At 42.0% G+C, this 63461-nt stretch overlaps 1 protein-coding gene across 2 annotated transcripts; it reads right to left on the bottom strand.

Moving 5' to 3' along the window:
• Window positions 1–16631: 16631 nt before the first annotated feature.
• DNAJC27 (DnaJ heat shock protein family (Hsp40) member C27) lies at window positions 16632–49413 on the bottom strand. Of its 2 annotated transcripts, none has more exons than XM_045809292.2 (7): window positions 49119–49413; window positions 42082–42164; window positions 37676–37745; window positions 30080–30184; window positions 29307–29429; window positions 23579–23739; window positions 16632–20599 (listed from the first exon to the last, which is right to left on the bottom strand). In XM_045809292.2, exons 1-7 carry the CDS (start codon window positions 49203–49205, stop codon window positions 20467–20469), a joined length of 762 nt encoding a protein of 253 aa, XP_045665248.1. In that variant the 5' UTR covers window positions 49206–49413; the 3' UTR covers window positions 16632–20466. The 2 variants fall into 2 exon arrangements, with proteins under 2 accessions (XP_045665248.1, XP_045665247.1); XM_045809291.2 differs by having other exon boundaries at window positions 30080–30244; window positions 49119–49409.
• Between the last annotated feature and the right edge of the window lie 14048 nt (window positions 49414–63461).

Genomic DNA, 63461 nt, shown 5'->3' with positions numbered 1-63461 from the left:
AGCGTGCGTGCAGTGTGAGTAGGTGCGATGAGTGTGAGCATCTGTGCTCAGTGTGCATGATCAGTGTGATGTGTGTCCTGTGTGAGCAGATGTGCCGAGTGTGAGCGTGCAGGATCAGCACACGTGTGAGTGAGCACGTGCCCTGCAGGTGTGGCTCCAGCCTCTCCTTCCGGTCCCCATGCCCCACTTGTTCTGCCCGTGTGTACGGCCTGCTCACTGCCCTCGGAATCTCTTGAAGCGTCTCAGGTGGGCAGAGGGAAGCCAGCAGAGAGCACGGCACTGGCTTTCCTGGGCTGGGCGTGTTCCTGGGTGTGAGCATCTCAGGACCAGGTCCCCTGATCCCTCCAGCCCCGTATTTGAAACTGATCCGCTGTTCCTCAACTTGCCCCCGAAGTGACATCTAGTAAACCCTAACCACATGTCAGTTTCCCTGCACTGGTCCTGGGCCTCCGCACGGGGGTTGAGGACAGCATCCGCAGCACCCACACCGCATGGGTTCCGGCCTTCCAGGACCTGTGGTTTGTGCTCTCTCCTTCAGTTTTAAGAGGTCAGTACTGACGTCCCCATTACACGGATGAGAAAACTGGGGCTCAGAGACCCCATGGCTAGGGGCAGCAGAGAGAGGGCTGGATGCCGAGTGTGCTATAGGCCACACAGAAGTCCGGCTCGAGCAGGAATCCTCAGGAAGCTTCCCCTGGTCAGTTGCTGCTTCCTTGACCAAGGGTGTACTCGATCTCAGAGACCTGATGCTTAGTGGACAGCCAGAGGCAGCCTGTAGAATCGTGACTCCCCAGATGTCAGAGGAAGAGATGGGAGGCATCATCCTGCTCCAGCCCAGATGAGGAAGTCGAAGGCCAGACAGGTTAAATTTGGGGAAGGCAAGACACATGCCCATGGAGTGTGAAACAACGTGTGAATGCTGAGTAATCCCGGGGCCTCTGTGGAAATGTCACGTTTCCAAAAGCACTCAAGCCAGGGGCCCCTCTGGGAAGAGGCACCATAGAGATACATGCTAACGAGCCCCTCCCCCTGCCTGCTGGGGATAAGAAGGAGCAGACAAAGATTTGAGAACAACAAGAGATGGTGAGAGAAGGCCCAGGCCTGGAGGAGATGGGGGCCTCTAACTTCACGGTCCCTCTCATAGGTGGAAAGTCACAACACCCAGAAGAGCAAGGCTGAGACCCCCAGGGCCGTCAGGCTGGAGGGGCGGAGAGGGTGCTCCCTGCAGATGAAAACAATCCGCCACCCCATAGTTGGGCCTCTCCTCCTGCCACGCCAGTCTCAGGAATCACCCTTGACCCTGCCCTTCTCACCCCCTGCCCCAGCCAATTCTCTACCTCCCAACCAGGGTGATCGATCCAAATCCAAATCTGATCCCGTCCCTATCTTCTTTGCAAATCTGGTCCCCAGCTGTCCCTGCCTCAGGTAAGAGGACTGCCCAATTCCCACCTGCTAGGGGATTAAGTAAGAGAATACTTGTAAAGTGCTCAGATGTCACCTTCCCCTTCCAGCTGCACCCAAGGAACATCAGTGATCTTTTTACTTAGGTTGAACGGTGACCCCCAAAAGGTACATCCACGTCCAAATCCCTGGAACCTGTAAATGTGACCTTGTTTGGAACAAGAGTCTTTGCAGGTGTAATTGAGTCACAGATTTGGAGATGAGACCATCCTGGACTGCTTGGATGGCCCTAATCCTCATGCTAAGCGGCCTTCGGAGGGACAGGCTCAGAGGAGATCATGTGAAGATGGAGGCAGAGGTTGGGGGATGGGGCCCCATGCCAGGGAGCACCTGGAGACACCAAAGACGGGAGCGGCAAGAGGGCGTTCTCCCCTTGAGCCTCCAGAGGGAGTGCAGCCCCACTGACCACGGTGATTCCAGACTTCTGGACTCTGGAATGGCAAGAGAATAAATTCTGTTGTTTTAAACCACCCAGCGTGTGGTTTGTTATGATAGCCGCCGAAACCTAAGACAGGACCCAATAGCACATTTTCTAGACCTATATTTAACACTGGCTAGGATTTATTGCCATTTTACCTGTCACCCCACCCACTGGACTTTGATCCCAGGGTCAAGGCCTTGATTTACCTTCATACCTGGAATGCCAGCCCCGGGGCGCGGGGGGGGGGGAGTATCAATAAACCTTGTTGAATTAAAATAACAGATCTGTTGGGTCCTCTTTCCCAAAAACAGAGCTTCTTCAAGTACCCAGAGATGTCCCCAGAGGTGGCAAAATCCGCCTCATGGGTTATCCCCAGACTTCAGTTTTACTTGAAGCGATTTTTTTCCCATTTGGAGGGAAGTCAAGTGATTTAATTGGCAAGTAATTTTATTCACTACTTTTATCACGAAACCATCAGGGATTGATTGGTGAGTGGAACACGTGAATTTATATCTGTTTGGGGTACAGGACAAAACTGCAAGAAAACGGACACGGGGTGCCATCTCCAGATCACGCCTCCCGCTCTCACGGAGGGCTCGTTCTCTCTACACCTGCAGGAATGCTGGAGTTGCCCAAGGTCCACGCCATTCCCTGGACCTGCCCTGCTACTCCTCCTGGGCCGGGCCCCATGGAGCTCCTCACCATTCTGAGCACACTCTTCATGCCCTCATCACTTTGTATATGCCATTCCCCCTGCCCAGATCTCTCTTCCCCCTGCCATCCACCTGCTACACTACTCCTCATCCTCAAAGACCCCCTTCCCACGTCACCTGGTCTGTGAGGTCATCTCTGACCCCCCAGCAGAGGCAGTCGCTTGGGCACCACCGTGAGGACAGTCTGCTCATCTGTCTCCCACTCGACCTGAGTCTCTCAAAGGTGGACAGTGCTCTCATCCATTCCCTCACCCCGCTTCCTATTTCCTTATGGCGCACTCTGCCTAGAGCAAGAGTGGATAGTTATTTGTTCATCAGTCTTGTTTCTTCCCCCATGGAATGTGAGTCCTGTTGGAAAAAGATGCTGTTTTGCTTTTTTTAAAAAGATTTTTTTATGTATTTGAGAGAGTGAGCAAGTGGAGGGGCCGAGGGGGAGGGAGAGAGAGAATCGCCAGCAGACTCCCCGCTGAGCATAGAGCCTGATGGGGCTTGATCCCAGAAACCTGAGATTGGGACCTAAGCCTAATTAGGAGTTGGGCGTGTCCCCTGCTGAGCCACCCAGGTGCCCCTTGTTTTGGTTTTTTAAACTGTTGATTCTCAGGTGCTTGGCGTCAAGTTGGCCCGCAGTAAATATACTCCTTTACAGTAGCCCCCACGACACATTACTACGAATGCAGTGTCTAAACAGTACAAATGTATTATTTTACGGTTCTGGAAGTCGGAAGTCCAAAATGGGTCTCATTGGGCAGAAGTCATGGCTTTGGCAGGGCTGCGTTCTCTTCTGGAGACTAGGGGAAAACCTATTTCTCCTTGCTTTTTCCAGCTTCTAGAGACCACCCACATTCCTTGGCTCATGGCCCCCTTCTTCCATCTTCAAAGCCAGCAACGTTACATCTCTCTGGCCTTTCTTCCACAGCCACACCTCCCTGTGCTCAGAGCCTGGGAAGGTTTTCCAATTTTAGGGACCCACGACATTAGGTTAGACCCATCTCAAGGTTCTCCATCATATTTGCCAAAATCCCTTTTGCCATATAAAGTAACATTCACAGTTTCTAGAGATTAGGATAATGAGCTGGGCGGGGGGGGGGCGTTGTTCTGCCTACCCCAGTAAGCGCCTGCTAGGACGTCCAGGCGGTGCCCATTAGAGCAAGGACCCATGTTAGCTCATTTCTCCTAAACGAATCTTCCCCGGATGTTTCTAATCTTGCTGCACTAAATAGGACTAGCAGGTTAAATCTGGAGATCGTAAACCATCTTAGAAGTCTGTGAAAAGGTGCTTTTTTTTTTTTTTAAGAGGAAAGAGGTCTTTGAAATCTTTTAGTGCAAGAGAAAGCTGTAGAAGAAACTCACCTGCCTGTGATCTCCCCCACCCCCGTTCCATGTTACCTAATCCCGCGTTAACAGGACAGAGCCATTGTTCCAGGAAGGCTGGCTGGGACCAAGAGGTGATCCCAGCAGCAGAATGGACGCCTGAGGCTCAGGGGATTCGTTCCAAGACGCTCCAAATCCCCTTCATGCTGGAATTGAGTCCCAGAAGCACAGTTTTGAGGCTGCACTGCCTCAAAATGTCTACGGTCTTCTCAGTGTGTTCAGATTGGATTCTAAAGTCCTTAACATCCAGGATATTCCTTGGTTGGGTCCCAAGCTCCTTATCTCATGCAATCTTCACAACAGTTCTGTGATGTAAATATGATTATTTTTATGTCCATTTTACAGATGAGAAAACTGAGACTAGGTTCAGAACTTGCCAGAGTTTCCATAGCAGATAAAGGGCACTGCCGAGTTTGTACCCATGTACCTGACCCTCGGGCCTGGCACCTAGGTGCTGAGCCATCTGACCCACCCTGCCTATCAGTCTTTGCAGGAGGAATGGCAGACTCAGTAACTGCCCCCCCCCCCCCCCGCTGCTTGGGTAGGGGTCAAGTTAGCTGGACCACAGGGTGTGGGGTGGGGGAAAGCAAAGCAGGAGGGAGGCTGGGCCTTTGCCTTGAGGTGTGTCTGTTCAAATCCAGAGCTGTCCCCTGCAGCCTGGGAGGCAGGAAGGCAGCCCAGTTGGGGGGGGGGGTGGAAAAGCAGACAGCAGGCCCACAACAGGGCAACACCCGAGGGGAGGTCTGCAGTTTGGCCCAGGAAGGACTCAGGTCAGCCTGATTTACATACTGCTGACCCATTTTCATATCTTAAAAGAAGAAACACTGAGCACAAGCTTTAGTGATTATATTTATCAAGTCAGTGCACAGTGAGGCCCAGCTATGTAGAGCTGAGGTCCATCTGTCTCCCTTGGTGTTTTAGGGCACCCCCACCCCCCTCTCCCAGTGTCGGGCCTCTCACCTTCTCTTCTTCTGTCTCTCCCTCCTCAGGACCAGACCCCAGAGAGTGACCCACCCGAAGCTGGAGTGATTTTCGTGTACTGCTGAGGTCTTGAGGCGGTCATCAGTTCCGCCTCCACCTGCTCCCACTTCTGGGCCACGTAGGAAGCTGACCTGGAAGCAGGCAGATGGGACACAGAAATCATTAGGGATGGCGGTTGAGTCAGAGCCCGGGGCTCAGACATGTGGCCACAGTCTGCAATCATGCTTCGCTCTGGACTTGAACCCCTTTACTCAGTCCCAGGCCTGGAGGGTGGACAAAGGTCCCCCGGAGGGGCAGAGCCTACCTTGGGGATACAGAAGGGAGAGGACAAAATGCACCCCATCTCTCACCCAACCAGCAAATGAGAACAGAGTGAGAGGGCCAAGCAGTTGGGGATCAGTTCCTGCTCCCCGTTTCATCAGAAGAAAGTCAGTGAGGCCAGGAGAGCTCTCCAGGGGATCTCTGCAGACGCAGAACAGGGAGAGGTCCTCCACTAACAATGATCTCTACGCACACACACACACAGATGCACACACGTGCACACACACCTTCGAGTGCCAGTCAAAGCCGGGAGTCAAAGGAATAAGAACGCTGTCCTTTCAGATTTCACTAAGTAGGAAAGGAAGACAGTATTTTGTGGGCAGAGTGGCCTTCCGAGCACCCCCACCTCTGCCCCCACCACCATTGTATGGGAGCATATATGACCCGAAAGTACAGTGGGGATTGTAGAGAGCGGCCGTGCTTCCCGTCCAGGGCTGCCCCCTCCCCTTGCCCAGGAGACCATCCCCTGCACCCCACTCTGGTCCTTCCCCTTCTCTCCCGGCGCTTCCGCCTCAACAGACAAGGCCACTCTCATGGTTAAATCACAAACAACAACGCTTCCAGGCCCTTCATTCCCTCCAGCTGCCGCCTTACCTTCTTTCTTCCAGGTCAAGCTCGTCGCGCAAGTCTACTAGGCAGCATTCATAATGTTTACTTCGAACAAGGAGACCAGCAAAGGCTGTGTGCAGTAGGGCACACCTGGGAAGGCAGAAGGGAAAGGGTATTGGCCCAGAATGAGGGAGAGCCAGCCAGCACACAGGGAGCAGCGCGAGCGCAGACAGGTTGGCCGGGAAGTCCAGCCAGGACACGGGGATGGGGAATGCAGGCGGAGTGCGGAAGGGTGTAGAAAGGGAAGTCGTGGGGAGGCAAAGAAGGCAGAGAGCAGCCGGATTACGGAAGGCTTTGAATGCTGAGCTAAAGTGGTTCTGTTTGGGCTTCGCACTTTACGGTCGCTGGGGATTCATTTGGGCGAACGACAGGTCCTGACGAGCCACATTCTCTCAGAGGATAGATTTGGAAGGAAAGGTGGTTTGGAAAAGGAAGAGACTATCAAGGGAAAGATGGCAAGAAGGCACAAAAGAAAAACTAGCGGAAGACAGCGGTCTAGATGAAGTAATGCTCTCTAGGACTCACTCCACAAAGTACTCAGGCCTCGCACGTGAGCCCTCGTGCTGACTTACACCCAGACTGGACACGCACGGGTTTTTGCGCAAGCACGTTCACGTGTTTTTACAGATAGTAATTTTTATAGCTGTTAAATAATTCATGCTGGCATTGTTTTCCCTCTTGAGTTCTTAAAAAAGATGCTGTTTACTGCACAGGGGCAGTGGAAATAAATCAGCTACCCACTTTGTCATCCTTTTTTCAATCTTGCTGCGCCACGTGGGGGAGGCAGGCACCTTTCTGAAAGTGTTCTCTTCGGTGGAATATGTGCTAAGCTTTCTCAAAACCGGATCAAGAGCTTAGTTCTTTTTTTTTAAACTAGAGTTTTTATTTTAACTTAAATTTTTTTTGCTTGATTAAAAGTCATCTCAGTGAAATAGGTTCAGAGGGGGTTTTAGTAGCTCTGTCTCTCACCTTCCCTCCCCTCTAGGAGGTCTCTGGCCTTACAGGCAACCTGCCCTGAAGGCTTTCCGTGCTGCTGAGTGGGGACCTAGAACTTTCAGTGGAAGACATTCGGGTCAAGAGGACTCTAGCCCTTCCCTTCATTGACAGCCCCACAGAGCCCACGCTACCTGTCCGCTTTAAATCTGTTTGGACAGGAAAGTGTATAGCCCTGCTCTGCTATTTTTAGGACGTGCCAGCCTTGACTCAGTCTTCCTGCTGGCTTGCAGCCCTCTGCTCTCTCCTTCCTGCACTGTCAGGGACTTGCTCCCATCTTAGGGCGCTGAACTCATCTCCTGTCTCCTTGGCCCACTCAGCTTTGGCCTGCATCCCCCTCTTTGGAACTTTCATGGGGTAGAAGTAGGTTTTTCGGGGGCTGCACTTCCTTGCTTCTCCTTTTTTTTTTTTTTTTTTCAAGTAGGCTCCACACCCAGCATGGAGCCCAATGTGGGGCTTGAACTCACGACCCTGAGATCAAGACCTGAGCTGAGATCAAGAGTCAGACGCTTAACAGACTGAGCCGCCCAGGAACTCAGGCTTCTTTTAATAAAAGCTGCTCAGAGACTAACCTGGATGGAGCTGGAGAGTTTTCATCATGTTCATAATTCTGTATTCGTGTAGCTATAAGTGGAAATTAGTTTTTGTTTTTTGTTTTAATGAAGTCTAAGTTCAAAAATGCCTTTAAACAAAAATAATTTACAGTTGACCCTTGAACAACACGGTTTTGAACAGCATGGGTCCACTTACAGGTGGATTTTTTTAATACAGTATAGTACTCTAAATGTATGTTCTCTGCCTTAGAATTTTCTTGAAAACATTTTCTTTTCTCTGGTTTACTTTCTCATAAGAATACAGTATTAATACATAGAACACAAAATATGTGTTAATCAAATCTTTTTTGTTATCACTAAGGCTTCTGGTCAAAAGTAGGCTATTAGTAGTTAACTTTTGGGGGAGACAGAAGTTATACTCAGATTTTCAACCACACGGAGGTTGGTGCCCTAACCCCTGTGCCATTCAAGGGTCAGCTGCACATTTAAATAACTTTAGAGAGAATGACAGCAAGGAGGATTTACACGTTAGCTATAAGTTGATGCTCACTGTTCATTGTATCTTCATCCCAGAGTATAGCAGAGTGACTGTCACAGAAGACACTGAATAAATGCGTGGGGGGAAGGGATGCTTAGGAATCAATGAATACATTCTGAAGTGTTAAAAGCTTAGTGATTGATCCCTCTCAAGGGTAAAGCTTGCTGTGTGACATGCAGAACTTTCTTCAATAAATTGAAAATGGTGGAGTTCTCAGACTTCTCTCCCAGGGTGGGCGCCTGGAGATATTTTTGGCAGGTGGGTTGTATGATAGTTGCTGAGTTGATTTCTGTCTTAAGTAAACCCAAACTCAATACAAAATGGCTTAAGTGGTAGAGAAATGCATTACCTTTATACTGCGTCTTTGGATAGGACCTCTACCCAGTCTTTGGATAGCACAGGTCTAAGGTTAGTTATTCGGTGATAAGATACCATTTTTAAGGTCCATGTAACTTACCACCTTCTGCCCTGCCGCCCTTAGCATATCAGGGTCACCATCATAAGCTAACATTCCCCACAGTTGCAAGATGGTGCCACAATCCAGCATCATAGGCAGATAAGACATTGTACCACAGAAGAGGAGGAACGGTTTCCTCCTACGCCTCTTCTCAGGAGTACAAAATTCTTTCCCAAAAGCTCCCCATAAGAATGTTCATTATGGGGGTACCTGGGTGGCTCCATTGGTTAAGAGTCTGCCTTCAGCTCACGTCATGATCTTGGGTCCTGGGATCGAGCCCCACATCAGGCTCCATGTTCAGTGGGGAGTCTGCTTCTCCTCTCTGCTCCTCTCCCACTTGTGCTCTTTCTCTAAATAAATAAAACCTTAAAAAAAAGAAAAAAAGAATGCCCACTATGTCTTTTTGACTAGGTCAAGGTCATGTGCCCATTTCCAAACCAAACACTGGCAAGAGAGCTTGTAACGCTACGGACAGTTTCAATCACTCCTGAGTTACCACTGAGTCACGCTGTGGAGGGATACATACCTGGATAACATTAGGAATCTGCCAGCAAGGAAGAAGGGAGGAATGACGATTGGATAGGCCATCAATGGTGTTGGTTCTGGTGCCCCTCAAAGGCCAAGCCTGATTCCCAGCAAAGCCCACTCTCTTGTCATTTTTGTGAGGAAGTTCCACAAACCAGGGAAGAATTTCCACAAACCACTTAGACGAATTTCATCAAGAAAATACACCAAGATTTGATTGATTTGGTTTGGAAATGGGCACACATATTTGGGTGCTAAGGGCACTCATACTCTTTTATTTTCTTACTTTCAGCTAGGCCCCTTTTTAAGTCAATGATGAACCGTATTCTGTAACTTTTTTCGTAACCTGTCGGGACTTCTGTGGTTGAAGGGTCTACAGTCTATTCCCACAGTGCAGCAACATAGGCCATTCCTTCAGTCATCAAATACTTACTATGATTTTATTTGGCACTGAGGACGCAAGCATAGAAAAGATAAAGTCCTTGCCTGCCAAGAACTGATACACTGAGGAGAACTTACCCTGCTAAGGAGAAAATCTACTAAATGTGTCTGAGTAGCAGAGGTGAGTGTAGAAAAAATTCAGAGGAGGTAGCATTTGAGCTGGATATAAAAATTCAGTAAGAGTTTGCCAGGCAAAGAGGAGAGGGAAAGGGTGGGTGCCTTTGTCAGCTGAGGCTGCTAGAACAGGGTGCTTAGACAACAAACATTTATCCCTCACAGTTCTGGAGGCTGGAAGTCCAAGATCAAGGTGCCAGCAGATCCAGTCCTTGGTGAGAGCCCTCCTGCTGGCTGATGGCTGCCTTCTTGCTGCATCTTCACATGGTGGGTAGGGGGAGCTCTGCTGTCTCTTCCTCTGCTTATGAAGACACTAATCCCATCATGGGGGATCCACACTCATGACCTCATCTAAACCTAATTACCTCCAAATAGTCCCACCTCCAAATAGTCCCACCTCCAAACACCATCACACTGGGGATTAGGGCTTCAGCATCTGAAGCTGGGGGGCTGGGGGGCACAAACATTCAGTCCATCACAGTGTGTCAGGTCGAGGGGGCAGGAGTGACAAAGGCACAGAGCCATGAACAGGACAATGTATTCAGAGAACACAAACCGGTTCAGGGCGCCTAGAGCACACGGGAGGGTAAGGAGATTACTTAAACAATAAAATCTTTTAAAAAAAAATCCCGAGCAATATGGCAGGCAAGCTCTCCGTGCAGCGTCGAGGAGCCGTGGGGCATTGGATTAATTTCATCTGATCTGTAGAGAAAATCACAAGAAGTGAGCCACCTTTACGCCTCTAATAGCAAAACAGTGAGGTTTTAAAAGTCCTTAGCAGCAGATGGTTACTAAACCTATCACGGGGATCATCTCATAATGTATAAAATTATTGAATCACGATGATGTACACCTGAAACTAATAGGATACTGTATGTCAATTATACTTCAGTAAAAAAACGGAGTCTTTAGTGGCAATATTGTTAAAGAATGTCATCAGTCAACGTAAGCACTGAGTGCCTCCGGCGAGTGACTGGGAGAAGTGCTTTGGGAGATAGGGCTTTGAGACGTAATCCTGCCCCAAAGAGCTAACAATCTAGGTGAGGAGAGGAGGTAAAAGGGGAGGATTGTGAGGGCTGTGGGGAAAGCTCAGGTGTGGGAGGATGAATAAAGGCCCCTGCCCACCCCCACGCTTTCCCCGGGTACACAGTGCCGAGTTGGAGTTTGCTGTATCATGGCTCACAAAAGCTTACTGGTGTATCTTCCCAGCTTGAAATCAACCACATGGAGAGTATTTATATGCCAACGGGGCAAAAGCCACAAATCAGGACTTCCTCCCCTCTCCCCGAGAGCCAGTTTACCAGCACACCAGTAACTCCTAGGGCCAGACAGAAAAGTTCAAGGTGCTTTCAAGGTATAGCCCGGAGGCTGCAATTTTGGGGAAAGCCTGGTGTGAAGTTGCACCTGACAAGGAACCAAGCCAGAGTGGCCATGACCAAAAGGGCTCCCAGGGGCTGGGCCTCAGGGCTGGGCTTGGGAAAAGTGGCCTGGAGTTACTGACCCCCCAGGTGGACAGGATGCAGAGGAGCTCAAAGGCCCAGGGAACAGAGCAGAAGAGGTCAAGGCCCAGCCTGGACAACCAGGAGGACAGTGCTTGGACCTCGGGTCTGGAGGCTATGGCGGGACCGTGATGTCAGCAGCAAATGGCAGACCAGGTGGGACCAGCTAGAGGCCAGCGAGGCCACTAGGGTGGAGGACAGCAAGAGGGTCCCAAAATGCTTCTCTTGGCCAAGAAGAGAGGTAAGGCGCCCTTTGCCCCAAGTCTAGATCTCCCCTGGGCAAAGAAGGGGGTAGAAGCATCAGGAGGCGGGGGTCTTGCGTTTACTGGGTTTTAATCTAGAGTTCATCAGGTTTAAAACCAGAAGTGACTAACTCGCCTTAAGAGGCCAATTTTAAGTTTTCCCACCTTTGGTGGAAAATGTGAGCTCAGGACTCAAGATGACTTCCGTTTTATAGGAATAAAGAATGTCTTTGTATATCTGAGACTTGTGGACTTGTTACTAAAAATTTCCAACACCACTTGCCTTTGTAAAGTGAGCTGCTGAAATCATGATGGCGTGTAGCAGGAGTTCAAGGTTTATTAAAAGAAACGAAAGCGTTTGACCATGCCTATTATTCCTAACTTTAGCACAAGCCTAGTTCACTAACATTTTTCTAACATCATTTTTCTTTTCCTTTCCCTCTTCTGTTTTTGGAGTGGCAGAGTGGCAGTAGGATGATATACAAGAGGTGGTGTAGGGGACCCAGCATTTATGACCTTTGTCAGATTTAGTAATGGCCTTTAGGAAGGACCTTAGGTGTTCTTTAACCAAGAGCCTCACCTGATAATGTAGGAAAGTGCACCTTGAGGGGTGAAGCCCCTTGCCCCAGGTGACTCTCTTCATTAAGAGGAGAGAGAAGGCTCTACCCATCTCAGTTCTGAAGCTTCTGTGTTACAGGGGAGAGTTTACGGATCTGTAACTACAGTAAGGGAATTTGACAGTGCAGTCGAGAGCGCTGCTTGCTAAGTTAGCTTTTCAAACAAACTTGTAAGAGACAAAAGCTTCTCTCTTAGGATGAAGTTTCTACTAAAGTAAAGAAGCAAGACTGAATTACAGCCCAGAGCCACCCTGCTTAGAGGTTCCCACAGTTTGGAGGGAGTCAGTTTTCCTTTCTTTCTTTCTTTCTTTCTTTCTTTCTTTCTTTCTTTCTTTCTTTCTTTCTTTTTTCTTTCTTTTCTTTCTTTTTCTCTCTTTCTTTTCTTTCTTTCTCTCTCTCTTCTTTCTTTCTTTTCAACTTGTACCACATTTAGATTTTTTTGTTGCTGTTTCATTTAACTTTTTAGATGACTAAAATAGTTTACATCCATTGGGGAAACACAAATAATATAGACAAGCATAGGGTAGAAAGTCAAACTATCTTGACCTCATCCCTCTCCCCAGACACTCTAGAAAACACCTTTCCTCCTGCAGTGCTGGTGATTCTAACACAAAAGGCCACGGCTGGGCTTCGGGTGGAGGGAGGGAGGGAAACCACGCTTTTAGGGCTGCATGGCTTCTAACCATGACAAGAGAATAAGTTAAGGGTGTGAAAATCACCCAGAAACAGAACCCTTAGACTGACATAGGCCGTAATGGATCTCTCTCTCAGATCCGCAGGCTTACTTACCCTTCAGGTGCTGACCTGGGTCGATGCCCCTTAAGGCATGATTTTCAAGCTGTTTAGAGGCATCAGAAGTTCTGCAAGGGTTGTTTAAAATCTCACTGAAAAAAATACTTGTTAATAAGTATATCCACATGTATTATATTCCATATTTTAAAGATTTTTTAAGAATTCATTTATTTGAGAGAGAGAGAGCACACATAAGCAGGGGAGGGGGAGGGGAGAGCAGGCTCCCCACTGAGCAGGGAGACAGTTGAGGGGCTTGATCCCAGGACCCCGAGATCATGATCTGAGCCAAAGGCAGATGCCCAACTGACTGAGCCACCCAGCTGCCCCTATATTCCATATTTTAACACACTGTTAACTTACGTTGCCATGCTAACTCCCTCTTGGCTTGGACATGCTCAGAAAGAAGTTGCCTTCCCTCCTGTGCACACATGCAGGATTTAAACTTGTGTCATTATAAGGAAAGTTGTACCTTTGTGGTCTTCAAAAAAAAAAAAAAGAAAGAAAAATTGAAAAATACAGCCTATTTATTCATTTAAGCACCATGGGACAAGAGGGTACAATATTACTCAGGAGTACGAAGCAGAATATTTTCAAATTTGGATCCTGAGGCTGAAACTACAAGCCTGGGTTCTGGAACTGGGCCAGCTTGGGTCTGAATAGCTTCCTGTGTGGCCTGGAGCAAGTCACTTAAACTCTCTGAGCCTCAGTTTTCTCATCTGTAAAAGGGTGATAATGTTATAAAACGTATCTATCTTCTTAAAAGTCAATTGTTTGTTTCTGTCACTGGGCACTTCTCTTTGGCTATCTTTCTACTATTCCCTAGCATCTAATAATTTTTAATACCTAATATCTTTCCAATTTTCCTTCTCAGGACCTCAGCCTTCTGCCTCATCTTATCTGGTCTTTCTTCCTCTTCTTTTGTCAGCCCCAACCCTTAGAAGTCTTGTTCATTTCTTAAGAAGAGCAGCTCAGTTCTTTGCCTCACGACACAAACCATGGTACTTTCCCTTATGTCTAAAATGTCATCAGGGCCCTTCATTAAACAGAGTCCTTGCCCAGTACGCCCACAGCTCATAACTGACAGTGTTTTCTTGAGCCCCAATACTTTCTCGGGTGAGGTGCTCCCCCAACCAGTGCCCGTGAGCAGGAGGGAATGGCATGGGCATTTATCTTCGATAGAAACTCTGCCATCTACCTTGGGAGGCAGAACTGCTTGGTAGGTTGCTTTTATAAAGAATGATGTTAAAACTGTCATCTTACAAATTTATCTCCCTAAAGTGTTCCTCTTAGCTGTTTTACATTCAGGGATCCCGTGTTGGGTGTTCACTAGAAATATAGGGCTCTGTCCATAAAAAAACATTTGACGGATGCTGACTTGGGGCTCTTCTCCTTACTCCCTGCTACTCAGAATGGAAACAGTTTCTTTCATTTTATTTTCCTTTTGAACCACTAAGATGCTTCACTCTCTTTAGCTTTATTTTATTAACCTTTTTGTTCTCTCTCATGCTCTGAAACTAGCAGAATGTTCACATTCTGATATCTGAGACATGTAGGCACCCCGCATCTTCATTTCCCTTAATCATAGCAAACTCTTACTGTCTCTTCCCTCAGTAAAATGCTAGCATGGGCTGCAATTGCTGGCTTTATAATGATCACTTACAACGGTTTTGGATGCAGAGAGAATAATTTTCTTGAAGTCATAGCATCCTTTACAACAGTCAACTGATCAAAATTTTCACTGGCTGATATCAGAGGTACACATTATTGTTTTGACTAAAACAACTTAAATTCTAGATATTTTCCCTCCAAATAAACACAACCTTATCAACTGCTTTGGAAGAATACATTCATTACAAATATAAAAAATACATAAAGAGACTCCTTAAGTCTGGAACTAGTTCCTCTAGGCCAATATGAAAAATTGAGCTTTGAAAAATAATAATGACTAAGTTCTCCAAAAAACCCTTAATACAGCATTTTAACAACCCCTATGATCTACAGTATCATAGATTAGTAGCAATCGGAGTATTAAGTCCAAATTGCATATCTTGAATACTTCTCAAAAAGTACAAACTTGCCTCTTTGGAAATAAACCTATAGGAAATAATAAATAAGCCTATAGAAAAAAAAGAACCTGGGACGCCTGGGTGGCTCAGTTGGTTAAGTGTCTGCCTTCGGCTCAGGTCATGATCCCAGGGTCCTGGGATGGAATCGTGCATCGGGGTCCTTGCTCAGTGGGGAGCCTGCTTCCTCCTATGCCTGCCGCTCCCCCTGCTTGTACCCTCTCTCTCTCTCGCTCTGATAAATAAATAAAATCTTTAAAAAAAAAGGAAAAGGAAAAGAAAGAACCTTTCTTCAAAACTACACACACACACACACACACACGCACACACACACACACACACACAGACACACACACACACACACACACACACTAGAATGCTAAGTGACACAGGGCAGGGATTTTTGCTGGTCCTGAGCTCAGTTATACACTCAGTGCCTAGAACAGGCCGACGCATAGTAGGTGCTCAATACATGCATGGCAAATGAACACTTTAACAATAAAATTTAATTAGAAATTTAAGAAATTACAAGTATTTTGCATCTTAAATGGGCCCTGAAATAAACTGAATAAACCTAATTTTGCTTTTCAGTTTACAACTGGCTACTATTGGATTAAGTCATAGCCAAAGACTCCAACTGAGAAATATCAAGTAATGGAATATATGATAATATATAAGTGTTAATGACATCTCTATCGAATGTTGTACCCATCTGCAGACCATAGCCTTCTCACCCTCGCTTACAATCCTTGCGGTCTACTATCTTCTAATATCCTTTTAGTTTCAAGTAATGGACAGCAAACTCCAAGTAACCTGAGCAGAAAACAGGGGTTGGAGGTTTGTAGGAAGGATTCTGGGGTGGCATATGGGCTTAAAGGACAACGAGCTCAGAGGACCTCAGGGACTAGAAGGCAAGTCTTTGCCATCAGGACTCTCTCTCTCTCTTTTTTAAAGATTTTATTTATTTGACAGAGAGAGAGACAGCAAGAGATAGAACACAAGCAGCAGGAGTGGGAGAGGGAGAAGCAGGCTTCCTGCCGAGCAGGGAGCCCGATGCACGGCTCGATCCCAGGACCCTGGGATCATGACCTGAGCTGAAGGCAGACACTCAATGACTGTGAGCCACCCAGGTGCCCCAGGACTCTGTCTCTTTATGAATGTCTGCTTCATTCTTTCAGAATGTTTTCCATGACATTGGAATTATGGTTGCCAGCACCAGCAGGACTCCTCCCATCTTCCTCTCCCGAGAGGAAGTTTGTTTTCCTAGCTCCAGTGAGAACGATCCCAGAGAAGGATGCCGATTGGTTCAGCCTGGGTGACATTCCCATCTCATGGACCAATCTGGATGGCTAGGAAGCAAAAGGTGGCTCAGAGGAGACTTTGGCAGCTCCCCTTGCTAGCAGTTTGGAGAGAGTAGAGCAGTTCCGCAAAAGAGTGGCGTGCGTTCTCAGGTGAGAACATACATCGTTCATAATGAAAATTACAGGCCTGTGTAAAGGCTTCCGAGAGACACTGCCTTCGCTGGGTTGGTGCTACCAGGCTTTCACTTTCAAAATTCTGAGTTCACAACAGTCTGTTACTTAAGGATTCTTGTTTCCAGGGACCAGTTGACTGAATTAGTAAGTTAATCAGCCGAGAGCTGCATTATTAAAATAGGATGGTAACAGTTTCATCTGGATTAAAAAGGCAAACATTATATTAGTATCCTTCTTTAAGAGATCAAAACACTTTCACCAGGACTTAATAAGGTTAGACTCACCTGAGGGACTGATGAATAACACTTCCTCCATTTCCCAACAGGAAACTCAAGCAAGATGTCCTCTGTCAGGTCTCAGTTGGTGAGGGACTGGGCTGCTTCTGGACTAGTACGTTTTACGTTAAAGACCAGCGTCTCAACGAAGAAGTGCAGCCCACAGACCAGTGTTTGAGTTTTGGCTTTATTTTATAAAAATACACAACATAAATACATATGACACTCTCTATACAAGACATAAACAACTGTCAGATTTAACATTTTCAGTTAATTCGACAGAACGCAAATACGTAAATTACCTCGTAAGAGCGAAGGGTTTCTTTAGATACTCTGCGTTCACAGTCACGGGGACAAACGCCCGGCGGGAAATCACTGCAGGACACTAACCCAAACCGTCCAACCTGCCAACAAGTCACTTCACCCCAGGGCCTTTTTGGCATGGCTTAATATTGCACTGCTTGTTAGACACACTCTAACTTCCCCACGTCACGAATTTAAGCTTTTGTCTTTTCTAGAAACGTTTAATGGAAAAACCAATGCACAAATGTTACTGACTGTCTTACGATTGTGCTAATACCAAATATGAGAAGTGTGGACCTTTCTTCACTTTGCAAAACTTGCAATGGAAGGTGGGTAGCTCTCTTTTGCAGCTAAAGTCATTTTCAAAAGTTTTGCAAAACGTTGGCAGACTCAGAGTGAGCTAGATGGAGCATGGTGGGGAAGGGAGTGACATTCCAGCGCCCACTGAAAGTGCCTTTGAGAAGGGCGCTGTCACTGTCACTGTCAGAGGCAATCCGCACGCGGCCCCACCCTTTCTAACTTGGGCCTGAACTACCTCCCTCCCCCTCGAGATTCGGTCACGATTCTATGAGGAACTGTGGTACTGATGCAGGGCCTGCAGGGGCTGCTTACTTACTCTGGCTTTCTTTCAGAAACTCAGCTGCCTTATCTATGGCTCTTTTAACTGGCAGTGAATTAGATACTGGTTGACGGGTATAAAGAAATTATTTACCAGTTGAGAATTCAATGCATGAGAACACACTAGAGTACGTTTCCTGAGGTAAATGTAAGCCTTTCAGAACGGTGTGCCCCCGAAGAACAGGATGCGGCAGTTCATCCCGCGCAGCAGCTCTCTACTCGAGGCCTGGACTCGAGCTAACAGGCTGACGGAGCCCAGGACACACGTATGGGAAGACGCGAAATGACAAGGCTAAAGCAGAACGGTTGACAGCTGAGGACATCAACTCAAAAGAAGCCCCAAAGGGGAACAGAGGGAAAAAAGGACGGTGTATTTTAAAGTGCTTAGGTAGGATGGGCAATTAGTTGGAAATGCCTCAAGGGATTTCTAACAAGCTTTCAAACTGTTCATTCTTGGTGACTCAGACACGGAAGTAATGGCTTTCATAAGAACTGCTCAAACTTATTCTCTTCTGAAAAACAAGATTCTCCATCACATTTTTTTAGCCAATGGAATGATTCTGCTAGTTGTTACTCTTGCCGGTGTATTTTGAAATCCTAATACAAACTGGCTGAAGGAGTTTCATCAAGTTGAACTACAAAGTACATATTTGCACCGAGAATATAAATTTAATGCGCAGAGGTCTGCAAAGTTTTGTATGAAGTTAGTACAAAAAAACTTTGCATTGCAGATCACGCTTTATTATCCCTTTACATTCTACTCAAGGATTATGGCACTCGGACAAATTCTAGGACCCTGAAGCTTAACTTTCTTCTTTTCTTTCTTTTACATAAATGAAGTAGTTCGTGGCCATCCTTAACATGAATAAGGAAGGAGTGGGAACTGAGTTCCAAGACCCTGAACCAAAATCAGGCTAAATTTCAACAATCACTCGCTATATAGGAACGGAACCACTAAGAACTGCTGAAACTGCTCCTCGGCACACCGCAGCTGAATGAGGCGACCAATCTGGTCTTTACTAAGTGAGGAAAACTGGCACAGGCTTCATACAGGGCCATGTACTCAGTGAGCTGTCGTGTCAGTTCGGGCTGACGTTACCATGCACAATCCCTCCTCGTTTATTTGACTCAAGTTCTGCTGCAAGAATAGACCTACATTTAATTACTTTAGGCACGAAGAAGGCCTTAAGCAAATTTAAATTCAGAAGAACTTTGGGTTGGAGTTTTGCAATCCCAGAAGCTATTTAAAATTAAAAGTCCAGAGAAAAATCCCCAGGAAATCATGTATTAGACTCAATTCATAAAAAAAGAAGCATTTTCAGTATCACCAAGATGAAAAGTCATACTAGAAAACAATGCTCTGGTTTCCTGATGACAAGCTCAGTGCAGCCCAAGTGCAGCCATACAAAGGGAAGCTGCTTTGGAGAAGCAGAAGAATCCAGAAGAACCCAGCAGAAGCAGAGGAATCCAGAAGACTGCAGAGGGCTGGAATTAAACCAAAGCGGCTTCTCTTTCTTGGTAGAAGGTGAATGCTATGTGGTGATCAATATGGGATAGCTGTTTAAAATTCACATTTTATATACCTTAAAGCCCAATTAGTGCAGGACGGGCACAACTAAAAGTATGAGTATTGTACTGAGATTGATGATATAATGGGTCAAACAGCGAGACCAGTTCTGAAAGCTCTGGAAGAATGGCCAGTCCTGATATACTTGATCTTCATCCACTCCTCGGATATTGAGGAGGAGACTATGGCAAGAGAATGCATTTCTCTACGTGAAATTAGCTTTCATAATCTATAGTTTAAAAATATTACTATTTAGAAATATGGAGCCCAAGCAAAAATAAGAGCTTCTTCCCACACAGGCCTTAAGATCTCTCCTTCCACCGACACCCAAAGGATCCATACTTGTCTCTGGTCAACCAGGGCTTGTATGGGAGGATTGTAAGGTCAAGGCTCATTAGGGAGGGTAGAAGAGGCAGTGGTCAAAAGCCAGGGATTCAAGAAGAGAAACATGACAGATGTGGTATATTAAAAAGAAAAAAGAGAGAGAGAGAGAAAAGGAGAGAGGAGGAAAAGAAGGGACTCACGCAGATAAGTGAAGAAGAGGCCGGGCTTGTAGAGGCATGCCCCTGCCTTTCCCACCTATCCGTGGCAAACGACGCAGAAACAAGAAAAGGCAGAAGCCTCATCCACAGGCTCTCCTAGGGACATCAGACAAGTCCAAGCCAGGCTGGCTGTGCCCCTGGCCTTGCCCTCGGGGACGCGTACACGAGCTCTGGTGTGACCTGCAAGCACGTCTGTGTGGGGTCTGACTCCTGCTTCCCAGGTGCACCATGCTCCCTACTGCTACCAGCCCCGGTTCCGTTGCCAAAGAAAGGCCTCAGATCCAGGGGCAAGACGAGCAGCAGCCAGTGTTCCCAGAACTCGGGGCTGCCACCTCCTTTTCTCTCCAAGGACTAGCTTGTCTCTCCCCCTGGTGGCCGGAGAAGGGGACAGAGTGCATGTCCTCAAAGGGCTGCTCAATTTGGAACTGTGTCACCTCGATTCACCAACTTCCAAAGGGCTCTCAGGAGTTCATTAATTAGAGATTAATCGATGGTTCAAATACTACCTGAGGAAGTCATACAAGGAGCAACTTGCTTGTGAGGTCCCACCAAACTTTCAGGGGTTTTGTTATTGTTTCCTTCTGTTTCTGCTGTCTCCTTCCCTGATGAACTTTAAAAAAAGGAAAAGAAAAAGCGAAAGGGTCGTCCTGTGCCCCTTCCTCTCTCCAGAAACCTCCTGGACTGCCCTGAGTGAAGTGCGTGAGGGATGCTACCATTATCGAGCTCACAAATGAAGGAAGAACAAAGTTCAGATTATTTGAAGACAGGAAACGAACTATACGTACAAGTGGCGCTTGGTTCTCTCCTCCGCTCTGTAAAATGGTCACAGGCACCTGAATTTCTAATTTACAAATGACAACATGAGAGAAAAAGCAGTAAGATTTTTGTGGAGGAAAAAAAAAAATCCATGTTGGTTATTTCACTTCTGGGACAGTTTGTACTTGAGGCCCGCACTTGTCTTTTTCTCTTACTTCCTACTTGATGTTTTTCAGGAGGGCTGTCCGGGCATTCACGACCGCTTTGAAGGCATCTTCACTACCAGGTGCCACGCACTTGTCGGGGTGAAGCAGCACGGCGAGTTTCCGGTAGGCTTTGTTGACTTCATCCCTACGAGAAAGAAGCCAAGCTGTACGTCAGCGACAGGGTCAGCCCCCACTCACGGCACTTTGGCTGTCTGGACTGACATCATATCTCTTGCAGTAAGAATCTCCCAAATCATTACTACCTTTTCTCAAAAGTGGGACTAAAGGACTCAGAAACAAACAATAAACAAATAAATAATACATTACAGACAAGTAGAAAAAGAAATACAATGTGAATTGAGTATCAAAACACCAAGAAAATGCCTGGTAAAGAACAATCCATGGAAAAGGTCCTTGGCACGGAGCAGGCACCCAGCAAATCTTTGTTGACTGAAGCGATGAGGGCACGGGGTGATCGGCGAAGGCCTCTGGAGTGGGATTCTGAAGGAAGTGGGGAAACAAAGAGCAACGGGGAGAGCTGGCAGAGGCTAGGAACTAGGAACACCATGGCCGTGGCAGGAAGTTCCACGAGATCACTGCTGGGGGAGTAACAAAAACGAAGTTGGCCAGGAAGCAGCGGTCAGTAAGAGAAGGGCCTTAAAACAACAACAAAAAAGTAGATTTGATAAACAATGACATCAGTAGGTGTTTTGTGACAAAGAAGGTGCTGAGAAAGCTGTTTCTTGAAATTAGGAGACAGGTAGGAGGTTGTTAAGAGAAGCCCAGCACAAGTACAAGCGCCTGGATCAAGGGAGGCTAAGAGATTAACACAGAAGAAGAGTCGGCAGAAGCAGGTGATGAGCTGGAGATACAGGTAGAGGAGATGGAAGAAAAGGGGCGGAAATGAGTTCCAGGGTCAGGGGGATGCTGAGACTCAGGGAAGATGGTGACACCATTGACCAAGAGATGCTGCAGATGGGGGTACCCAAGAGCTCCAGCAAGCTCCTGAGACCAAAGAGAAACAAAAGAGAAGGGAACATTACCCAGAGAGGAAAAGGGCAGTACAGTGAATGTTTGCCAAAGACCAAGAGAGCTCCGGGAGGGGTCTTTAGGCTTCTGAGCTCTTCAATAAGCAGGGACTGGCTGTCCATCTCCCTGCCCTTCACCATCCTCTGGTGTCAGGCCTTCAGAAGCTTCTAAGTACCCAGCTCCTCCTCTGGTCAGGTTTACCTCTGTCCTTACCAGATAGTTTTATTTCCCACCTTCTTTTTGTGATTCAGGGTTCCAGTTCCAGTTACCCAATAAGCCTGGATATGGTGCTTTCCTAGCTTTTGTCCTTTACGTTTTATCAGAAGGATTTCTGTTTGGCTCTCCAAATTAGAGACATGGTCTTTGATTGTTTGCATGTGATGGAAAGTCTTGGGTGTCCACTGGGAAAGACTGAGGTCACAGGGCCATGTTCATGGTCCTCTAGGGTTGGGGTATGCATTCTAAGGCTTTTTCTGCTCTTAAACCCTGAATTCTCTTGTTCTAAAACATGCATGGGGCTTTTTTTACATAGATAATTTTGATATTAGCTAACAAGAATCATATTCTCCCTTTCTGAAGAAATTTGAATTGCCAGAATTCTCCAAAATAACAAATGTATTAACAAACACATTTAACAAAGTAACAAATATATTAATTCTGCTGAAGATGAAGATTTTCTAGAAGTTCAAGAACAGTAAACATGGCAGTGAACAAACAGGAAAACTCTTTATAACCTTCAAACATCGTTGTTAGGTTCTGCTCAAATGTGCTCACTGTCACACAAAGTTAGTTTGATAGACCCAGAGAGACAGAGGTAAGAGAAGCACATGTTTATATTGGTCAGTGGTAGAGAACTTATGGAGGTCCCGTACATTTTGGTAGATTCCAATTAACATAATAAATACATAAGGAACACGGAGTTTCTTTTTCCTTAATAAACACTGTTCTAAATAAGTAAAGTTTCTTCCGTTTAGAGCCAGTCTCCCTTGACGGTGAAACGGAAGACGTTAGAATGAGACTATGGAGATCCAAAAGGACATTTAAAAGACACCAATTAACTGTGCTATATACACAAGATCACCCAAACTGTTCATGTGTTTAAAGCCTTCTCTGTAAGGCCTGGCAAGCCGAGGTGACCAGTAACTATCTTCCTCTTCCCCTGCCGTCTCGCCTTCTGGACCTGAAGATAGGCTATGAGACCAAAACGGAAAAGAGAAACTTAATGCCATTGGTACCAACAAGGTATTTCAACACGTTCTTTTCTTTTCTTTTCTTTTTTCTTTTTTTTTGTGGGAATCAAGGTGACAAAGTAGAAAGGGAGAAGGATGGGGAAGAAAGCTATGGTGCAAAGTAAAAAGATCTGAGAACCCTTGTAATTACAATAAAATTCATAATATGTACAGTAACAGAAGTGTTCTATTGTTAGAAGTTATATAACCATACCGAACAAGGATTTCTCCTTGCACAAGCAACAAAGAATAGTGATTGTATTTCTCTTCCTCCCAAATATTTCTTTTGGCTAAAAATAAAACCATTTAACATAAATTCATCCACAGATGAGGACCTAGCAGGATTCTGAGGGCCGCAGAAAGACAGAGCCAGCCAGACACACAGTGTTCAAGGTCAAGAACCAATTCTACCACTAACTCCTAGGGTCTTTGGACATGTGTTTAGTCTCACTGAATTCCAGTTTTCTCACCTATACAATGAAATGTCTGGATAAGATGCTAATATCCTTTTCCTCTTCTAAAATTCTGAAATTCTGATTTAAGATTTCTCTTTTGTAAGGTATTTTTTTAAGGTTATATTTGCTTCAGGGCTCCCATTCAACACAGACAAAAGCAGAGCACACCATTTCCGAAAGTATTCATGTGAATACGCTGCAGAGTTCCTTCATCAGGCCACTGTGCCCTCTACTTTGTTTCTCTGGCATTCAGTTAATTCACTGAAGAAGAATTATTACATAATCTAATGCATTTCCACACATCTTCCTATTTCCAGCCAATTACAAGAAGATATATCAGACTCATGATGTCGACAGCTGAGTTCTTCTCCGGGATAGAACTCAGCACTAATATTCCAGAGCATTGCTTACCTCGAGGCCCCAGGTTTGACTCCCAACATGTCCCAACTGTCTTTACTGTTTCGAATTCTGCGAATGGTGTCTGCTTGTTCTTTGGTGAAACTAGCACTGCTATTCGTGATAGGACGTTTCCCGCCATTTTCACATAAATCAACTATGGATACATAAAAGGTCTGCAAAAAGAAATCATCCCAGAATAGAACTGATATTATGAAAATAGGAATTCCTTTTAAGTATAACTTAAAGAATTTTAATATATTCCAATTACTTAAAATTCACCACAAAGCAAATATATAGTTTGGAAGATTGTTTCTTTTATTCTATACGTGTGTTTACATGTGTATGTACGTGCTTGTGTATTTTTTTAAGCACACAAAAGTATAAGGAATAAACTTTAAATGGCTCATAATCCTACCCTCAAACAACCACACTTGAGGTTAAGAGGTAGTAGATGAACACTTGTTAGAAAAATTCAAATAGTAAATAAAAGTATAAAATGAAAACTATCTCCGTTCCTCCCCTTGAAGTAACCGTTGTTAATATTCTTTGAGTATCTTTCCTGAAAAATCTTCTATCGGAATACCAGTACAACCATCTACACACTAAACAGTGACATAAAAGAAAGCATATTAAACATACTGCTTAGCTCCTTGCATTTTTTCCACATAAAAATACAGGGGCACCTGGCTGTTTTAGTTGGCAGAGTGTACAACTCTTGAACTTGGGGTTGTGGGTTTGAGCCCCATGTTGGGTATAGAGATTACTTTTAAATAATATCTCTTAAAAAAATACATCCTGGACTCCTTCTCTAGAGAGAAAGTATATATAGACACTTTCTTCATCCTTTTTAATGACTGTTCAGCATGTCACTGTGCGACTCTTAATTTATTTAACCAACTCCACTCCCTATTTTCTTAGACAAGTCGATTGTTTCCAGGTTTTGCTACTACACACAGTGCTTTAGTGAATACTTTGTGTGTGTGTGTGTGTGTGTGTGTGTGTGTGTGTGTCTGCACTCTTGTGGAGATACTGCTTTCAGATTAATTCCTAAAAGGAGAAGTACTAAATAACGGTGTACAGACATTTTCATTTTTGATTTTGACAACTTTCCTACAAAACACCTGTGCCAGTTTATAGCCCCATCACAGTGTCGGCCACTATCCCCTTGTTGCTACCAGGCATACAGTACAGCTTCACTTTTGCCAAACCTATGTGTAGCACACAGTTTGGATTTGAGTTTCTTTAATTTTAAGTGAAATTGAGTGTCTTTTCATATGCTCAGTGGGTTTCTTTCTTCTGTAAATTGTTCAGATTCTTTGCCTATGTTTTTGATGTTTTTAGAAGCGAAAACTATTTTTTGATCCTGCTCCTACTTCATACCCTGTGCCCCGTTACTATTGTTAGATAACTTTGCTCAAAAGACTCATTTAATACATTATACTGCTTTCAAATTGACACATCTCTTCTTTCCTCCATCTCTTTTTTAATCTCTTCCTCTTCTTTTTCAGATATTTCTATAGCTCCTGTTATTGTCTAAAATTTTTCTATTTCTCTTAGACTCCTCCTTCTTATCTCCAGTAATAGCTAATAGCTTGGCAACCTAAACAAGAAGACTTGATTTGTGAGAAGGGTGCCAAAGGAAAAGCCACTAGATAGCAAGACAAAAGAAGAGGTAACATGATTTATTATTCTATCTTACTCTCTGTTCACAATGTGAATAAGACAAAACTAAGTTCCTTTCTGACATAAAGTGTCTATAAGTATATAGGAAACAAAGAAAATATTTATTAAATTGAACCAGCAGGAAAGCATTGCTTCTAAGTGTTTGCTTACATAATAGCTTTATTACATTCCTTGTTAGCCTGTTTTAAACAGATTAATTTATCCATTAGTGCTACCCAAGATTTATCTGAAATGATAAAGGCAACCTAAAAGTCATCACAGTTCACAGATGTTTGCTTGTGCTCTGCATCAGAAAGGTTTTCCCCCAGTTTATAAGTTAAACTAAAATATAAACACTCACAGATTTCTGAAGACACAAGTATTCACTCATAACAGACATGGTTTAGAAGGGCCAGCTGTGGTGTGGTGAACAGTAGAATTGAAGTCAAAATTCTATTTACATTCTGTGTCTAAGTTCCAGCCATGACAGAGTGATGGGTACCGGACTAGAATTCCTGCCATTAACTACTATCAAAATGGACAGATATATGAAGCAACTATTTTCAGGTAGTGGACAACAGCAAGGGCAATACTGCCACTTGGTTTTCTACCTGGAGTCCATTTCCTGACCAGGTAACAGAGAGTTGGTCTGAGTATTCCCAAAGTCCCACTGAATTAAAGAGACAGAGATCAGAGGTTAAGGATATGGAAGTGGTTAGAATCTACAGAGCAGGGCATTGGAGAGGAAGGAACGATGCAGGGTTGGGCCCCAGAAGTCCATGTGAGGGTTCCCCACTAATCTGTAGCTGAGGTTTAGGTTATACATACAGAGGGTGAGATCACCTGAGGCTTACCATGGGATTGAGAATAGAACAAATACACTGGAGGTCTAGTGGTGCTTTGGGAAGAGGCATTCCTGAAACACTACAGTCTGACCTTGCCAGAGCACAGAGATTGCCTTACTACCTCATTAGTACCCCTAGTATCTAGCTGAGACATCACAGAAAGGCTATGGCTTGTAGTAGACTCATCCTGACAAAATCCAAACCCAAGAGCTGACAAGATCTGCAAAGGAGACAGAATTTGAAGGCTGAGTTCTACCAAGTTAGAAGAGCTTGGGCAACACTTTGGGCTTCCTTCAGATTCTTGCTACAAAAGCAAAAAGCAAGCCCATGCAAGTTAAATGTAATCTGTCAATAACTGCCCAGTGAAACAAGAACCAATATTCTGCTGAGCAAAGTAAAGAATCTAGACCCTCTACAATATATTATGCACAATGTCTGGTGTTCAATCAAAAATCACTACTCACACAAAGGAACAAGAAAATGTGATTCAAAGGGAAAAAAAGCTGTCAATAGAAACCGGGCCCAAGATGGTTCAGATATTGGACTTTGCAGACAAAGACTTTAAAGGAGCTATTATAGGGGTGCCTGGGTAGCGCAGTCGTTAAAGCGTCTGCCTTCGGCTCAGGCGTGATCCCGGCGTTCTGGGATCGAGTCCCACATCGGGCTCCTCTGCTGGGAGCCTGCTTCTTCCTCTCTCACTCGCCTGCTGTGTTCCCTCTCTCACTGGCTGTCTCTCTGTCACATAAATAAATAAAATCTTTAAAAAAAAAATAAAGGAGCTATTATAAATATTTCAAAGAGGTAAAGGAAAATATAGTCTTAATAAGTGAACAGATAGAGAATCTCAGCAGAGAACCAGGAACTACACAAGAAAATCAAATGCAAATTCTAGGACTGAAAAGTATTGAATTGAAAAATTCACTCAGTGGATTTAAAAGCAGTTGAAAGTCAGACCACTAAAGACTATGCGATCTGAAAAATAGAGAAAAGGAAAGAAAAATAACATAGTCTCAAGGAGTGTGGGACAAAATCAAATGGAGATCAGGAAGGAAAAGAATGGAAAACAAAGCCAAAAAAATTTTGAACAAATAATGGTGCAAAACACCTGCCTAGCGGGGCGCCTGGGTGGCACAGCGGTTAGGCGTCTGCCTTCGGCTCAGGGCGTGATCCCAGCGTTCTGGGATCGAGTCCCACATCAGGCTCCTCCGTTATGAGCCTGCTTCTTCCTCTCCCACTCCCCCTGCTTGTGTTCCCTCTCTCGCTGGCTGTCTCTGTCAAATAAATAAATAAAATCTTTAAAAAAAAAAAAAAAAAAAAACACCTGCCTAGCTATCTGAGAAACTCAAGAAACACCAATAAATAAATATAAAGATAAATATAAAGAGGATAACTATAAAGAGGATAAATTTTAAGAGAATCACATCTAGTCACATAGTCCAAAGCTGAAAGTCAGAGATAAAGTGGCTAGAGCGGAAAAACCCCCCAACACATTATGCGCAGAAGAATAAGAGTAAGAATGGATGCTAACATCTCATGAGTTGCAAGAGAGACCAGAAGAGAATAGACCAACATCTTTAAAGTGCTGAAAGAAATTTAATCTTCAACAGTCATTATTTATACCCCTTGGACAAGTCACTTTACTACTCTTAGATGTTATAACATCTGAAATGATAATAAAACGTGCCACATACAGTAAGTCTCAAATGAGATGAAACACGTAAACTTCTTCAGAATTGTAAAACACTATTCAAATGATTAAGTATCATTATTACACATAAAGAGGTACAAACTCACGCAGATTCATATACTCAATAGAATAGGGAGTGTGGCAAGCCAACAGCAACCTTATTTACTCTTGAAATAGAAGCTGCTGATGCCCTGTCAGTCAAGGATGAAACCTGTCTTCTAATAGGGGTGGTGACATCTTAAGAGAAAGAAATTCAGCATAAAAGATTAAATAAAATCCCACTCAATAATTAAGAGCAACTCTTTATAGTATAGCTACATTATTTGAAATGCTAAAAATTCCCAAAATATCAGATATATTCATAAGAAAAAAAATGCATAATTCATGCCACCACTTATTTCCAAATGTATCTGTAATTAAGAATTGACTTTACTTTTTAATTTATTGTTTTAAAAAAGCCTTGTTCTGGGGGCGCCTGGGGGCGCAGTTGGTTAAGCATCCAAATCTTGGTTTTGGCTCAGGTCATTATCTCGTAGTCATGAGATCGAGCTCCACATCGGGTGCCATGCTCAGCTCGGAGTCTGCGTGAGTTTCTCTCTCTCCCTGTCCCTGTGCCCCTCCTGCTCGTGCTCTCTCTTTCTCTCTCTCTCTCTCTCAAATAAATAAATCTTAAAATAATAATAATAATAAGCCTTGTTCTGGGCACCCAGGTGGTTCAGTTGGTTAAGTGTCCAACTCTTGATTTCAGCTCAGGTCATGATCTCAGGGTTGTGAGATCAAGCCTGGATCAGGCTCTGTGTTGGCCTGGAGCCTGCTTAAGGTTATTTTTCTCCCTCTCCCTCTGCCCCCCTCCCTCTCTAAAAAAATATAAATAAACAAACAAACAAATCTCGTTCCCTTAAAAATTACTCAAGGTTAGTAATTTTTAAAAAATCACCATCCATTCAGGTTGCAATATGAATACATCCTTCCACTGCCTACATGGTGGGTAAGACCTTATTTTTATGTGTGACTGGCTGGACTCTGCAATGCCAGTCTCCTATCCTCTAACTGCACTCCTACCATGTAGGATTATATTAGCTATAGCAAGGAAATTTTGCCAAAGTAATGCTTCCATCTAACTATTCATGCAAATGTAACACCATTAACCAAAGGTAGTTTTAAAGAAAATCTTTATTCTACTATAAGTAAGTATATAATAACTGTTGTTAAACTTGATGATTGTCAGAATCACCTGGAAAGCTTTTTCAAAATATAGATTCCTAAGCTCCACCACAGCAGGAAACTTCCAGTAGGTCTGGAACCCGGAAAGCTATATTTTGAAGAATTTCCCAGGGTAATTCTGACAGTCAGCCAGGTGTGGTCTCGAGCACACAGCAGGCAGACATCACACACAAACACACTCTCTCTTAATGTTTTTTTCACCAGCTTCTGAAAAGAACGAGCTTATTCTAATGAGAAATTCCTATCACATTTTTGCTTCTCATAATTTAAACTAAAATTTGGCACGGTCAGCCTTGGAACAAACAAAACAATGCTAGCTTACCTGGAACATCTCATTGATTCCTTCTCCAGTTTGTGCTGAAGTTTCAAAGTACAGGAACCCTTTGCTTTCGGCCCACAGACGCCCTTCACTTTCATCTACACAGCGGTGCTTGGTACAGTCAATCTGAAATAGAAAGTTGGGGGGCAGAGAGAAGACCCCAACCTTGACCCACAGCACAGGCCCAGTGAGGTCTTCATCAACCCTTTACTGAGGCAAAAACTACTCTTAAATGAATGCCAGGATCAGTATATACAATTACGAGGACCAAAAGGGACCAAAAAAAAATTAAAAAAAAAAAGCCAATATTGAACATAGACTGATTTTCTGTGGCAAAATGACAAGTTCCTGCTCCCACACTTTCCACTTTATCCTTTAAGAAAACTGCTCCTCACCTCTGTACAAGTTGGCTTCGTGATCTCTCCCACGCTCAAGGGGCCACAGTCTGCTCTTCATACATTTCCATAATGCATGCTGCACCTAATGACTGTCCCTTCTCTAACAGGTCAGAGTGTAATTACTAGGATCTACCTCCCTGCTCAGCCACCAATACCCTTCCCCGCGTACAGCACCAGAAAAAAGAAGATAAATATCCTGACATACAGGAGTTTATATTTTTATTCTTCATGTTTCGGGGATGTATGTTTTGAAAAGCTGTTGATTCCTATGGTATAGAATAAGGACTTCTTTTCTTTTCATTTGTTCCCCAAAACTCAGAGCTGCACTCTTCCCATATGAACCCAGGAAGTTGAGCATACCGTTCTCGAAGCAGTTACCTTGTTGGCACACACTGCAAATACAATATTTTCCATGTTTCCATGAGGTCCGAGATCTTGTTTCATCTCTGCCAGCCACGCATCAAGGGCATCAAAGGAATCTTTCTGCCCAACATCATAGACCAGTATTACACCCTGTGTATCCTTGTAAAACTCATTACGAACCTTCACATAAAAGAACAGATGTGCTAATTGTAGGTTTTGTGATTTTATAATTTATCTCACAGTCATTAACATAACAAAGTGTGTTCTTTTGTGTATTCATAGTATTTGTTATTGTATCTCAATACATACTGGTCTTAAGGGGACTTTTTATAAAATCAAAGTAACATGATTAAAAAAACCCTACTAGTACAAGGTCTTGTGATGAAAGCAACAGCTTCCTGCCCCATCCCTTCTCATTCCAGCTCCACTCCCTAGAGGCAATCAATCTTTAATTCTTGCTAGTGGACCTTAAAATAACACAAATTCTACAGAGTGAAGCCTTCCTCAGGAAGAACTGGAGGATGAGTGAACACTTTAGAAGAACTTAAGGCAAAAAGGACACAAGCATCAGCAAGAGGTACAGCCATGTAAGCACCACAGCCCAAAGCTGGCTTCCCCAGGCTGCAAGGCAGGGCTTCTCTGACTCTTGGGTCTGCACACCAGCTTCAGAACTCTGAACTCAGAGCCTCAGTGGGATTTCATGGCTCTGGAGACAGATCTGTGTTCACACTTAACTTACTAGTTGTGTGATCTTGGGCAAGTCACTTAACCTCTCTGCGTCTCAGTGTCCTCCTCTGTAAAATGGGGATAGTACTACTTACTTCACAGGGTGATTATGAGGCAAAGCATCTAAATGATGCCTGCAAAACAATGTGTATTCGCACCTTCTGCCTGCCTTCCTCACACTCCTTCTCTGATTGTCCTCCTTTGATATTTTTTGCTAGAAATGGCCACTTGCTTCCGGGGCATATCTATAAGTCTAGGAAGAGGCAGCATGAAGTACAGGGCACACGAAAGTGGCAGAAGAATGGTAGGTTGAGTGGGTGCGGAGTAACATTGACAGACCGGGAGTTTCAGGTCAAAATTCCAGTAAGAACCTTGACAGAGGCCATGTATTACTCATTCTGTCAGAGAATTCCAGTACGTACACACCCACACCAGTCTGTAGTGAGATATGAAGACATCTTACACACATCAGGCATGAAATTTAGGTTTCTGAGTACAGACAGACTCCTGGGCCAAGAATGCAAATGTCTATTAATTCGTAGAAACGGAAGCAGCTATCCCCTAAACTAAAACCAACAAAATCAGAAAGCATTAAAGTGATGGACATCGGGGTCTTCTCCCCTCAGTCCCCACCGTCCTCAGCCTGCCTGTAGTAGTGAACACGGGCCTCTCCCTTCTTTCCTGAAACTTGCTGCCTTGGCTCCCATACACCACATTCTCCGGGTGCTTGTCCGGTCTCTAACCAACTCCTCCTCTCTCCACCGCTCCCACTCCAGCTGGCTGCTATAATTCCCCAAATCCCATCTCAGGCCCTCAGCCTTTCTTTTTCAACCCTTCCTTCCAACTCAGACAACATAACCACTTGCGAAGTTTCAACTGCGAGAACCTCCAAGATGAGCCTTTTCATCTGTGCTTCCAGACCTGCGTTTCTAGTTAGTTCTAGACTCTGCCAGCAGAATGTCTTTTTGGAATCTCAACTACAATATGTACAACAGGTAACCCTCCAACTTATACCTTCCCAACCTTTTCTTTCCCTTGAACTTCTAGTGATGAAAGGAGCACACCATTCTCTGAGTCGCGTGGATTGAAAGTCTGGCATTAACCTTTGCTGCTTTCCTCTCCCTTTTCACTCAGCAGGTACAAACAATCCTGTAGGAGCTACCTCTGCCAGGCTTCCTGCACCCGTCACTTCCTTTCCATTTCCACATGCCAACATTACACTATCTCTTGCCTACTACTGCAAGAATTTTCTAAGTAACCTCCCCAGCAACATTATACACATTGCATATTTATCTTTTTAAAGCCCTGGTTCAAAAATTCTTTAGTGTTTTCCTACTGGCAACCCCCTAAAGTTCAAATTCTTTTAATTGGTGTTGAAAGTTTCTGATCAGTCCTCCACCAGCTTCCCAGTCTTATCCTCCTCCTACCTCCTGTCCTTCAGAGTGGATAATCTCTCATTCCCCAAACTTGCCCTGTGCCTCTCTAACTCCATCTGGAAACAGACACCTCTTTAATCTTTCAAGTTTAGCTATGACACTGTATCTTTCATGGAGTTTTTCCTGCCCCATGCCTCACCATCTAACCCCCAACCCCTGCCAAACAGAATCTAACCTCTGTATCCCTGGAATACCACCGACTGTGTTTCTAGTAGTGCTCATATCACTTCCTGTCTGGTTTTATAGTTGGTAGCATATACAGCTTCCTTCCCCAGTAGACTGCAAGCCACATAAAGGCATGCATCTTGATGTGTCCATCTTTGTGTCGCCAACAGGGCCTAGCAGGTGTAAGTATTCGAGACATTTTCAATCAAGAAGAACTGAATGTAGAGAATGTAAGTAGAGGCCAAAGAATTTCAAAATGCAAATTATGCTATCCAGAGGGAGATTTGCATGTAATAGAGATTTAGGCAAGCTCCATGGATTTCTCTTTCAACTGACTCAAGCTCAAGTCCGGGCTCAGCAACTAGCTACCTCTGTAATCTTGAGTAAGTGGTTTTATCACCTCCAGGTTTAGTTTTCTCATCTGTAAAATGAAAAAGGAGAAGTTTCAATGGTCCCCCACAGCTCTCTTATTCTTGGCTCCCAAAACAGCTCTCTGATATTAGTCCTGGAAATCTTGCGGCATCCAAAGTTTAATTAAATAGGATGCTAAGGGAATTGCTATTATTTCTTAGGGTGGAGATGGCAAACTTTCTAGCTTGTAGGTCAGAGAAAGCCATTAGTTTAATATCACTCAGGCCTCAAGAATTTTCTATAGGCCATCTAACTCATACCAGCAAGCCCCAGAATGATGTGTGCATCAGTGGAAGCAAGACTGTTGTTAAGATACAGGCCCAGCATTCCCTTGCGGTCCTCTCTTTGACACTTTCCTCTGAGGGTGATGTCTCACATGCTAAGCAGACTGTCCTTTCTCAGTAGGCCCTTTGGGTAAACCTGTCAAGAGGACAGATGACAGTATTAGCTTCAATGGAGGACAGGCCTCAAGGATGGGGGGAAGCCAAGGATCATGAGAATGCCTATGGATGCCTCACCAGGTGTGTGTTGAGCAAAATTTTCTTTGGTCAGTTTGGAGCTTAGGGAGAAGATGGCTTTGGTCTTATCAAAAAGGAGGGTTTGAGCTACAGACAAGTAAATATTTGACAAAAAAGGAAAAAAATCAAAGCTATTCAGAGAAAAGGTACTTCAGAAGTGGTGATTTCAAGGAGCTTCTATTAATTATACTTCTATCTTTTTGAGCTGCTGGGGGAAAAAAGCTATTGTAATTTCAATTTGCTTTGATAAGATGTCTACTGTCTAATGACAGAAAGTAAAGGAACACTAAGTGTTTTTCACTAGACAATATCTGGAAGGTTGTGTTCAGTTCTCAGCTCCTTATCAGCTAACTAGAGATTATCCACAAAGGATGTTGAGAAGCCTAGCTGGGACGAGACTAGAAAATACTTTACCTGAAAAGGAGCAGATTAACAAATATTAGAAAGGTTCTGTTGTGGAAGCACAGAGTCAGTCTATGTTGTTCCAAAAACAAGGCCAAGATCAATGGTGAAAGTCAAAGGAAGGCAGCCTTCAAAAGGGAGTTCTTAGTCCAGTTTTTAACTGTATAAAGGATGAGCTTGTGAAGCAGTGTGACCCCATCATTAGAGACATTCATTCTGCAAACTATTACAGTCTGTACCACTCAAAACTATCTTGTGTATCATATCATTCCTGGATTCCCACCAACCTGTGTAATTCTTACTTACCCATCAATGTTTAATTTAAACATCACTTCCTTCAACAAGACTTCCTGTCCTCCCAGATAAGCTAGGCTAGATATTAAATGCTCCCAAGTATTCTGTCATTTGTTTAACATCTGTCTTCTCTGACAGATTTGTGTTCCATGAGGACAGGGACTGTGTATTGCCATTGTCCAACACAGAAACTGGCACACTGGTATGTGGTGAATGAATGATGGCCATTAATAGGGAAGGTTACAGAAAGAAATCCTGCAGTGGCAGAGTTCTGGACCACACTAATTCTCAGGCATTTTCTAACTCTGCATTTTTATGACTTTGGAGAAATCTAAGATTTATTCTAGCATTTCTGGTAGTTAGAATCTATGCCAAGCTTGCAGGCACCTAGAGCCTCCATTCCTTTTATCACTGACAATATTCTATACTTGTAAAATTGATTTAACTCAGTAAGCCTTCACATTTAAAAAGAATTCATTCTACCTAAATATTTGGGTATACTCACAAGATGGAAGATTATACAGCCAATATGTTATTTTTTCTCCAGGAAGGTAAAGTAGATATACTTTTCCCTATTCTTCCTGCAAAGTACAGGTAAAAACCCTGAGCGTTATATATAAATCACATATAAGAGGACACATGGAAGACGGAGAGAAGACAGGTAAGCCAGGGACTTCGGGATCCAACAAATGACACTGTTCTGTTTCCTGGATTTTCTTCTGCCTCATATATCTAAGACTTGGAACTGAAAAAGTACAACTTAGAAATGCCAGTGGGTACAGACAAATAAAAGCCCAACAAAAGCCTGTTCTCTTTAGCCAAAGGAGCAGGAAAGGGGTAGCCTCATAAGACAAAAGAACTTTAGATGATAACCCTACTCCAGCCAGATGCCTCAGGAACAATCTGTCTCTCCATTCCCACCCACCTAAGCAAAGGCTGAGGGGGAGATTGTGGAAAAATAAATTACTGAAAATAGCTAAACTAAACTAAAAAAGCTTAATAGTTGGGCTCAGCAGTAGATTGGAGGAGACAGTGGACAAACTCAGTGAACTGGAAGGCAAAACAGTAAAATTTACCCCATCTGGAACAACAGAGAGAACATAAACTTAAAAACAAAAACAAAAACAAAAAAACAGTCTCAGGGACTGATACAATTATAAGAGATCGGTTCAGGAAGGGGAGAAAAAACAGGGTGGGGCTGAAAAGTACTCAAAGAAATAACAGCTGAAAACTTCCCAAATTTGGTAAGAGACATAAACCTACAGAATAAAGAAGCTGTGAAAATCCTAAACATGAAAAACCCAAAGAAATCCATGCTAACACACATCATAATTAAACCTTAGAAATTAAAGACAAAGGAAAAATCATGAGAGCAGCTACAGAAAAATGACCTCTTCTATGTGGAAAACATTTTCAAATGATAGCAGATTTCTCATCAGCATCCATGGAGGCCAGAGGAAAGAAGTACGCTATTCAAGTGCTGAAAGAAAAGAAATATCAGCCCGGAATCTTATAACCAGAAAAAGTAGTCTTCAGGAACAAAGGGGAAATCGAGACATTTTCAATCAGGGAAAACTAAGAGAATCTGTTGCCAGCAGATTTATGCTTAAAAAATGGCTAAAGGAAATTCTTTAAACAGAAAGGAAATGATGAAAATGGAACTATGGAATACAGCAAAGGACAGAAGAACAGAGTAAGCAAAAATATGGGTAAATATAACAACCTTCCCTTCTTTCTTGAGTTTCCTAAATTATGTTTGACAGTTAAGCAAAGATTAAACTATCTGATCCGGTTCTAATGATATACAGAGAAAATTTTAAGGCAATTATCAATGGGGGAAGATAAAGAGATGCAAAGGAAAGAAAAGTTTCTAAAATTCCGTTCAAACTGTTAAAATGATGACACCAAAAGACTGTGCTAACTTCAATAGTTTTACAGCTACAACACCCACTAATGTAGCTATTCAGAGAGATTTATTCAAAGACATTATGGACAAATCAAAATGGAATTCAAAAAGTGTTCAACTAAACCATAGGAGGCAGGAAACAGAAAACAGAGAACTGGAAAAACAGAACAAACAGAAAACAAAACAAAAAATAAAAGGCAGACTTGTGCCCCAGTATACCCATAATTACATTAAATGTAAATGGTCTAAAGATATCAATTAAAGGACAGAAATTGGAATAATGGATTGAAAACATGACCCAACATGGGCCATCTACAAGAAAGTCACTTTGAATACAATGATATAAGCAGACTGAAAGCAAAGGGATAGAAAAGGATATACCATGCAAACATTAATCAAAGGAAAGAACAAATGGCTATATTAATATCAGATAGAGTAGACATCAGAGCAAAAAGATTACCAGAGACAGAGGGGGAGATTATATAAAAATAAAACTATAAAAAGAAGACATAACAATCCTAAATGTGTATGCACCAAATAGCAAAGCTGCAAAATATACGAAGCAAATATGATAGGACTGAAAGGAGAAACAGACAAATCCACAATCATAGTGGAGACTCTAACACCCCTCCCTCGGCAATTGATAGAACAACCAGACAAAAGGTCAGCAAGGATATAAGAGAATTCAACAACACCACTGGCCAACAAGATCTAATAAATATTTGTAGGACACTCCATCCAACAACAGCAGAATACACACCCTTTTCAAGTGCCCACGGAAGACGAAGACAGACCATATCCTGGGCCCTGAAAAAAAACTCAACAAATTTAAAAGAATCAAAATCATATAGTACGTTTTCTCATCACAATGGCATCAAACCAGAAATTAGTAACAGAAAGATAACCAAAAAATCTCTAACATTTGGAAACTAAACAGCACACTTCGAAAAAAATCCATAGGTCAAACAGAAAGTCTCAAGAGAAATAAAAAAACACACTGAATGAATGAAATATGAATGAAGCTGAAAACACTACATATCAAACTGTGTGGGACACAGCGAAGCAGTGCTGGGCGGGGAACTGACAGCACCAGATGGACACATTAGAAAAGCAGAAAGTCTCAAATCAATAACATAAGCTCCCACATAAAGAACCTAGAACAAGAAGAGCAAAAGAAACACAAAGCACGCAGAAGGAAGGAAATAATAAAGATAAAAGAAGTCAAAGGCCAAACCAGAAAAGAGCAAAGAGTCTCTTCAGGGAAAATGAACCACCCAAGGAAGGAAAAACAAAAGAGAATGGCCATGAGACTCATTTCGTGACTCAGAACAGATAAGCAGGTGGGGTCCTCTCCGGAGAGATAACACGAAAGGCTGAGGAGTGAACTGGAAAGATCACTCTAGTACCTTGCTATGAAAGAAGTCACATTCCTGAATTCTTAAGTCCAAGTGTGAATATAATTATCCTTTCACATTCTGGGCTAAGGTACAAAGTATAAAGCAACAGTCCTTTGAAAGTTAAAATGTCTGATCTAAGTGTTTGAAACATTAGCAATGAAATTTCCTACCACTACTTAAGGGGATGGAACAAAAGGTTTTCATTCAGTTAAGGCTAAGAAAGGAAGCCACAACCACCAGCTAAATTCACCTAATTTTATACATGATTTGCATACTGGTTGTTTCAGATAACTCAGGATATTTCCCTAATCCACTGACAATACTGAATACAGGTTTTCTCAAAAAGGCTTTCTTACCTCATAGAAGAAGGGATGGCCAGCCATATCAAAGATGTTAACTTTGATTTCTCTGTCTCTGACTTGTACCCTGAAAAGTTCAAATGGAAACAATTCCAAAGAAGGTTATGGCTTCTGCATTCCCATTCATATTATTTATGTCATTTATGAATTTTAAAAAGGTATAGTATGAAATTTAACAGAGGCTTTCTTAGTGCCTCTTTTTGATACCAGATAATCGTTACAACAGAAGCTGGCAACTTGGCAGGTCATCCTGCCTCCTTATTTTAAGAACACTGAGACTGCTTGTAATAAGCACCCTCATTGACCTTCAGCTTACCTCAAGACACTTCAGACCACATCCCTTAACTAACAGATACCGGCTATTACCATGGAACTAAGAAAACTGATCTGGGACAAGTAGGAGTGAGATGAAGGAAAACAAAATATTTTATTTCACTTAATAAGACGTCTTAACACATCAAAAACTAATGATGTACTATATGGTGACTAACATAACATAATAAAAAATTTTTTTAAATGGGCAAAAACGTAGGGGCGCCTGGGTGGCTCAGTCGTTAAATGTCTGCCTTCAGCTCAGGGCATGATCCTGGCATTCTGGGATCGAGTCCCACATCGGGCTCCTCCGCTGGGAGCCTGCTTCTTCCTCTCCCACTCCCCCTGCTTGTGTTCCCTCTCTCCCTGGCTGTCTCTCTCTCTCTGTCAAATAAATAAAAAAATCCTTAAAAAAAAAATGGGCAAAAACGCACACACACACACACACACATTACTACTGGTTATGTGTGGTTACCATGCAGAACAGTAACTAAGGTGTGTGATCTTCATTGAGCAAGAGCAACAGTCAACTTGTTTTCAAAATTTTTAAATGGAGAAAAGAACAAAAAGGGAACATAACAGCTATTCATATTAGAATTAAATACTGTCAACATCATAGCATATTTGCATCTTGTCCTTTTTATTTTTTTCAAGAAAAATCACTATTGGTAAATAAATTAATGAAATATTGTAAGTACTTCAAACACCAAAGAAAAATACAAAGATGAAAGTTTAAAATTTATCCCAAATCCTATCACCCAGAAAAAACCATCATCAATATAGATGAACATCACTGCAGTCTTTTTCTATGCATAGATATGACTGATAAACATATGCATTTTTATAAAAATGGGATCGTGCTATTTTAAAACAAAAAGTATAAAATTTATTTGTTACTGAATTTAACAAAAGAAAAAGGAACTGAACTAGAATTATTGAACTTTAAATATGTTTCCTGATCATAAGAAACATTTCCTAATAGACCCGTCTAAGTTAAGAATAGGAATTATTCACAATAAATTAACAGATTAGAATCATTATGTTTTTAAGTGGCGTGTTTCAGTTTAGACAGCATTGACATGACCCCCTCCTACGGAATACAAGGACATCAGTACTTGCTCTCACTGTCCCTACACTACTTCCTGGTTTGTTTATTATTATTATTCCCTTTTCCACAGTTATAACATCCCTTTTCTATTCTGAAACCATAATTCCTACAGTTGTTTTATATTACTTGCAGATTTAAATTAAGCTAACCACTAACCATTTCTTTATTCCTAAATTCTCTACAATATTTCATCAATTCCAAAATGTGTACTTGTTTTCATTTTAACATCTGTGAAATCAGGATCCATCTTATAAAAGAGGATGTGAGAGCAGTAAAACAGAATAACAACAGAGTCTGAGAGCATCTGGAGAAAATCTGGTATAATAATTTATATTAGAAAATTCTGACTTAAAGAGATAGCAGCTGAGAGGGGATGTAACTAAAGGCTATAAAGCAGGAATGAACACAAATGTATTCACACACTGAAACTCAAAGGGTTAATTTAATTCAGATGCCAGACAGGGCAATTATCTTAAGAAAAATGGTAATTCATTACCCCAAGGTCATGCTTTCCTAAGTTGTGGCCTGAAGACCACCTGCATCATTATTATGAGAGGCTGTTAAAAATGCAGATTCCGGTGCCCCACCTCAGACCTGGCAAATCAGAATCTTAGTGGGCGGGTCCCAGGAGTCTGCATTTTTACAAACTCCACACGTTATTCTTCAATATGCTGGGATTTGAGCTTCACCATGTTGGAAACAGGGAGGATGGAATGGGTATCTATTATTTTGACTTCCCCGGAGTACCCCCGTTTCCTCTCCCAGTTGTGGTTCAGATGGGTTCTGCTACATGTTCTTAGTGATCCCACTCTGTTGGCCGCAGCCAGCTGAGCTGGGGAAAGGCACCTGTCCCCACCTGGACAATCAAACCTTCCCTGGGATTTTTAAACTTGGAATACTAGCTTTGGTCCCTCTCTGGAAGTAAAATTCACAATGTGAGACTGAGATCTGCTGGCAGCCGTGTAAAGGAAGCTAACAGGTGGAAGTAAATGATCTGTCCCTGGTTCCGGCCATCTCTAAGGCCCAGCATTCTCGTAATTGGATTATGTGAATCGATTAATATCCTTTATTTTTCATTATTATTATTTTTTATTTTTTTATTTTTATTTTTTGCTTGAGTTGGTTTGAGTTGGGTTCCTATCAATTATATTCTCCTGATTCACCACGGGACAACCATCTTTCTCCAAAAAAATTTTCAGCCTGAAATAGAATAGTCTGTTGACTAAAAGCACCACAGTTCTATGGCATAATATGGTGATTCTCATTTCTTAGGTGAATAAATTAGCTACTTATATGGATTCAAAACAAAACTGCCTTAAACAGTATCTCCTGCCATATCACTGATGAAATTCTGTGTCCTAAGGTATAGATATACCCCACCACTTTAGTCCACCTTCTTGAAAGCTGCCTTCATATTCTAATCTTGCAAACTTCCTCTTCAGATGTATCTATCTTACCCAATAATACATAGTTTGTTTTTTTTTTAAGATTTTATTTATTTATTCGACAGAGATAGAGACAGCCAGCGAGAGAGGGAACACAAGCAGGGGGAGTGGGAGAGGAAGAAGCAGGCTCATAGCGGAAGAGCCTGATGTGGGGCTCGATCCCATAACTCCAGGATCACGCCCTGAGCTGAAGGCAGACGCTCAACCGCTGTGCCACCCAGGCGCCCCAATAATACATAGTTTTTTAGTATCTACTATGTACAAGCACTGTACCAGGCACTTGGAAATGATAATAGCCCCTTTTTCGTGGAGCTTACAATCTAGCAGGAGACATTAAACATATATAAATAATAATGACATGTGGCAATTTATTCTAAGAACCATAAATAGCATACAGAGGTTCAATATTTCTGTCACTTGCAACCAGAAAGAGTCCTGACTGATAAAGGAGCTATTCCAAGGCCTTATGGGAACAAATTTTACACCTTGAAGAGTGTGACAGATGGAGAGATGAGGGGAAAGGACATTTGAGGTGGACAGAATGAATAATGGCACTGAGACAGGAAAATATGAGGACAGCAGTGCAGTGTGGATGGAGGGTAAAGTGTGTAAAGGAATGCAACAAGAGGGAAAGAAAGGGGGCAGGTTAGGGCCAGAAGAGTGAGCCCCTGAAATTCCACCTTCGGAGAGTGTGCAGTATACCTCAATTCTATGCTTTGGCAGGATTATTTCCTATTAATATAACCCTATCTCCCCAAGCTCAACCCACCCTCGATTCATCTCCAGATCAATCCCCACTTCTTCCCAATTTTACTTCTGCTAGACCATTTTCTAGATACCAATAGGTTATAAAGATCATAAACCAATAAAGGATGTTCTCTGGTAGAAAATTTTATAATATTTAGGTATACATATCTATATCTATAGATATATATAATATAATCTATCTATATAATATGATATAATATATTAAAATATAAAATTTTATAATATTTAGATTTTTTAGAAAGAATATCTCAAAATGCTCTACAAACATATCTGCTAATAGGACCTATTTATGCAGAAACATGTTTCCTAAAAAGTACATTGGCCAGTTAGGCTTTTTATTAACCTGCTCATTGTTGTTGACCCTACACCTAAGGCAAGGAAAAAAGAATGTGCTCAGTGATGAACAAATTATATGATCACTACATATCTGTAAAGATCTCTTATTCCTATCTTTCCTGATTTATCTTCAGAATCTCTATTTCAAGATACATCATTTTAGGGGCGCCTGGGTGGCACAGCGGTTAAGTGTCTGCCTTCAGCTCAGGGCGTGATCCCGGCGTTCTGGGATCGAGTCCCACATCAGGCTCCTCCGTTGTGAGCCTGCTTCTTCCTCTCCCACTCCCCCTGCTTGTGTTCCCTCTCTCGCTGCCTGTCTCTCTCTCTGTCAAATAAATAAATAAAATCTTTAAAAAAAAAAAAAAAAGATACATCATTTTAGAGTGGTTTGAACGTCTGTGTAATTTACAAGTCCAAAGAAACAATGTACTTACTTTGTGACTCCATAGTCAATTCCAATTGTTGCAAGATATTTAGACACAAATCTTTTCTCACAGTATCGTTTTATAATACAGCTCTAAAAAGGTAAAAAACACATGCTTTTAGTAAATACACTCAGGAAACACAAAATTAGCACAGTTCTTCATTATGGTTTCTTCACCCACCACAATGAGAGAGAAAGCATTTTCAAAGAACTGAAACAAATGCTAAAACTGAAAATTTTAAAGAAAAATTATTTCAATGTTCTTCCCTTAATACCAAACATGTTTTCAGTTTAGTTCTCCAACCTTGTGCTCTTTTCTTTTAAAGACTTACTCTTATGCTTCCAACAATACCACCAAAATGTTTAGCCTTGCCCTCCTTTCTCCAAAGCATATCTACATCTTCGAATACTAAGACTACTTTCTACTTGGGTGTCTTGCTGTTACCTCAAATTCGACATGTTCAAAAATGACCTAATCCTATACATAAAAACAGTTCATTGGGCTGATATCCTGGTTCTGTTAATAATACCACCATTTTCCCAACCTCAGAGGACTAGAATATTAAAGCCATGTTCGATTCTGAGCCTAAGTCTTCTAAAGGTTTCTTGCCTCTTTCTCTTCATTCCAATTCCCATTGACACCTTTTGGGTTTAGATCCTCATCATCAACTCCTAGACAACTGTAGGAAATTCTTTACTGGTCTTTCTGCCTTCCCTTCCTCCCAGCCTTGGTCAATATTGCACACCACTGACATTTTTCATTCCCTGACATTCCCTAACTCAAAAACCTTCAGTGGCTTCTCAGTGCCAAGTTTGAAATCCAAATTCCTTTGTCCTTTTTTCAAGGTTCTCCATAATCTGGCCCTAATCTGTATTCCCTGTCTGAACCCTTCTAATATAAACTCTCCATTTCTGCAAAACTCCCAGAGACCTGACCTCCTGACTTTTGTCCTTACTTTCCCCTCTATTGGAATGAGCTTTCTCCCTTCTTTCCAAATCTTACTTATCCTTCAAAGCCCAGATCAAACTCGGAGCTGCAGGTTATAAGAGATCTTGCCTGCATCTGAACTCTTCTAACACTTCACATGCATACTAATATATACACATATATTACACACACACACGCCAGCAGTCATACATTGTTTTGTATTGTTAGTTATCATTTCACGTGTGTATATTCACCATATCTCTTCAGCTAGACAGTAAACTATTTGAGGACAACAAACACCAGTATTCTACTTCTATCTTTTTGCTCATGTCAATGAAATTTGCTCAGTGCCAGCGAAAACCAATTTTAAATGACTTGTATATTAATAACAACCCTTAGCATTCATGAAACTTACAATTTACTTGGGAGTGCTAGTAATGGAGTTTATTCTGCTCAAATCCTTCCCTGATGAACGTTAACCTAAATTAAATAGGACAGTTAATTTAAAAAGCAGTTAATAAGCTTATTGTGAACTGAAGGGAAAATTTCTTTGGAGTGACTACTGCTAAGAGGCTATACTTTTAAAAGCATTTTAGAGCGTGATCGCACCTCACAAACATTTTCTCTCACAATGGCTTGGGAAAAATGAATATAGCCTTTTTCTAAATTATTCATGAAACTAAGAGGCCTGGCAGTCCTTAACTACAGAACACTATTTAAACACTAGTTCTAAGTATTTAACAAGACACACATTTAAGTAATTGTATTAATAACCACTCCCTATAACACAAATAGACAGGGCTCCTGGTCCTTAGGGTCTTATAAGCTGAGTTAAATAACATAAATACAGAGAGAATGTTTTGCTTTCACTATTTTTCTTAAATAGATTTTTAAGGTACTTTTCCTTTTTAATTAATGCAATTTCAGTTAAAATCTTAACAGGTTTGGCCCTCTTTTTAAATAGAATTTTCCTAAAATTCAAATGAAAGAACAACTATCTTGGAAGAACTAATCAAAATATGAAAAGAGGAATGGGGCAGGGCAATAGAAAGAGGAGGGAACCTACCTTAATAGATATTAAAATATAGTCTGAAACCTATCTAGACAGTATTATATTGGCATAAGAATAGACAAATAGGTCAGCAGAACAGAAGAGAGAGCCCAGAAATAGATCCCATTAAAAGAAGAAATTTTAAAAGTGACCAAGGTGATACTTAAAGTTAAGGAGAAAAGGATGATTTCTTTAGTAAAATACTACTCGCACAAGTTAGGCCCTTTTCAAAATACAAAAATAAATTCAGTTGAATTTGTGATTTTAAAATTTAAAAATAAAACAACAGAAGAAAATGTGTACCATCACTTCTCGGCCCTTTGGCTAAGATCAAGTGCAGAAGAAATGTGCAACCTTAGGGAAACCTTCTCAACCAAGAAAGAAAACTCAAAAACCAAAAAAGAAAAGGAGAGGCATAACTGAATATATAGAAATAATAATGATCACAAAAGCAACCGTGTGGCAAAATATTTATAAAAATATTAAAAGACAAATGACATACTCAGACAAATATTCATTACTCATATGGCCGGCAAAAAGTTACTATCTCTGATGTCCCTGAACCAGAAAAATTGATAAGAAAGACACCTCATCCAATAGAAAAATGAGTAGGGAATATAAATATACAGAAGAGCAAATCCAAATAGCCAAAAAGCATATGAAAAGGTGCTCAACTTCATCTGTAGTCCATGAAATGCAAATTAAAGTAATACTTCTCACTAACCAGACTGGGAGTCATTAAAAGAATGACAACACCTGTGTTGGCAGGGATATGGGGAAAAGGGTACCTGCATACTATACTGCTGGTAGAAATACAGTTTTTTGAAGAGCAGTTGGCAATAGCTACTAAAATTTAAAAGCTCTTCAACTCAGCATTCTACCCCTGGGAATCTAGTCTATAGAAATTAGAGGACCAGTATTTAAGTGTGTGTATACACACACACACACACACACACACACACACACACACAGCATTTATTGCAACATTGTTTGTAGTAGGGGAAAAGCTGGAAAGGACATGAATTCTTATCAATAGAGGAATGCTTGCATATCATGGACTATTATGCGAATGAAAAGAGTACAGCTGTATCAGATAACTTGGAGGGATTATCATATCTATTGTTAAGAAAGAAAAGCAAACTCCAAGAAGTATATACAATATTGTAAGACCTTTAAAAACCCAATTCAACTGATTTGACATGAAAATATTTATTAAATATAACTGGAAATCTAAAATTAGGGCAAGCTTCAAAGTTGGGTGTTATAAAGAGTCAATGTAAGCACTTTAGGAAACTTCTGATCCTAGAGGACACTGAGAACTGGACTGGGTCTTTGGGGTAGGTTGAAGGCAGAAAGCTGAATTAGATACACAAAGGCCACAGAGAACTTTCAGGATTCTCCCAGAGAGATTAAGCCCTTGGAAATCCCCTTTTTCTTACTGGATTTCTAGAACCTCTATAACTATGCTGAGTAATAAAGGAAAAGAGCAAGTATCCTCTCCATACCTAATTTTAATGGAAATGGACTTAGCATTGTACCATTTGGTATGATGTTTGCTGTTGATTAATAATAAACACTGTTTATCATATTTAAGTAGTTTCATTTTATTCTGATTTTGCTTAAAGTTTTTATTAGGATTGACTACTTGATTGTATCAAATGTTTTTCCAGTACTGAAAAAATTTTCTCCAGTAGTCAGTTGATGTGATAAATTATGCTAACTTCTTAATATTAAACCATGTTTACATTCCAGGGATAAATTCTACTTGCTAATAGTGAATTATTTTTGACATATTGCTGAGTTCTATTTGTTGATATTTAAGAAATTATGCATCTTTCTATATATGTGAAATTGGGATCTACTCTTCTTTTTTGACAGTATATCAAGTTTTGCTAGTTAAGTTACCATGACTTCATATAATAAATTGGAGAGGTGTTCATCTCTTTCTTTGCCTTAAAATAATTAAAGTAACAGAAACTGTTATTTAAAGCTTAAATAAAGCTTATTCACGAAGCCATCTGATCCTGATACCTTTTTGGAGGATAAATCTTTTAATTGTTTTTCTAATTTCTTCTTATGTGACTAGTGTTCTACTTCTTTCTGAGTCAATTTTGGTCATTTATGTTTTGCTAGGAAGTCCTCCATTACCTCTACATTTTCAAATGTGCTTCTATAGACTTGGATATAATATTCTCTAGTCATTCTTTTAATCTCTTCTAGTTTGTGATTATGTTTCCCTTCCAGTATTAATCTTGTAATTTTTCATTTTCTCTGTTTTTCTTAAATAGATTTTTTAGGCACTTTTCTTTTTTATTAATTTTCATTTTCCAAAATTTCTTTTGGTTTATTTTGTGACCTTTTTCTAATGTCTTAGGTACTAAGTTCCTTTAGTATTTTGTACCATAGATATTGTACCATATCACAAAATTCACACTTTTAAGGTATACAATTCAGTGGTTTTCAGTATACTCACAAAGTTTAAAACCATTAAGTTCCTTTAGTTTTTCTCTCTCTTCTTTAGAAATGAATAAGATAATGTGTTTTCCTCTGACTACAGCTTTAATTTTGTCCTGAAGGTTTCAGTATAGATTCTCTCCCTTTCACTGCTTTCTAGTTATTTTATCATTTGTTTTGATTTGTGCTTTGGTCCAAAGATTATTTATTAGGGCATGTCTTAATTTTTAACTTAAGATTGTTTATCTTTCTACATTTCCAAATTCTTTAAAATGAGTATGTGCTACTTTTATAACTAAGGCAATTTTTTTTTTTAGAGAGAAAGAGAGGGAGCATGCGTGTGTGCGTGAGGGGAGGGGTAGGGGCAGAGGGAGAGGGACAGAGAGAATCTTAAGCAGGCTCCATGACATGGGGCTCAATCTCATGACCCCGAGATCATGACCTGAGCCAAAATCAAGAGTCAGACGCTTAACCAACTAAGCCACACAGATGCTCCAGCAAAATGGGTTTTTTTAATTTTATTTTTTAAAGTTACATTTAATTCTTTGATCCACTTAAAATTCATTTTTAAGAAAGCAATGCAAGAGGAATCCACCTCACTCCCAAAGAGTAAATTATTGTTCTAGCAGTACTTATTAAATGGCCCCTACTTTTCCACCACTTTACTACATTTATTGTAAACTGAACTTCCTTATACATTTGGATTTATTTCTGGACTCCAGTCTATTCCACTGATGTCTCTCTATGTCCTTTCCAGCATCAATAGGAAAAGCTTGGTAATTTTAAAATATGTCCTATTATCTGGTAGTGTTTTCTTTTTTTCACAGTTTTCCTGGTTATTCGCACACTTAATTTTTCATAAGGACTTTAGTACTTTTTATTATGTTTTGAAAGGAAAAAAAAACCTATTGGTATTTTAACTAGGATTGAATTACATTTGTAGATTATTTTAAAGAATTGACATCTCTAAAATGTCAAGTGATCTTAATTAAGGGGAAAGTATATCTTTCCATTTGCCCAAGTAATTTCATGTCCCTTTGTAGAGCTTGAAATTTTTCCTCATATATGTCCTACCTATTTCTTCCTAAGTTTAAACTCAGGCACTTTATTTTGTCTGTTATTGTAAATTAAAATAATTTCTCAATTATATATTAAAACATATCATTTGATATACTGAAGCTGTTAATTTTTGTATATTAATTTTGCCTTACTGAATTTTCTTATTGTTTCTAAAAGCTTTTCAGTTAATTCTCTTTAGGTTTCCAGATAAATAATCATATCATTAGCAAATAACAATAATTTTGCCTTCTCCTTTCCAGTATTTCATATTTTATTTTTTTCCTCTTGCCTAATTGCATTGGCTAATAAATCTAGAACAACGTTAAATAAATGTGACATTGGGTATTTGGGGCTATTTTAAATGTTGCGCCATTAAGCAGAGGAAAATTACAAACGTGGTGCAGGCTTACTTAGCCAGCTTACTATTAAACCTTTTAGAGGCTTCTTTTCTTTTTAATCCCCAGCACATAGTTGATGTTCAATCAGTGTTGACTTTCAGTGACTGCTATGTTAATACATACATACACACAGATACATAAATAGTACTGGGTAATGCTAAATGGAAACACAAGACACTAATAAACATTTACTGAGCATCAACTACGCTCAGGGGGCACTGGCCTAAACACTTCCATTAACGGCTCTTTTGGCATATAGGTCCTACTTGGAGTTGATTTTCACAGCATACGATGGTGGAGAGAGAACTGCAGTAGGCTGTGAAGACCCAAGTTCTAATCCTGTCTCTGTCATTGATGTGATGACCTTGGGAGGTTCTTAACCAACAGCTTCCACTCACCCAGAAGGGGAGACAATTTGAGTGAAGAGGAGACAGTTTCGAATTCACCTGGGGGAAGGCCTCTGGTCCCTCTTGCCCTCCCCTCTCCCCTCCAGGTACACACACTATAGGAGAGCTTTATAGCTGGTACCCAGTAGATCCAGCAGAAAGGCGGTGGAACCAAGGCTTTGAGAGAATGAATATGATGACTACCAGAAATAAAAATAAAAGCAACACACAAAACAAAATAATGCAGGCTCCTTGACAGCCACTGCATTTCCCTTGTGAAGGATGTCACCAACAGTTACGCTCTTAAAATAGACTCTGGGCTCCATGTCTGCAGGGCAACATTTACAAACTCCTCACATGCACCCCAGTAAGTTCCCGTAGGCTCCCAAGAACTGCTGGGGTAACTAAACTTTTATTCTTCACCTTTAAGCCCTGGACAGGTCACCTAGAACGCAGATAGGGTAGCTAGGCAGACGATCTGACATAAGCACCTAGGCCTCCTTACTTTTTGGGGCATACATTCAAGGGTTAGCGGTCACATGAGACACCTTCTTATGGAGAGTGACGTCAGTGGAGGAGGAGGGGGCAACCCAAAGGTCAAAAAGGTCAGGAGAGTTTTCCTCACGGAGGCGCATCCCCTAGGAGGAGACCCGGGCCTGCTCAGGGGCGGGAAGGAGGCTGGGCCCCGGGCTGTTGAGTGGCCGCTCTCCCAGCCAATCGGCACGTCGCCCCGCCGCGTTGAGGTCCCGCCCCTCCCAGCGCGGTACTCACTTTTCCCACTTCAGCGTTGCCCATGGAGATGACTTTGATGCGCAGGGACTTGCCAGGCTCCTTCCGCTTGGGCATGTTGGCCTCCATTGCCCTCGCTCTCTCGGGGCCACCCGCCTCGCTATCTCCTTGTTCACCAGGCTGGCCCGTCCCTCAGGCCTCGTCGTCCAATGGCGGAATCGCTGCTATCGTCACCGCCCCGGCTCCGCGGCTCGCCATCCCCGCCGCTGCCTAGCAGCGGGCGCGGGCGGTTGGGAGCGCTGGGAGCTGGGGGTGGGAGAAGACAGTCTCGCGATGCTAGAAAAGGGAGACGTGACGTCATCACCGGGCTCTGGAGACGAGGTTTTGATTACCTGTTCCCAGGAGTCGCTCCAGTGTGCGGGGCTGAGTCCCTCAGCAGGAAGTCTGTGTGGAGGGGTGGCTGGGTTTCCACCGGGAGCGCGGCTTGGGCGCCGGGACAGCGGCATTTGTTAACCTTAGCAGCCGAGTGGTAGAAATGTATTGGCGGTTTGGGGCAGATCCTCGGGCTGGGAGTATTTGGAATTGTGGGTTCAGGCCCAGTTGCGCTAAAAATTCGAAGTAGACCATAGTCTGGGGGTGTTTTTTTCCTGAATTCTTAAATCCCTATGGGCCCGTCTACGCTAACAACCCCCCGCCTCCCCCATATGATGTTTCTCGGGCTTGCAGAGGAGCCCGGGGAAGTGGAGAAGTCGGGGCCCTGGTTCTGGAAGAGGGGCATTACTATCGTTAAAAAAATAGCTTGTCCACTTGGAGTCAAGACGGATTTTAGTTTAGTCATTGCTCTTCTATTACATAGTCCTTGTCTGTCGGAAGAAAGCTCAGATTAGACGTTTCTTACACTCTTCCAGTTCTATGAAGCGGTGTGTGCTTGTAGCTGTTTGCGCCTTCATTTTCCTCTCCCTCCCATTTACATTCAAACTTAACCCTCCCTGTAACTGATAATATGACAGTAGAATAGTAATGAATCCTAAGATAATCACTTTTCTATTCTCATTCCAGGGGATGAGAAAAGCAACTGCTTGGATAAAAAACAGTCTGAGAGGAACAGTAATTTTTTGAGTCATTATCTTGAGTTACAGAGGTTAAATAGAACTTGACAAATGATTAATGCCCTGAAAAAGAATGGATGCCAACTTCTGAGTAAATTACAAGGGTAAATGTAGCATTATTTCTGTTCTCAGATGTTATGGCTTTAAACATCTTAAAGGAAATACATTGTAGGAAGACAGTGAATAAAGCCTCAAATTTTTTAGCTATCTTAAGTCAGATTTTCAAACATTTTATTTTTAAAACATGATTTTTAAGAAAGAAGCTCACTCTGGGGGCGCCTGGGTGTCTCAGTCGTTAAGCGTCTGCCTTTGGCTCAGGGCGTGATCCCGGCGTTCTGGGATCGAGCCCCACATGGGGCTCCTCCGCTGGGAGCCCGCTTCTTCCTCTCCCACTCCCCCTGCTTGTGTTCCTCTCTCGCTGGCTGTCTCTCTGTCAAATAAATAAAATCTTTAAAAAAAGAAAAAAAAGAAAAAAAGAAGCTCACTCTGGATTGTATTTATAATCAACAGTAATAAAACTTAGTTTAATGAAACTTCTAAGAGTTTTTACCACCATGAAATATAAGTCCAGATCAGAATTTTGATATTTTAAAGTTCAAAAGAATTGAATTTATACTGATTCTTCACAAGTCTAGATGATGAACTCTCAGTATAATTTAATAAATCAATAAACATCTATTTCTTTGCTAGCTCACCTTTGGTCCTGTAAAACAATTGGTGTTGTGGAAGAATAATTGCAAAATGTCTAATCTTAATTTATTAAAAGATTGATTAGGTATGATACTATTGAGCATATGGGCAGTAAAACAGGCCAAAGATTAAAATTTATTACCATTTTTCATATTGATGTTTCTGAGGTTTGAAAATGTATAGCCATATTTTCTACTGGGTGTGTTAGTTTGGAATCGAAAAAGCAAGAGAGTTAGCTTTCTTTTCCAGTCTTTTTTTTTTTTTTCCAGGTTCTTCCCACCCCTTTCTTTTCCAGTCTTTAATACAGAAAGAAGAAAGAAGTGTGGGGGTGCCTGGGTAGCTCAGTTGGATAAGCGGCTGCCTTCGGCTCAGGTCATGATTTCCAGGTCCTGGGACTGAGCCCCACATCGGGCTTCTGCTCAGCAGATAGTCTGCTTCTCTTTCTCTTTCTCTCTCTCTCTCCCTCTGCCCCCTCCCCACCACTCGTTCTCTCTCTTTCTCAAATAAGTAAAATCTTTTAAAAAATAATTAAAATGTTTAAAAAAGAAGAAAGAAGTGTGCATTAGCTGTGTATAGTGTGAACCTGGAAAGTGAGGGTTAGGAACATAAGCTCTGGAGTCAGCCCTGTTATATTTTTGTTGGCATAAGATGGGCATGTGGTGACTGTAAGAATTGCAAGAGATAATGCTCGTGAAGTACATGGTAGTTCCCCAGTAAACAGCCATATGCTTTCCTGTACCCATGGTTTTTTTATTTTTACGTATTAAAGACTATGTATTTTAAATGTGTGTTTTTAAAGTAAATTATGAAATATTTTGGACATGGTTAAAGGTATAAAGAATAATATAATGAATACTTACGCATCCACCATGTAGCTTAACAAGTGAGATATCACTGAAACTGTTTGTACTCTTTCCCAATATATCCATCCTCCCCCTTTATAAAAGGTTGCAACTATCTGAATTTGTGCCTTTAATGTCCAGGGATTTAAAAATTGTTTTACTACATATGTATATACACCATAAAATGTAGTATTGTGTTGCATTTTTAAAAATCTTTATTTTGAAGTAATTTCACTCAGAAAAGTTTTAGGAATAGTAGGAGAAAAAATCGTGTATACCCTTAATCCAGATTCATCAACTGTTGACATTTTGCATCATTTACGGTATCAGTTGTACTCACTATATATTCATATATATACACGCATTTATTCTGAATAATATGAGAGTAATTTACAGACATGATTCTTTATCCATAAATACTTCAATGTGCATTTCCCAAGAAGAAGGACTTTCTCTTACATAGCAATAGGATATTTATCAAAATCAGGAAATGTAACATTGTAACAATAACACTATCATCTAATCCTGTGGTTCTCCAGCTGTGCACTGGGGGTGCTCCACACCCTCACAGGGTTATCAGAGGGGAGATCTGGGATATTTTACATTCTAAGTTTCCAAGGCAAACAAAATGAAAGCTACTACTAGCTCCAGGTTGTTTACAATTTCAACAATAGGTGGCACCACATTCCTTGGATATCTCATCTATTTGGGAAACTGGATTTTTCAGGGGTTGCGATAAAAAAGCAAGTATAGCACCAAAATCAATGTGAAACAGGAAATGAGGGTGCTTTTGTCCAATCTGATTCCAAGGTTTGAGAAGTTGTGCAATGCCCAACAGATGCACAAATCCCATTGTGGTTAAGATGAGATAAAAAATTTTCAATTTATGTGTATTATTTTTTCAAATGGCAACTAAATTGTTAGGGCATAAATATTTAAGAAGTTGTTGAACCTGGATATTTCCTTTGACCAAGGAACATGATGAAAAGAATTGAGATACTAAGGGCACCTTAAATGTACATTTGGGAAACCTTGATCTAACCCACAGTTCATATTCAGATTTCACCACTTGTGTCAGTAATATCCATTATAGCTATGTTCTCCTCTCCCCCAGTCTGGAGTCTCATCCAGCATCAGTTAGTTGTGATATATCTTTAGTTTTCTATTTAGTATGGTTCCTCAGCTTTTCTTTATCTTCCAAAATGTCAGTTATTTTTAGAATATCCCTGTTTTTGTTTGATATACTCTTATAATTAGATTCAATAATGTTTGGCTAAAATACCACAGGAAAGACATTGTGTTTTTTTAAGGGTATCATATTAGAAAATCGTTGATGTCAATTTGTTCCATTTATTAGTAATGTTAACTTTAGTTAGTTAAGGTGCAGTGCTTACTAGGTTAATTCACAATAAAGTGATTTTTTCCCTTTGTCATAAGTAATTTGTAAGGGGATACTTTGAAATTATATAGATATCCTTTCTGCATTGGACTTTCACTCATAAAGTTTCAGAATCCAATGAGGATTCATGCCTGCAGAGATTATTGCTATGATGGATGAAAAATGGTGATTTTTTAAAACTCCATTATTTCTCCCACATTTATTACTTAGCAGTCTACCATAAGGAAGAGCTTTCCTTACTCATTCATTCATTTATTAATTTTTATCAGGATGCCCTTGGATATGCTTATTTTACTCCTTGAATATGCTGTTATTACTATTATTTATTTTGATGCTAAAAGCTGGCTTATGTCTTTTTGATATGTCTCCACCATTTTTTGTTTTTGAGTACTTCTGTGCTTTCTGGCACAATGAGACCTGGATCCCTAGGTCCTTTTAGTGGAGAATGGTATTTGGAAACCAAGATTTGGGTGCTAGGTGTGTTCGTTGATCTGGGTGCCTTTGCTTTGGGCCCTTTCAGTCGACTGAGCCACACACACACACACACACACACACACACACACACACACACACACATCTAAATCCATATATTAACACATAGTCCACACTGATATCCCCAATCCGTTTTAGCATGACAGAATTCATTCCCCTGTCCATATTTATAACTCTCTGCTTCAACAGTGAGAAACCTGGCTCTCATTACCTTCAATATATTTACTCATTTGCCCAATCACAGTACACAAGGAGGTAGTTTCAGAATTGCTAATCCATACCATTTCAAAAAAGGGAAACATTCCAAACTAGAATTCAGTATATGTTGACATATTTTTATAGCTATTTTTTAATAAAGATTTTAATTATTTATTTGAGAGAGAGAGACAGAAAGAGTGACAGAAAGCACTGGTGGGGAGGAGAGGGAGAAGCAGGCTCTCCACTGAGCAGGGAGCCCGATGCAGGACTGGATCCTGGGACGCTGAGATCAAGACATGAGCAGAAGGCAGCCGCTTAACCAACTGAGCCCCCCAGGCTGCCCTTATAGCTCTTTTTGTCTCAAACTGACGAATATAGTTTTTCATATAGTATAAGTACTATGCTCAAAAGTTCATTGGGTTAATCCTTTTTCCCTCTTCGGTGTGCTTCTAGTTTTCATTTGAAATGCACTTAGTTCATTTGTTTCTGTTTGTACTTTACTTTAGTTTTCCCCCTGCATTACTGTTGACGCTGCTAATTTTTCTGAATACGTAAAACATGAATGTAGTTTCAAAAGTCAAAATGATACAAACTGGTAGACTCAGAAAAGTGTCACCGTCACCCCATCCCAATCCTCTTCCCTTCTTCCCAACTACCTCCTGGGGTCCACCAGTCACACTAGAATCTGGTTTCTTCTTATGTTTCTTTTTATAAAAAGTAAGCTGTTACATGTATGTTTTCTTAGTTCTCCTTCTTTATTACACAAAAGTGTGTGTGTTCTTTTGAGCTTTGCTTTTTTCACTTAACATATCCTAGAAAGCACTCATATTAGTCCACAAAGATCATACTCATTCTTGTTTGCAGCCACGTGGAACAGTACTTCATTGTACAGATTTGCCATGGTTCTTACAATCTATATATTTATGGGCATTTATGTATTTTCCATATTTTTGTGGGCATGTCGTTAGGGTAAATTTCTTAAAAAGCAGCATTACTGGGTCAAAGGTAAATGCATACTCAGTTTTATTATATATTACCAAATTCTGTAAGGTAACGTTTTGAGAAATTTTGCATCAATATTCTTAATTAATATTAGAATTAAATAATATTCTTAAAAATAATAAATTAAGTAATTTTGTGATACTTTAGCTGGTTTAAATAGTCACATTATACTTGCTTCATAAAAAACATTTGGAAATTTTGTCTCATTTTCCATGCTGGAATAATTTATGTGACAGAATTCATATGGTGACAATAGTAGAGAGAATAATGTAATCAATGTTCCATAGACCCTTTTCCCGGCTTCAGCTCTAGCAACAATATCAGTTGTTATCAAGATAGGGAGATTATCCTCCGTGGGCCAGACCTAATCAGGTGAGTCCTTAAGTGGGACTGACTTCTTCTGGCAAGAGATATTCAAGGAATGAGAGGGATTCAACATGACGGAGGTTCTCCATTGCTGGCTTTGAAGATGAAAGGCACCACATAGCAAGGACCTAAGAGTGGCCTCTCAGAGCTGAGGGCGACCCCTAGCCAACAGCTAGCAAGAAAATGGACACCTCGATCCTACAATCTCAGGTAACTGAATTCTGCCAAAAACCTACATGAGATTGGAAAGAGCCCCTGAGCTTCAGGTGAGAACATAGCTCTCTGATACCTTGATGGCAGCCTTGTGAGATTTCTGGCTTAGAGAACTTAGCTGCTCCATGCCTGGACTCCTGACCTACAAAACTGTGAGATATTAAATGCATGTTGTTTGAAGTTAAGTTTGTGGTAATTTGTTACGTGGCAATAGAAAACGAATGATGGAAAATGAAAAATTTTTATCTACGGATTCCATTGCTTGAGAAGTTCTGCCTTCGGTGTGACACTGCAAGTCCTTACAGACCAACGGTCCCACTGATAAGTATAAACTCGGGGGGGAAAAATGCAAAACAGCTATCTGGAGATTCTGAAGAGTCATAAAAATCAGACAGGTGGTGGAGGGGAGTAAAAGCCTTGTAGAAATGACTGGCATGGCATGAGTTTCTCCTGAGCAATAAAAGGACTTGAGTACATGCCGACTGTGCCTAGCCCTTTCTGTCTTACCGAGTCGCGTTCCGGATTTTAGTTCTGAGCCTGCACAACACCGTATCAAAGAACGTGGATATTAGGATACCATATAGACATCTTCACGCTCACTCTACTACCGTCCCAAGGACTGTGTGGCAGGCTGCATTTTCCAAATGTGGATGAGACACTTTCTCCCTTCCCATAGGATTTATTTTGGTAAAATTAAAATATACAGAAAATTTGCCATTTTAACCATTTTTAAGTTTCACACTGTTGTACAACCACTAGCACAGGAACAGCCGTCTCCAGAAATTTGTCATTTTCTCGAACTAAAACCCTGTACCCACTCTATCCCCTATCTTTCCTCCCCCTAGCCCGTGGCAACCACCATTCCACTTCTGTCTCTATGTCTCATATGAGTGGAATCGTACAGTATTTGTCCTTTTGTGACCGGCTGATTTCACTTAGCATAATGAGTTCAAGGTTCCCGCATGCTCGTCTTACAATGGGACTGACACTTCTCCCCTTGATGGGAGGGAGGGTCTATATTCCCTCTCCCTTGAACCTGGGGAGTCTTGTGACTGTGGCATAATTAACATTATGACTCTTCGAAAACTAGTAAAAGGCAATGCAAATTCTAGTTTTCTTGGAATGCTCTCATTTGGAATCTAGACATCAACTGTAAAGAAGCCCCAGCAGTTCATGGAGAGGCCCACATAGAGAGGAGCAGAGGTCCTCCACACCCACCCACAATCGCAGCTGAGTTCCCATATGCCAACTAACACCAACTTGCCAGCCATGGGATTGAGCCATCTTGAATGTGCCAAGGCAATGAAACAAGGATGCCAATAAGAAGCGGAATGTAGCAATTAAGAAATATATAGCAGATGATACTCAGTAATGTAGACAGGTAGACATTGCCATTAAGCTCACGAAAGAATTTGAGCTCAGAGCAAGGTGCCAATTTTGGGGGAGACATCCTGGGGTACCAGGTGCATTACAGAAAGAGCTCAAATGCCATCTTCCTTATGTTCTTGGAATGCCAAGTTCATTTGAACTCCTTGGCCTTTGTACTTAGCTTCCTTCTGCCTAAAATGCTCTTCCTCAGATCTCCAAGTGCTCTAGGCACACTGGTCTGGAGTCCCCCCAGGGAGGAGAGACTTTGGCCCAAACCAGTGTTTCCACTTACATATCTAGTTGTGGTTAATGGCACTGAATTGCCTAATAATAAGTTAAAGAAAGACGGGAAGGGAAGGGAAGGGAAGGGAATGACAAGAAATAGAAGCAAACAAGGGGGGTGCCTGGGTGGCTCAGTCAGTTAAGCATCTGACTGTTGATTTCAGCTCAGGTCATAGTCTCACGTTGTGATTAAGCCCCGCCTCCGGGCTCTGAGATGGGTGTGAAGTCTGCTTTGGATTCTCTCTCCTGCCCACATCCCCCCTCAAAGAGGGAAATCACTAGTGCTACCATAGGACTCTGCTTTTTGCCCAGCTCTCTTTAGCAGTTCGGGTCAAGATAGAGCAGGGAGGTTGACAAGAGTTGTGGATAATCATTAAAAAATAGGAACTCTGATGGTTGTGTTGGAAAGATTTAAAATGACCAATTTGCTATGGATTAGTCATGCATATTAGTAGCTTGATGCAATTTTAATGTTTTGCAAAGTCCATCAAAATTATTGGTGTCCACATGTCAATGGGGCTGAACTGCTTTGTCATAGAGTAGATATATATTCAGCTTTGGTAGGTGGTACCAAACAGCTTTCCAAAGTAGGCTTTATCAATTTATACTCACCAACAGTGACTAGAGAGTTCCCAGTTCTTCCAAATTCTCATGGAATTTTGTCAGTTTGTTACGTTTTGCCTCCCTTATAGGTTTGTAATAGTATCTAGTTGTAGTTTCAATTCGTCTATCTCTGATGACTCATGAGGTTGGGTGCCTTTTCATAGGTCTTTCCCTCTTATGGGAAATGTCTGTTCAATCATCTTGTCCAATGTTTTATTGTGTTGTTTATTTTTTCTTATTGATTTGAAAGTCTTTATGGATTCTAGATGCATACAGCTGGCAGAAGTGGCAGTCCTATAAGTAGTAGTTGGAAACTGGAAGCCACTCATCTGTCCAGCCGTGGCAGAATGGGTAAGTTGCGGCATATTCTTACAATGGAATACTATACTTTGCTGTACGATACTGTACTACTGGTACGAATCTCATAATTATGTTGATTTTAAGAGACTAAACACAAAAGAGTATTACTGGATGATCCAGTTATATAAGATTCAAAAATAGATAAGACTAATCAGTGGTATTAGGAGTCAAGATCCGGGTTCTCTTTGGGCATAGTGAATGAAAAGGGGTGTAAAGAGGGCTTCTGGATGCTGGTCACGTTTCGTTTCTTGGTCTGGGTGGTGGTCACATAGGTGTGTGCATGTCGTGAAAATTCCCTGGGCTCCACACTAAGGATTTGTGCATGTCCCTGTAGTATGCCACCCTTCAACACAAAAAAGTTTGTAAGAACAATTCTTACCTAATTTTCAGAAGGGTCTAAGAGCTAAAAAAGCAGCCTTGGCTTGATGGTTTTCTCTGCTCAGAGTTTCTCGTGCTGTTGCTGTGATAGATCTTGGTGTCCATGGAAACCAGACAGAGTGTGTGGTGGGGAAGCAAGCAGGAAGGGATTGGAGCCTGGGGAAGAGGCACGTGCCACCAAGGAGCAGACACTCTTGGCATCTCCTCCCACCCCAACATACTCTCGGATCCCACTCAAGCCACCGCCAGTTCCCTGCTAACACAACTGTCTGCCTAGGACAACTGTGACAAAGATTGCTTGTCATAACTTACTGGGAAGCCACCCCATAACCAGCTCCTGCTCGTCCTCTCCGTGACTGGTTTCCATTTTACTTAACCCAGCAGGAGTGCTGGCCTGGCAGGGGCTTGAAATAGAAAAGGCTTCCTTTGGATGAGGCATGCTAACACCTCACTACCTAGAGCTCACTTATGAGCTGACCTCAGCTCCCAAGTGGAACCTGCCAGCAGGTGCAAATGTCTTCGAGCAGTGCCAGTGACTGTTCCAGGGTCCGTGCGTCCGGGCACGCGCACTTCACCTGCAGTAGAGTTCTTCGGGTCTTGCGCAGAGCTTATTAATTCTTATTTTAAACATAATTATAACACTTCGTTATCCAGTGTTCTAGGTCTATAAAAAGACCAATTAAAAGTGGGGGGTGGTGGAATGTTCCCCGAAACGGTGCATGCATGTCTGGCTTTGTTCAGCTTGAGAATGGTTCTGGCTATATCTGGAGACAAGTAAGATATCTGTGGAAGTCTATGTGTATAGCAATGTGTTGGTTCTGATGAGTGTGTGTGAGAGAGCATGTGCAGATGGCGTCGTGTGCATCTGTCAGTTTTGTGTGTGTGGATCGGGTGTGTGGTGCGCGAGGACATTTGTGAATGAGTTTGTCGTTTCGTGTTTTTCTATACGTACGTGTGATCAGATGTAAAATATGTAAATGAGAATTTACACTTACGGCGATATGTAGGCTGTATAAGAGAGCGTTTGTGGGGCTGCTTTGTAAGTTTGTGTCTTGGAGCTAAACTGTAAGTCTGTATGATGGATTTATGCAGGGAGGGCTCTAGGCAAAGCTTTCAAGTCATATGGTTGGGCCATAAGGAATTGCCATTTTTGTCGGTTAAAAATGGTTAAATATTCAGTGATGTCTGTGTGATTCACCCTGATGCATGTACATGTGTATACATATTACGTACATACATAAATTCAACGTAGTCTCTGTACCACCTTAGTGTTACTATCAGAGCTGAGAAGGAGATCTTAATTTTTTCCCCAGGTCTCACACCCATGGATCTGGAAGGAAAGATAAGATATAGAAGGAATGGTGACTAACACAACAGAAAGTTGCAAGGGGGGTATAATAAGAAAAGAGATTAAAAGTCCATTACTCTGGGGGTGCCTGGGTGGCTCCATCGGTTAAGTGTCAGACTCTTGATCTCAGCTCAGGTCTTGATCTCAGGGCTGTGAGTTCAAGCCCCATGCTGGGCTGCACGTTGGGCGTAGAGCTTACTTTAAAAAGTTCTTTACTCTGAAGCTTTCTCCAACACTTTCTTTGTTTACCTGCCCTCCCCAAGTTCTCTGCCATGGGCTTCTGTACCAGCTGTGAACTTCCTCTATGATAACGCTTGTCACAAGGAACTGCAGTTGTTATCTGAAGCCGCTATCCTCCGCTCTAGACAGCAAGTTTGCTGAGGGCAAGAACTGGGTCTCTGCCACTCCCTTACTTCCCAGCACTTACCGCGAGCTCGGTACGGAACAGAATCTCAGTTAGTATTTGTAGGAGAGCTGGATGACTAAAAGAGATGGATAGTTTGAGAAAGCTGTGCATGTGTGGCTTCCGTATTGGCCAAAGTGCTTGGCTTTTGTTCTGTGCAACTGATAGACATTTTGGAGAAGGGAATAACATGCACAGAATGCCATTTTAGAAAGACTCATTTAGGAGTTGTAGAAAGCATAGACGGAAGTAGGGATGGTTGACAAACAGAAGCCCGGTAGTTACCCAGGTATGTAGTAAAAAAAACAGACCTTCTGGGGGCACCTGGGTGGCTCAGTCAGTTAAGCATCTGCCTTCGGCTCAGGTCATGAGCCCAAGGTCCTGGGGTTGAGTCCCTGCTCATGCTCTCACTTGCTCTCTCTCAAATGAATTATTAAAAATCTTAAAAAAAACAACCCTACACTCTAATGACAATGGGATAGACAGCAAGGGACAGAGAGAGGAAGAGCAATGGAAGAAGACTCAGGGAACCCTAGGCATGGGGGAAACAGAGAGCAGAAAAAGGTGACCCAAGTTTTAGAGCCCAAGTGACGGAGATAATGAGGAGAACACGGACAGAAATAAGGGTAAGCCGTGTAGACGATGGTGAGGTCTGTGTTGAACGTGTTGCAGTTTTCTGGTGTGTTGAGCATGAGTTGAGGCTAACAAACAAAAGAACATCCTAGCAAAGATGACTGCCAGGCAGTTGGCTATGTGACAAGAGCCCAGGCAAGAGGCTGAGGGTATAGATATTCTGTCATTTCCCCGACAACTATTTGCTCAGTACTTATTATGTGCCAGGTAATGGTCCAGGCCCTGGCCATTCAGCAGTGAACAAAACCAAGTTTCTGCAAACTTTTATAGCTTCCTTATCCCTGCAGATATTCAGGAGCCTTTTTTTACTTTTTTAAATAGAGTAAACATGGTTATGTTATAATCTGTACCTAGAAGCTCTATATCTGAAGTCCCTGCTGGTCTGTCTCCACTGCCTGTTCTTTCTGCCAGCCTTCTCTTGTGCTGGCTTATTTCCCTTCATGCTTGGTTATCTTTGACTCCGAGTTGGAAAATTATTCGTAGAGCTCTCCTGAGAATTAAAATGAAATCTCCCAAGAATTTTAAAAAAATTAAGAGTACGAAAGTGTCCCAAACAAGTATAAAGATGTCAGTTCTCCTTAAATGGATCTATAGAATCCATGCCATTACAGGTACAATCCCAAAAGGAACCTGACAAGATGATTCTACATTTTCTATGGAAGAGAAAAGGACCAATAATTGTTAAGACATTCCTGAAAAAGAACAAGTTGGGGAAACTTGTCCTGCCAGGTAGCCAGACCTATTTTAGACCCTCCGACATGAAGTATAAACTTATCATCCATGAGTTCAGATTGTCCATTACCATCCCCCACCTTCTGGAACCTACCTCATAGTCCATCGTTCCTCAGCATGAAATGCTCATTCCAGTCCGTTTGGTGTTCTCCCTGTCTTCTAAGCTTGGGCTATTACCTGCCTTCTCTGACTTTGTTCTTTTTGTTTTCCTTGCCTTTATTTCTTTTTTAAGATTTTTATTTTTAAGTAATCCCCACATCAACGTGAGGCTCAAACTCCCAACCCTGAGATCAAGAGTTGCATGGTCCATGGACTGAGTTAGCCAGGTGCCCTTGTTTTCCTTGTCTTTAATTCACAAATCCCTCCTTTCTACCAGCCCCTGGCCCAGCCTCGTTCAAATATTTTCTCCAAAATCACCTTTTTTTTGTTTTTCTCCAGCTCATATAAATTTCTTCCCTCCAAACTCTCATGCTCCCTATTGTTTCTGCCATTTATTTTGCTATTTTATCACATATAGCATAAAAACAGAGGAGAGACAAGAGAGAAGGGAACCTAGAGATGAGTCTTCAGAATTGGCCATATGTATGCCTGCTGTCCCCCACCAGGAGGTGTTCAGTCTCCTTGAACAGATATCCAAGATCTGACAGAAAACCTGCCAAGAGTCATTAAACACTCACCAGCTGATTTGTGTGGGAAATGTCATAGAGTAGGATAAAGCCTTATGTAGGATGGGTGGCAACCTTGAGGCTATTGGTATTCAAGAGCTGTTTTCACCTCTCTTCATCTGATTAACAGTTTTGATCATGAAAACAAAGACTAAAAGATCAGAAACCACCCATATGTCCATTGGGAGGGACTTTGGTTCTATGATGGTATGACCACAGGCAGTGAGGAAAGAGAACAAGGCAGCTCCGTGTCAGTGACAGAAAATTCTCTCCAAGGAATAGATAAGGAAGAAGCCAGGTGCGAAGCAGTACCACCACGTGTAGGTTTCTTATTGTTTTGTTGTTGTTGTTGTTGTTGTTGTTGTTTAAAGAATATGCACACCCATGGTTTCGGACCTGCACAGAGACTGCAGTTGTGGCTGCCTGGGGAGAGGGGCTGAGGGTTGGGAAGTAAGAGGAGGAGACCCCACTGAATGCCCTTTGGTACCTTTTGTATTTGTACCATGTGCAGTTGTTGACTACTCAAAAAATAAATGTTAGGAGAAAATAATAAGCAGCAAAGATATTGGAAACAAACAGCAAATTAGATGGTGCCAAAGAACAAAATTTGGATTTTTTCTGTGCTACGTCTTATGAGGCCAAAAGGAATGCTAGTGAGGGATGACATGCTCCCCATTAAGATGAAGATGAATGTGTTCAGGACAGACCTTCTAACCTGACCAAAAACCTTCAACTAAAATGTGAAGCAGAGGAAGGACAGAGCTAAGCTCTGGCTGCGAAATCCAATGCCTCTGAAAAGATACTAGCGTCGGAGATGCAATTGGGAGAGAATGGGTTGCTTAGCACTGGCTGGTTGGTTCCAGAAAGAGAACTACATTAATAATCACACTAACTTGAGGAAGCCAAAAAATGCCCTTGTGTAGTTGCAAACCAGATGCTTGTTTTTAACGTGCCTTCTGCTGGAAAGGAACAGGAGGTCTGTGACAGCTCAAGGCTCTGCCCAGCTCGGCCCATGAAGAAGACCAGGTACCAACATCCACAGCTGCTCTCAAGTGGGCTGTGGAACTACTACTTCAGGCTAATGGTTGCCAGACAGCCAAGAAATGTACAGAAAGGGCAAGGTCAGAGATCTGAGAAGAGTACTTGAGTCCTGGTCAACACATGCCCGGGCACTGGTACAGGAGTGAAAAGCCCTGGGGGCCAAGAAATGCCATTAGCCAAGTGACAATCTCCAGAGTCCCCTCCTGAGAAGGTGTTTATGGACCTCCAAACAGAAAAACTGTAATTTTGATGCGAAGCTTC

This window comes from Ursus americanus, chromosome 7, assembly GCF_024610735.1.
Source record: "Ursus americanus isolate L20-20 chromosome 7, mUrsAme1.1.p, whole genome shotgun sequence".
Taxonomy (NCBI): Eukaryota; Metazoa; Chordata; class Mammalia; order Carnivora; family Ursidae; genus Ursus; species Ursus americanus.
This window is presented reverse-complemented; position numbering and strand designations above follow the sequence as displayed.

Excerpts from the sequence above, each read along its gene's own strand:
- DNAJC27 (XM_045809291.2), bottom strand. The coding sequence starts at position 49,205 with ATGGAGGCCAACATGCCCAAGCGGAAGGAGCCTGGCAAGTCCCTGCGC. Across the intron at positions 23,740-29,306 it reads GAATCAATGAGATGTTCCAG|ACCTTTTATGTATCCATAGT; the intron begins GTAAGCTAGCAT and ends TTCTTTTTGCAG. Across the intron at positions 20,600-23,578 it reads GTCAAACCTGGGGCCTCGAG|GGATGAAGTCAACAAAGCCT; the intron begins GTAAGCAATGCT and ends TCTTTCTCGTAG.